This window comes from Epargyreus clarus, unplaced genomic scaffold, assembly GCF_041222505.1.
Source record: "Epargyreus clarus isolate Ecla_fem2 unplaced genomic scaffold, WU_Ecla_fem_2.2 ptg000023l, whole genome shotgun sequence".
NCBI lineage: Eukaryota > Metazoa > Arthropoda > Insecta > Lepidoptera > Hesperiidae > Epargyreus > Epargyreus clarus.
In genome coordinates, this window is record NW_027332230.1 from 7,319,064 (window position 1) to 7,391,152 (window position 72,089).

General features: G+C 32.9%; 3 protein-coding genes across 3 annotated transcripts; 1 reads left to right on the forward strand and 2 right to left on the reverse strand.

Annotated features, from left to right (window-relative positions):
• Positions 1 to 17,626: 17,626 nt before the first annotated feature.
• LOC140751754 (uncharacterized) lies at positions 17,627 to 35,401 on the forward strand. Its single transcript, XM_073085794.1, has 13 exons — positions 17,627 to 17,860; positions 18,444 to 18,719; positions 20,168 to 20,269; positions 23,382 to 23,534; positions 24,324 to 24,535; positions 24,884 to 25,075; positions 26,905 to 26,972; positions 27,489 to 27,666; positions 28,084 to 28,261; positions 29,607 to 29,802; positions 32,846 to 32,975; positions 34,738 to 34,918; positions 35,275 to 35,401. The coding sequence occupies exons 4-13, from the start codon at positions 23,398 to 23,400 to the stop codon at positions 35,399 to 35,401; spliced, it is 1,599 nt and encodes a 532-aa protein (XP_072941895.1). The 5' UTR covers positions 17,627 to 17,860; positions 18,444 to 18,719; positions 20,168 to 20,269; positions 23,382 to 23,397.
• A 50-nt stretch (positions 35,402 to 35,451) lies between these two features.
• Positions 35,452 to 46,549, reverse strand: Cyp4g15 (Cytochrome P450 4g15). The gene is made up of 9 exons (XM_073085539.1): positions 46,392 to 46,549; positions 43,854 to 44,083; positions 42,307 to 42,510; positions 41,665 to 41,844; positions 37,513 to 37,709; positions 37,151 to 37,426; positions 36,812 to 37,049; positions 36,355 to 36,540; positions 35,452 to 35,939 (listed from the first exon to the last, which is right to left on the reverse strand). The coding sequence occupies exons 2-9, from the start codon at positions 44,065 to 44,067 to the stop codon at positions 35,761 to 35,763; spliced, it is 1,674 nt and encodes a 557-aa protein (XP_072941640.1). The 5' UTR covers positions 44,068 to 44,083; positions 46,392 to 46,549; the 3' UTR covers positions 35,452 to 35,760.
• Positions 46,550 to 59,425: 12,876 nt separating this feature from the next.
• Positions 59,426 to 60,589, reverse strand: LOC140751570 (uncharacterized). The gene is made up of 2 exons (XM_073085498.1): positions 59,646 to 60,589; positions 59,426 to 59,548 (listed from the first exon to the last, which is right to left on the reverse strand). Exons 1-2 carry the CDS (start codon positions 60,390 to 60,392, stop codon positions 59,537 to 59,539), a joined length of 759 nt encoding a protein of 252 aa, XP_072941599.1. The 5' UTR covers positions 60,393 to 60,589; the 3' UTR covers positions 59,426 to 59,536.
• Positions 60,590 to 72,089: the final 11,500 nt, after the last annotated feature.

Consider the following 72,089-nt stretch of genomic DNA (forward strand, 5'->3'; position numbering starts at 1 on the left):
TTAATCTATGCAATTTTTACCTACCAGCAAGTCCAAAGACCTTAATTTCATAATTTCGGCCTCCTACTTAGTATCGTTTAATTTTGACATTTGGTGGGCGAAATATTGGATAGGTACATTGATCTCATAGATTAGTAAAGATTACTCACTCCTAACAAGAAAATGTACCCAGTTTTGAGAATTGAAACAGTTGCGTAAAAAAATTTTTCCACGTCTCCGTGCTAAAATGTCCCTAAAATATTTGAAATTATTATTATAAATTATTTAATTATCATGAAAATTACGCAGTATTAGTTATTTATTCGTAAATTTTCTCTAAAAATGTTTTTATTTGTCAAGAATTCAAAAAAAGGACTTACTATAATAAGCCATTTGCGGTTTCATTCAATTTCAAGGCGGCGAAGTATCTTTACTAATCTATGATTGAGCTATTAAATCCGGGTGTTAAGAGTTCTTAATTCATAACATCAAGATGCGAAGATAAACGTACATCTACACAAACAAATGTCAAAATTGTTGTTAGTATTCATTTCGCTTTCAATTAGGTTAATGACTTTCCGTTTCACGTGATGTTTTAGAGAAAATCTTTGCTAATGTTTACAATTTTTAATAGGTTTCAGTTTGGACTAACGAGCATGTAACGAATATATAGCTGTAATTTATTTTCACTTTCCGATGTATTTATGTGGCTGTCCAATTATATTTATTACGAACGTAAACTTGAGGTAGTCTTATTTACCTATAGCAGAATGTAGGATAAACAGATGGATTCATTGTGGTAAACATTTATATAGAGCTTTCGCAAAGTAGAATAGGGCGTCAAATTATGATCCTCGTCAACCTATTACGTCCTATTGATGGGCACGAGTTTCCTCTTAGGTAGAGAAGAGCTTAAGCCATAGTCCACAGCGCTAGCCAGTTGCGAATTGAGGGACTACACACATCTTTAATAACATTTTTTCGAAAGTCTCAGATGTGTAATTTTTTTGACGTTTTTCCACAGATTAAGCAAAGGACATAGATAAGTATAGATATCAAACCGCCTTGTAATTGAAGGATGCCTAAAAAGGTTTAAACGGCTGACAAATGTGTCTGCCATTTAATGGCTGTCATGGTGCAGTTAAGTGGTGCAAAAATACGAAATCGAAGAAAAAGTGCGGAGAAATATCGTTTCATAAATGATCTAAAAACTACATTTTTTTAATTATTTTTCAAACAAGAAAATAGATGACAGTGACAATTTCAATTGTCAAAACTAGTTACATTTTCTTGTTAGGAGTGAGTAATCTTTACTAATCTATGGCAAATGATATTTTTTTTCTAATACGCAGATAACTTCTGAAAAACATGAGGAAACTGAGACTGAAAAAACTGAGATTCAAACCTCGGACCATGATTGAGAGGCCGAGTTTATAACCATTAAGATATCACCTGCTATCAGGCTATGGTCAACAAGTGAAAGCCAAATCAATCTGAACATTGGTCCGCTAATAGTGAAGGGCGTGTCACTTGTAATTAAGTAGGGTGCGCCTAAATTGCCGTAATTGAACCGTGTGTGTACGTGATTCGTATTAAGGACCTGATACACGTTATATTAAGTATATCTAATTTTTGAGAACATACGCGCATGAGAAATCCTTACTAATATTATAAATCCTGTAACTCTGTCTGTCTGTCTGTCTGTCTGGTAGTCTCATCTTCACGTCTAAACAACTCAACCGATTTCAATGAAATTTTGTACAAAGACAGTCTGAGACCCGAGAAAGGACATAGGATAGTTTTTATCCCAAAAATCCCACGGGAACTAGGGATGGCGATCTAAGATCGATTAATAGGAGAATCGATATTTTGGACCCAAAACACCGATTATTTTTTTGATCAAGTGATGATCTTTAGCAAAGTTGAACAGTTTTATGTATGTTAGTATGTTATATTATTTTCTTTTAAAGGCGGGCGAAGCCGCGGGCAAAAGCTAGTTAATTATAAGTTTAGGTAAATAAAACGTGCATGCCTGAAAGATTTCAGTGTTCTAAATGAAGCATGAAGCCTACCGACCCGTATTTGGCTAACATATTGGATTGAATCCCATTAAACCCGTGTCCTTTAGTGCCATAATAATAGTTTGATGATGATATATTACCCTGCCGTGGCCAACGTTGTTAAGGTGTGAACTGTGAAGTCTATAATTTCGCAACAACTATTAATTATTCATTCTCAAGCTTTTATTCTTAAACTTATACGCTTACTTCATTTTAATGTCAATTGTTATACACGTTAATTTGAAATGGTTGAAATGATTTTGACTGTATTTTGTTACCCAAGTTACCAGATAGTAATCAGGCCCTTAAATAATTTTGCAGGATTTAACTAAAAAAAATAATTAATATAATGCCGATGCACATTGACACCGAAGCTTGAAATATTAACTTAAAAGCATTTTAGAGAACTCTTTCATTAATCTTTTGTAACTTGATAGAGCATGAGATTGATATTGCACAATCTATCTTAGTCCTATTGTCAAGGGTCCATTAGAAGTTCAAACAAAATAATGTTAAATTTAATTAAAAAGTTCGTACTTAGCACAAAAAGAGTAAATTTCTTTTGTCCTTATTACTTTTTTATTGAGTTTATTTTTGTCATACCTCTGATACCCAATATTTCCTACTGTCGTACATTCTACTATAAATATCATCAAGAAAAAAAGAGAATATACTATAAGCAAGTACCTACTAAATCGAAATTGTAACATAAAAAGAAAAACGATTCGACAGCAGTTTAAAATGTATTTTCATAAAGCTTATTGAATATATTAATATAATCTATCGTAGTTTGGAATCGGATGTTCGTATGCCTGGCGTCAGCACTAGTCGGCAATACGGCCGAGTTTAGTTCGCATATGAAAAAAGTTTCATTTCAGGCAGAGGTCACATTTATATATCTGTTAGAATGTTTGATCCAAAGGATCATTTTGCAACTTTTATATCTTTAGTTCTAGACATACATAAGCTCTAGTTATAAGCAAGGGTGAAATATATTCTTACGAGACCGCAGTTTTAGTCTTTAGTAATTATTCTATTGTTATTATTAGAATTTAGAATTACTAAAAAATCTAAGCTTCTGGAGTAAAGTAGTTGAACTAACGCTATTATAATCACCAGGAAGCGGAGATTCTTACATTGGAAATCAGTGTGCCCAATCCCAGGCACGCATCGTGTTCGCAAGTTCTGAAGGAAAACATAATGAAGAAACTTACATACCTGAGAGATTTTCATAATACTCGTTCACTTAAGAGTGTGGGAACACGAACTTAACTAACGTGATGGATTTTGGCCTAATCCTTGTGGGGATTGAATACAATAGAGGATTAATTTTGTAATCATTGTGCAGTCTAATCAGGAACCTTAAATATTGCGACGTAAGTATAATTTTTGTATCCCGATCTTTGGCATGCGTGACAGTAACATTTTACACATATAATAACATACATACAAATAGGTTTGTGACATATAACTCTGCCATATATCCGACGCCAAGCATCAAAAACACCCGGTCCAAACTGGAGCTTAAATTGGAAATTTAAGCCAAGTTTCTCATATAGGTTACTTGTTTATGTCTACAATATTATAAATTCTTTGCTTTATTTATTACTACGATCTTATTAACCGGCTTCTTTTCGTAGAAAATTGAAGAGATTACTAATCTTAACATTTTAGGTACGGTAAAAAAAGTTATGATTGATCATCTGTACCCACTACAGTTGTATGGCGATTACCGTGCAATTGAAGTCACGGGCATACGCTACTTATACATGAATAATAGTCGGAAGAAATTAAATGTTATTAACTTATTAACAATCAGTTCTATACATGCTACCTACGCCTCTTAAGTCATATAAAATGATTGTGCAATTTCAACAATATTTGGAAAACAAGAAAATCTTAAGTATATAGAGAACTCTCACCACCACAACGAAAACGACACCGCACTGTGAAAATTCAAGGTTGTTTGGAAGGTTGATAGGGAAAGGGTCATACAATGAAAGAATGTTACCCTCCGCAGTCGGGTAATAAAAAATATATCAATCACAGGATTGTGATACCGAGAAAACATTTTGTATGTATAAAGCCTAAGTAGTCATTATTCAGTAGAGTTCTAAATGGAGAGAGTTTTCACCTTTAAAATATCTTCCTTTTCCACAACTTCCAATCAATGGAATAATAAAAGCGTTCAATCATTCATTTTCAAACAAAATTTACTGAACTGTATAATATTGGCGTTTATCTACCTAATCTGATTTGCTGGGTGCTGAAATTGACAATTATTATAGTCAGAATTAAAGATTCTTGCCATTTTTTGCGTACTCTGTATATAGGAACTAATTGTTCGTTCTCCTAATGTTCATAGGTTATTGTTTATTTAATTATGTGATATACATATACTTTACTACAATGAACATAATATCACATTAGACCAAAAATTATCTTTCAACAAACTTATGCAATGCAACATTAGCGATGAGTATAAAATCCGTACTTTGCTTGACCTTTCTATTTATAAGAGTAGATTATGCAACTGAAATAATCTGGTTTTAAATATGAAACCAATTGAATCTGCTAAACATCAAACCATTGAACAAACGAAGCTGTCTTCAGAGTATAACGAAGATGATAAACATGCTTGTAATATGCCAATTGACTCAAATCTCGTTCACATTTAAGTACATATCGGTTTATTTAAATAACCCAAAAGAAAAGTATTGTGAAGCAGTCTTAAGAAGTCAGTTGATTGTTATTTTTAAGATACACCTATTTTTGAATTAACAAAAATTTTACCCATAAATCTGTATCAGGTACAAGGACAATAGTTATGTGGTTTTCCCTTAAAAGTTTAACGACAATAGTTTGACATGATGAGTTTTGTTAGAAATAGAGCGTAGCTCCATTGCATTCAAAATAACATAGGAATTCTTTGTTTGTTCATATTTATTAATGCACAAAGTGCTAGAATTCAAAATTAGTTGTCTGAAAACACGATTTGCAAATGATGTTCTGCTTGAAGTTTTTTAAATTAGTACAATTAATTTTACAGTCCAAATTTTCAATTTCTTACTCGATTGGAATGGAAATACAATTAACTGGTCTAACAGATATCCTAATTAATTGCGCAGGTAGGGTTCGGTTCGACGGCGGAATTAAATTTGGGTTCAGGCAATTAATTTGTCGAGACAACGGAACGTTGACCAATGAATAAATTTCATTAGTAAACTTACGGTTGGGCTTAAGTTCTAAAAGACGTACATACGACACGACGCCGCATCGTGACTTGTTGCGATGTCGTGTCACGTGATGATGACATTTGTGGAACTCTACGACGTGCACTGTGAAAAGAATAATTATTTTTGTTAACTGATCCTTAATATCAATTTGTAGGAATTAACGTTTCCAAAATTTTCAACGTAGGTACCTACTTTGTGAAAAAATAGGCAGGATTAGCATAATACATTCGGAGTACACGTCGTGTCGTGGCTTTTGCGGTACACATAATATGTCCTGACGTCGCAACGTACCACGATTCGACGTCGTATAGTATGCATGTGTTTAAGTTAGTGAAGATTCTCGAAGTCGACGGCCTAACAAAAGGAGCCAATATATTCCAGATCACGTCTGATCCCGCCTTACAATACAAACAAATAGCCTGTAGCAATTTTAGTTAGGGATAGTTCTAAGTTATGCAACCACCTAACTAGAATTTGAACTAGTTAAAGTAGTAAGCCTGTATAAAATATAAGTGTTTTTGTTTTAAAAAGGTATATCATTATATAACTTATTTTTATTACACGATTGGATATAAAGATAACCCATTTTATTTTGACACAAGAACTTTATTTTAAACTGTGAGGTACCGTCTAATTTACGATCCATTGTAAAATACTTTATTATAAAACGTTTTTAAGTTTCAAACCGAAAATAATTTTGGTTTCGTAGATGTTCTACATAAAGTGACTTAAAAGGACGGAAGAAACATAAAATAGTGTGCAAGGGGTTAGTACACCAAAATACCATTGTAAGGAAAATCATGTGATACAGTATCCGCAATACGTCATACGAATAAAAGTCGCGCAGTTTGTTAGTGTAATGGGGGATTTACATGTGTCTTACTGCACGGTAAAAATTGACTTGTAAATATCGATTCCATTTATCCAAAATAATAAAGTCTCTACATTGGTGTGATAGACTTGAAATCACAGATTGGGTACAATACAGATTCTGGGGGTTACTACCATCTCTTAAAACAATATTATTTTAATCTTACATTGAAATCTCCTCCTTAAAACAGGTCGTGGTACGAAACAAATCAATGTTGATGCAATATTGAAATAAAACTTTCCTGAACTATGATGGTTTTTAACACGCTTTTATTAGCTTGGGTTGTATGTATGTATGTACGTAACAGTAACGGAATCTTTGAACCCGATTTCTATCCACTTTGAACGTTCAGTTTAATTCAAAATTTTGAAGAAGTATCAAAAAATTTGCTCAAAACTTACGAAGAATGACCTAGCCGCTTGCGATTTTAATCAACTGTGTAACAAGTATATGCGGAACCGGGACCAGGAATAGCCGTACGACGAAAATCGGCTCTATGTAAATCCCCCATGAGAAGCATAAAACGGTAACAGTTTACGTTGCAATTTTTATGATCATGCCTAATAAACGATGTTATCATCTGTTGTTATTGGCCGATACTTTTAGGCGGCTACAAACAAGAGGAAGGAAATGTTTTACAAATCCTGTCGCAACATGCTATTCTTATTGATGTGAAACATCTATAGCCGCACGTAAAACCGATTTCTGGAGTGGCGACGCGTCGCCACGCTATACGATGGTATATATATACAGTCTATATGCAGTAGTGTGTACGGTGTGCTGACGCGTCGCCATGCGCAATCGACTTGAAATAAATTCGTAAATTTTTGTATTTAATGAAAATAAATGTTTATTCAATAAATAGTCATTGTTATCTGGAAAAAAATCGTAATATTTTATTTTATCATTATGACATATTTAGTTCCTATCACAATATGTTCTTTTCTGCATATTACTTTTACAAAATAATGTCGATGTTTCACATCTGCCAGACGTCCCGTGACGGCTCACATTTTTTTTTAACTACCATTAAAGCTCGGAACTTTAATTGCTACGATAGTTTGTTTATACTTCTAACGAGTTAAGAGTTGTAGGTTTAAAATGTCAACGCTTAACCTACTTTCAATGAGATTTAAGGTTCCCTATCAAGACACGACATGTTTTCTGTTCTGATGTAATTAAAAAACCTACTTTTACAGTTGTTGATAGTTAAATGAAAAGTGGTGAAGGTTAAATATTTATACGAAAAACGAGGGGTTCGTTTAATCACGTTCGCGTGTTATTATTTTTCACAGTTAAATACGTAATATTTAATCTCACGGCATAATCTCGGTTCTAAGCAACTTACGATGTCGAACGTTAACCTATTTATCGTTGAACATTCCATATATATTACTAGTTTTTACCCGCGGCTTCGCCCGCGTTTAAAAGAAAGTAATATGACATACTAACATACATAAAACTGAAACTCCCAAAACCTTCGTGGGCTTATGGACAACAACTTTGCTAAAGATCATCACTTGATCAAATGCATTGTTTACGATTCAATTCTTACTAATATTGATTAAAATAATCGATTTTTTGGCCCAAAAGATCGATTTTCCGATTAATCGATCTTAGATAGCCATCCCTACTTCCCGTGGGATTTCCGGAATAAAAACTATCCTATGTCCTTTCACGGGTCTCAGACTATTTTTGTACAAAATTTCATTAAAATTGGTTCAGTGGTTTAGGCGTGAAGAAAAGACAACCAGACAGACAGATGGACAGACAGACCGAGTTACTTTCGGATTTATAATATTAGAAAGGATTACGATGCAAATCTGTGTTCATGAGTTGTGGGAAACAATCGTTAACACTATGCCCCACCCTAAGGTTTGTAAGTGATGTGATAAAGCTTGATGACATAATAATATGTCGCCATACAACCACACGCTATCAATATGTCATATAAATGGCATTAGTCTTGATGTAACATAATTTCGGTTTATGTCAGTAACATCGGGTCTATGGATGGACATTATGTAACATAAATCTAGTTCATGCTAATGAAATGCATACCATTATACATACGTACATAATAATATTTTGTGAGATACGAAACGAACTCTCATACAACAAAAATAAAACCAGACTTCTTTCTTTCTCAAAGCCCTCGAAAGTCTTCTTTCTCGAACTTCTCGAAACTGAACGATCTCATTTGAATAGTATGATAAGGGTTAACATGGACAATTTTAAAGTCTTAGCGTATCAATAAATCAATGAACGACCTCAGGTAGGACTCCTGTCCTACTTAGGGTTGGATCCAGATGTAAATAGGCGCCAATGACCATTTAATATTAGATTTACCGTATGTTCATTTTCTGCATACGCAAAAAAATGAATATATTTTATGATACTTTCAGTGGTTAACAAAAAGTACTAAATTCGTAATAAAACTGTGGTATTTTATAGCAACGCAACATTTATATAACAAAGCCAATGGAATGTGATTTGGCAGCAGATGACTTTTATATGCAGTGTCGTAAATCACGTTGTCGCTTTATTTCGCGTGAACGTGCCGCGATATAAGCCTTCCGTTTAAATTCGTAAATAAACAAGTTTTATTTTGATCTAATAATATCGACGATTATTTTGTCCGATTATTTTTACACGCTTTTTATTAGCTTCACCTGTATGTTTGTATGTTTGTTTGTATGTTTGTAACCGACTTCTTTGGGCGCGATATTGAACCACTTTAAACGGCCAGATTTCGTTCAAACTTTGTAGATTTATTTCACAATTATACTATTTACTGTTCCTTAATTGATTCCTAGATTCATTTAGATTTTCTACTTTTTAGTTAATTTTATCATAAAAGCGTGTTTTTTAGTTTTTTGAACTATATTTATTCTTATACGACAAATATTTTGACTACTTTAATACAATTTAACCTAAGTTATGTAAGCTACAATTTACTTTAATTTGTTATTTAAATATGAATAAATAGGAATTTAAGCATCTTCCTACTTAGTCTACTTATATATGACATGCCTTATCGACTGAAAGTAGAAAAATACCTACTGAAACAACGAAACAATGAAATTAAATCTGAAATGACTGACTCCACTTACTTCAATAAATTCACAATCGTAGATACCTAATCACCCGTAATGTAAAAATGTAATAAATAAAATAGCTTAGTACGAATCTTTTTGGGACACCTATCCGTTATCCTTATCCCTAGGACCACAAATAATCCATTGATAAAGCAAAAACTAATGGCTTCGAACAACGAAAAGCTTTCCTCCTATTACGTAGTTAACCGATAAATCTGTCTCTGAAAGAAAACTTACGATTAAACCTACGAAGATCTCGAAACTGGACTTTGGTATTGTAAGTTAAGTTGTTTAAATAAGTAGGTATATATTTTTCATAGTTTTCATATGAATAATTAGTTAATATGTAGACTCACTCGTTGTTCAGTTAATGTTTTGAACCTCAAATAAACAGCTCAGTTTAACAGTGCAGTAATATGTAATAGGATGGACCGTGTGTTCAAATCCTGCTTACGTAAAAAATATGTATGAATATATTTTATGATATTTTCAGACTCGAACCCCTAGATGGAGGAGAATGAGAGGATTTCAAACTACACCTACACACAATATTGAGACAAGGTGGGGATAAAAGTAAAACCAAGTTATTTATTGATACAAATAAATAAATACAGTGTCTAAAGTTATCAAATTACTAACTCAAAATAGCGGAAAAGGACTAAAAATACTAAAAAGGACGAGAAGAACCTATGCATAACATATTATTAAATTTAATTTTAATTTTCTAGAGTCCTTTGGATAATGTGTCTAATATATTGCTAACATGAAACACGCAATGAAAATTGCTAATAAACCTTTTTCCCTCGTAAACAACTACTTAGTATAGGACTCGGGTTAATTGGGAAAACTTTACGAGTAAGTAACGTTTAATGGTAGATACTAAATAAGCAAGTAAGTACATACATAATCTGATTCCATGTCTACCATATTACTTTTATGTATATTAATAATATATAAGAAATTCAAATTTGACAAAAAATAGATATTTGCAATATTAGATTTTTACGAGTACTATGACAATGAAAAAATCTAGGAATTCGATTTAAATTAACATAGTATTTCTTATGTATGGTTGACGCCGAAACGCCTGATAAAATAATTTATTTTAGTCACACCAAAGATTCGATGAAAAACTTTGCTCTTTGAAAATAAAAATAACACAATCATGATCACTTTTTACTACTAAAAGTCTTAGTGTACTAAGAAATAGTACATTATATTTCTCGTTATAAAAAGTATAAAGGAAGTGAAACTTTTTTCACGTTTATTAAGGAATTACGTATTTGTATAAACCTAACTTGAAAGAGCACTTTGCTTAGGGAGCCACGCATTTTTTTTAAAGCCTATTTGTAAAAAATACCTTTACTTAACTGTAACTGTATTGCTCGCCTAGGTACCATAATAAACATTTTGTTAAAATAATAATGATAGGTCGCGTTTTTAGGTACAAAAGTATCAAAACGGACGGTTCCTGTGCTCTCCATTAAATCAGTTTAAGTCACAGGTTAGTAGTGTCTGGGTGGAGCCTCGAACCCCTAGATTGAGAAGAATGAGGGGATTTCGAACTACTTAGCTTAAATAACAATTCAGAGTCACGAAATCTTATTAGTACCAAAAGCGTATACTCACTATATCTTTATTACGTTTCTTCTCGTAAAAAGTCTAAAGTACGAGAAAGTTTTCACATTTATTTAGGAACCCGCATTTGTATAAACCTAACACCTCGGAACTTGAGGACACTTTCCTTTTCTTAAGGGACCTTCAACAGCTAAGTGGCTCATTCCCAATTTGTTTCGTTTACTGCAAGAAATAATAAACGTTTACTTAAATAATGATTGGTCTCGATTTTTATCTACAATTTTGTCTAAAGATGTCTGTAATTTTATCGCCTGCTAAAAAGTCTAAAATTAGCTTTTTGAAGGTGGTAGAACCCTTTGTGGTTTGACTCCGGCAGCACCACCGCCACACCTATTTCTACCTAATAACAGCAGTATTAGGCGCTGCTGTGTTCCGTTTTGAAGGGTGTGGTAAGGGAGACAGACTTTTCCAAGGCGTTCCAGCTTAGTCCTCAGGGGTAGCGGCGCATCTGTGGCCGACCTCAGGTAGGAATATCTAATCCTATCTGGGCTTGATTACAGATGTCCATGGGCGGCAGCAGCCACTTACCATCAGGTGGATTGCATGCTCATCTGCTACTATATTATAAAGAAAAAATGCTCACTTTTTTATATTGTAACTATAATACTATGACATGACACTATTTTTCATGTATGTAAGTGTATTTATCTAATTTCGTTTCCGAACATATAACGTAAAAACGGAACCATAATACTGGGCCTCCGCTGCCTATCCGTCTGTCCGTCTGCCACAGGGCTTTATTTCTGGAACAAGAATGAAACAAATTATATGGCTGCTATGATAGCAAATACTAAAAAAAAGAAAGAATAGAATTTTGGTGGAACGGAAGCCTCCATTTGCGTGTTCGACTTGCACTTGGCCAATTATTCCTTAAGAGTCGATTTCTACTTCCCATCATTCAACCCCTATACAAACCGCAACAACATCACGTATGTTTATGTCCATCAACCCCCGAAGCTAGTGACGTGACATCGCACAATCAATCTTCGTTCGCCACGTTCCGGGGGTAACAGATAAGTGGTCTAACGCAAATAACACCATAAAACCTAATTTTATTGGAAGATGACCTGCGATATTATAATATAAAGTTATGAGGTCCGTTCCAAGGGGTTGGGCAATATTGCATAACGAAGGGACGAATGATACAGTGACCCCGTTTTCTTTTTTTACGGCGAGGAATGAAATGAGCTGTGACGAAAAATAAATGAAATATGTTTTCTTCTTTTATGAAATTACTTTCTTCGAGTATTATTGGAATTTAAAGCATCTGTAAAAGAGGCAATGAAAGCCTAGTGGTTGAAACTTGGCCTCTCAATTGGGAGGTTCGAATATCAGACACCCATCGCAATTTTTTCAAATTTGTCAAATGAACAAGTGCCTATATTAATATTTTTTTATTATTTACTATAACGGTGTACAAAAACATCGTGAGGAAACCGACATACTCGAATCACTCGGCTTACTCGTGTCGCCTGACAGTTCTTTGAAAAAATCTCTCACTCTGAAATAGACCATTTTTGTCTTATAAAATATTTGTACCTTGTTACATGTTGGAAGGAAAAATAAGGCAGATTATATAACTAATATAAGGAGGTCTAACTTAGTTTTAAGAGATAGCAACCCATTCGTAAGTGAATTTAGTATCAGTAGCACTACCATGAGTTTACAAAAGTATTACTCGCTATCGACTGCGTGAAATAAATGTATGAAAAATTGTACAGCGCCTCTGGTGGTTACTCGTAGAACTAAATTCCGTAGTGTGAGCCACTACGTAACTCGATACGTAAAAAACCTATCGAAATCAAATCGCTAGCGAATGTCATTATGATCTATTGCCATACAAATTCGGTCCCATGCATAGATATATTCAGTAGGATAATATATCTATGGTCCCATGAGTTATTAATTTGACAAACGTTGTCAAGAAATACCGTAACGATAGTAGTTATGTTACTCACTAGCAAAATGACAATAGTTTTCTATTTACAATTTCTATAGTGGCGTTTCTATGCCAACTCATGGTAGTGCTACAGAATAACAACATAAACAAAAATACACGACGTTCTGTTTTTGTCAAACTAGAGCTAAAATACTGAAATTATTTAATTAGTTAATAGATAATATAATAAAACGTTAAGGCCTTGGTTCATCCGAATTTTTTATCTCTGCTAATACATAAGATCGTCTAGACAGCCTTGATATTGAATACCAAAGTCAAAGAGTAAGAGAAGTAACTAAATAATATCACTTTTCATTTAATATTACTTACTAGAAAATTTTAATACACTACTAAATACGTTAGAAAAGTTTAATATCCTTATTTTTTATAACAGTTTTCAACAATAACGTCATAAATTCCATAACTTTATCAAATAAAGCCACCTTTTTACCCGACTGCCAAGGAAGGGTTATGTTTTTCGCGCGTATCTTGTATGTTTGTCTTTCTTTATTTGATCCGATCTAACAAACGGCTGGATGAATTTCAACAGTTAAAGTGTCATTATATTTATCTCAATGACCCGAGTGTCCTTAGATAGGTGTTAGTAAAAAGAAATCAAAATGGCGGATTTTTGGCGCGAAATAGTAACACATTTAAAAAAAAAAGTTAACCGAACCTATCGAGTAGGGTATCAAATGAAAGGAAATTAAACGGAGATTATAAAAACATATTTGTATGTATATAAAACAGTAAGGTGACTGACTGACTGACTAAATAAATGACTTTTTCATTTTTCAGAAATCAACGTACAGCCTAAACCAAGGACCTTACACTTCTGAAATTTTGCACACAGGTTCCCTATATAGCTTGAATAAGTATTAAGAAAGGTTTTTTGGAAATTCTACCCTTAAGAGGGTAAAATAGGGGAAAACAGATTTTTTGAAATCCTTTAATTTTGAAGCAACTACTATAAAATTTTGTATTTGGCTTTCTGGATAGGAACAAGGACGCACTTATTTATCCCCCTCTGAAAAATCAACCCCGTATAGGGTAAAATAAGGGTTAAAAGTTCATTTGAACAATCGTCAATTTTGAAGCAAACACTATGACATTTTGTATCAGGCTTGTTGGATAAAAATAATGAAATGCTACCTCTAACGAGGTAAAATAATGACCGAAACTTTGATTTACTGAAGCTATATATTTTATAGACCGTAAATGGTGAATTTTTTCGCGAAATAGTAACACATTTTAAAAAAGTTAACCAAACCTATCGAGTAAGGTGTCAAAATAAAGGAAATTAAGAGGAGATTACACATACATTATATAATATATCTTATATATAGAATTCTCGTGTTAGTTACCGTACTCCTCCGAAACGGCTAAACCGATTTTCACCAAATTTTATATACATATTCAGTAGGTCTGAGAATCGGCCACTATCTATTTTTTTACACTTAAGTGATAAGGGTTGTTCATCCTTAACATTTTTTTTATTTATATGGCAACACAACGTTTGCCGGGTTAGCTAGTACATATATACTCGTATATACACATCGAGATGACTGTCTGACTAAATGAGAGAGTTGCTGTGCCAGAGATCAACGCAAAGGGAAACCGCTGAACTTAAGCGTGCTGGAATTTTACACATAGGTTCTTTATATAGCGTAAATGAACACTACGGATAAAATAGGATAATATTGTTTAAACATCTTCTGTTTTTGAAGCAGACACCTACTATGTAACTTTGTATTTGGCTTTCTGGATAAAGATAATGAAATGCCTATTTCACTTTTGTAAATTCTACTGCAGCCTTTTTGGTGCAGTCGGGTTTTTGATTTTTTAAATTAATTACTTGTTATGTACAGAAATCATAATTTCGTCTGTTTCGAGAAAGATATTCATACAAATTAGTCGTGGCGGCTATTTCGTTCGCTCGGTCTATGACTCTAGCTGAAAGTTTGAAATTTAATTTACGATTTTACGGGGATAATGGACTTACCGATTGTCGGCCCTGTCCCTTAAAATTTCTACCCTGACCCTTTCCGCTAATTTCATCTGCGAAAATCTGCTGAGCTATTTTCAATAAACTTTGCGTTTTTAAAGCACTTAAAAATTAATATTCTCGCATAGGCATGGTAACCTTCACCTGATAATATGTGATCTGTGCATATTCACAACACCAGAGAGATTTCCATTGTATTGCCAGCTTTTAATTACTTACTTTTACTAATTAATTAAACCCTAGATTTCGCCCGAAATTTTGTTTGCGTGCTTTTTACCCGACTGCCAAGGAAGGGTTATGTTTTTCGCGCGTATCTTGTATGTTTGTCTTTCTTTATTTGATCCGATCTAACAAACGGCTGGATGAATTTCAACAGTTAAAGTGTCATTATATTTGTCTCAACGACCCGAGTGTCCTTAGATAGGTGTTAGTAAAAAAAAATCAAAATGGCGGATTTTTGGCGCGAAATAGTAACACATTTAAAAAAAAAAAGTTAACCGAACCTATCGAGTAGGGTATCAAATGAAAGGAAATTAAACGGAGATTATAAAAACATATTTGTATATATATAAAACAGTAAGGTGACTGACTGACTGACTAACTAAATGACCTTTTCATTTTTCAGAAATCAACGTACAGCCTAAACCAAGGACCTTACACTTCTGAAATTTTGCACACAGGTTCTCTATATAGCTTGAATAAGTACTAAGAAAGGCCTTTTGGAAATTCTACCCTTAAGAGGGTAAAATAGGGGAAAACAGTTTTTTTGAAATCCTTTAATTTTGAAGCAACTACTATAAAATTTTATATTTGGCTTTCTGGATAGGAACAAGGACGCACTTATTTATCCCCTTCCGAAAAATCAACCCCGTAGAGGGTAAAATAAGGGTTAAAAGTTCATTTGAACAATCGTCAATTTTGAAGCAAACACTATGACATGTTGTATCAGGCTTGTTGGATAAAAATAATGAAATGCTACCTCTAACGAGGTAAAATAATGACCGAAACTTTGATTTACTGAAGTTATATATTTTATAGACGGTAAATGGTGAATTTTTTCGCAAAATAGTAACACGTTTTAAAAAAGTTAACCAAACCAAACCAAACCAAACCAAACCAAACCCATCGAGTAGGGTGTCAAAATAAAGGAAATTAAGAGGAGATTACACATACATTATATAATATATCTTATATATAAAATTCTCGTGTTAGTTACTGTACTCCTCCGAAACGGCTTCACCGATTTTCGCCAAATTTTATATAGAATCGGCCACTATCTTTTTTTTACACCTAAGTGATAAGGGTTGTTCATCGTTAACATTTTTTTTATTTATATGGCAACACAACGTTTGCCGGGTCAGCTAGTACATATATACTCGTATATACACATCGAGATGACTGTCTGACTAAATGAGAGAGTTGCTGTGCCAGAGATCAACGCAAAGGGAAACCGCTGTACTTAAGCGTGCTGGAATTTTACACATGGTTCTTTATATAGCGTAAATGAACACTACGAGGATAAAATAGGATAATATTGTTTGAACATCTTTTGTTTTTGAAGCAGACACCTACTATGAAACTTTGTATTTGGCTTTCTGGATAAAAATAATGAATAGCCCATTTCACTGCTTTTGGAAATTCTACTTCAGCCTTTTTGGTGCAGTCGGGTTTTTGATTTTTTTAATTAATTACTTGTTATAAATCTTAACTTCCTACATTCCCGCGGGTCCTTTCTACTTTCTCGGATAAAAAGTATTCTAAATGTTAATCTCCAAGATGAGTTACCACAACGCCAATTCTCTTCAATTTCGGTCCAATAATTCTCGCGGGATATGTTCTGATACGCGGCTCCACTACGATTTACTTTATTAGAAATAGATATAAGAAGACATATTATTAGAACGTACGTTTTAGCGACTTGAAAGTGCTGCATTGTAGTTTTTGGGTTCAGTTGTTGTGTTGAGAGATGAGGTACGACCGGCGTTTCAATGTGTGCGTTTAATAATCGCTGCTTTCGAGCCTCCAAAAAGCTGCTCAATCATTGATAGCTGATGCTAAAAGTATCATTTTTGCAGGGGCCCTATACGATGAATATAGACTTCTGTTCTGGGTATCTGCGTAGAGTATGGCTCTTAGTGTAGAAAGCCTCTTTTTAATGTCCCATCATACCATTATACAATCGTGACAGTCTCTACAAACAGTGTGAGCTCATAATTATGATAGATGAGTTGAGATGGGAGATGTTTATACACCAGGAAGGGGAACTTTATTATGCGTAATGCGTGGAGGATTAGCCAACGCTTTTAAAGCTTCCGTAACCATTAAAATGATTACATTATTTACGTCTTTATTAGTAGTATATCGATGATTATTTATATAAAGAACACATTGAGCAACTGTAAGTTTTTCCTTTAGTGTGAACAAATGCTGATTATTGATAATTAAAAGTTTTGTCGCCAATAATCTAACATTACAAAATAAACTTAATTAAAAAAACATATTAATTCTGTTATTTATTTTTATAGCGTTTCTTCGTATTTTATACATGCTAAATTCAATTGTAATTTAAATTTTCGTTCACTTCGTGTTAATACAATTAGAATATTAACGTTTAATTAATTGTGTTAATACAATTAGAATATTAACGAACAATTGATTACATGAAGGCGAAAATAGAAAAAGTTTCATAAGGCTGGATAAACTGTTATAATAAATCTATGGTGACATCAAGAGACAACAGTGTCAATCGAGGTGACAAGCAATCATTTATTGATTTCTCAGAATAACAATATTGATTATACACACAGAGTATATTTTATTGCTAATAAAACTAGCTTTTTAATTTATAGGTATAAATAGCATCGCAAAGAAGTGTCTGAATATGCTCTATGTAGAAATGTCTATTGACAATCCATCTTTTGACAACGCTAAAATTTTCCGGAAATTCATTATTTTCCTTTGAAGAATGATCCATCAATGGATATGATAAATTAGCCGGCAAAGAAAATGCCACTTTCGGCGAACTTCCGACGAGGTTAGCTTCTTCTTTTTATACAGCCGAAAATTATAATTCGTGTTAAACATAGATTAGTAAAGATTACTCACTCCTAACAAGAAAATGTACCCAGTTTTGAGAATTGAAATAGTTGCGTAAAAATGTTTTGCCACGTCTCTGTGCTAAAATGTCCTTAAAATATTTGAAATAATTATTTATTTATTACGTAAATTACTTAATTATTACGTAAATTAGTTATTTATTCGTAAATTTTCTCTAAAGATGTTTTTATTTGTCAAGGATTCAAAAAAAGAACTTACTAAAATAAGCCGTTTGTGGCTTCATTCAATTTCAAGGCGGCGAAGTATCTTTACTAATCTATGGTGTTAAAGTCTGGTGTTAAATTCAATAAGTCAAAACCAATTTAGGGCAAAATCTTGAAATATACTAACTAAGAGCATATATTATCTCTGATGCATAATTATGATTATTTTAACACTATATAACATGGGGCACCAAGTCTACTAATTAATTAAAACCTACCTATCATTTTAAATACATACATACTTATTCATACATACATATTTCAAACATTTAAATCGTCTTCTTCAAATTGATATAGAAATGTTGATGGCCTTGAAGAATGCAAAAAAGAATAAAGAAAATAATGAAGACAATGAAAGTGTCCCAGATAATACTGAAACTACTACCGAAAACCCGTCAGTCAGATTGGAACCTGTGAGCTCTAATAAACAATTGAACATAGAAAAGCACGATGTAAATATTACGGAGAGAAAATCCAATGTTATTGGACAACCAAGGCAATAGCTTCAAAGTAACAAAAACTTAAATAACATTAATTGCCTTCTACGTTTGATATTATAATTATACAAAAAAGGTAATAAAATATAATTCGGATCGTTCCGTCAATAGTGTAAGTACATTTTAATATGTCGGCTTGTAAAATTTACAGGTCATAAAACTTTTAATTACAACGCTGAATGTCTTATTAGGATCCCACATAACATTTTATGTTCATAGCATACTAAGGTTTTGGATTTTATTATATTGTCGTACAGTCTCAAGGATTCCCAGTTAAGAATATGTTACATAACTAATTACGAACACATTTGCTTTGTTGAAACTTAGCGCCAGATTGTGAAGCAATAAAATCTTGTTTTTTTCTGTTCCATGAATAAAACTATTTATTTCTTTACATTATTGTGATTTAAGTATATGTTCATCTTATTTCTTTTAACTCCATGTTGCCTACGCGTACATTACTCTGTCATCAGCATGCCACAAAAACATTAATTTGGTAAAGATTTTAAACGTTTTTATAATCAGTAGCAATTTATCAATTCGATGAATATATTATAACACATACCTATAGGTTTATAAAAAGTAATAAATGAGCCAATCTATATACAGTAAAGTTATTATATTTTATAAAACACACGAGAATGTACGAGAAGAATGTTAAAAAGGAAGAAGAAGAATATTACGTAAATACTTATTTGGTAACTATTATCGCAATATATTATATAACTAGCTGACCCGGCAAACGTTGTGGTGCCATATAAATAATAAAATGTTAAGGGTGAACAACCCTTATCACTTAGGGGTATGAAAAATAGGTAGTAGCAGATTCTCAGACCAAATTTTATACGCATAATCAGTAGAATATGCATACAAAATTTGGTGAAAATCGGTAAAACCGTTTCGGAGGAGCACGGTAACTAACATTGTGACACGAGAATTGTATATATAAGATTATACTCAAATTGCGTTTTGTTATTAACGGGTTTTGTATTCGTATTTGCGAAATTTCTATAAGAGTCATAAATATGTCACGAATAAAGAAACCCCGAACAACGAAATCAATATATTAAGGATTGAAGGTGGTAGAAGTCAACATGGTGTAACTCTGGAGAAACGTCCGTCGAACTTATTTTTAGTCGACTGTGCAAGAAGTTATGTTTTTGGAGGTAATCTATCCATGTATCTATCTATCCATTACGTATTTACCTTTAATCGCCGTATGAAATCTTTGGATCTTGGTGGTAAATAAAAAAAATAGAAATGGCTCTTTAATTTGTCATCATAGTTATGGGCATGTCTTTGCGGCAATGGCCAGTTATCATCAGGGTAAAGGGAAAATAGGTTGAAAAACAAAAGAGAACGATAATAACCGTTCCTTCTTTGCCTATTTATAGATACGGATATGATATGTTCACCACATACCTGTACCATACACATGTAAGGGAACACATTCCCGTCGAATATACATAGAACCCTCTCTAATCCTCCTTTTTTCAATTCGTTTAAAAACGACCCCTGTTTCAGGTTTGATTTAAAGGGGCGGTGATTGAACTCGCGACAGTCGGGGTTGAATTGATAGAAGGACGCGGCGGGTTGGCGCCGAGCCACGTCGATTTTCCTATAAAAGTAAGGATGCTACTATACTGGGAATTTAACAGCAAAAAAATCGGGTTGCACTCCGGGAGCGCGGCAAAAGTAATAACTTAAATATTAATGTTGTGTATTTTTGCTCTCCTACGGCACTCTACCCTCTCTCCGTCTTACGAATTTACGATCTGGTCAAGTGTCCTGACGCGAGTTTAACATTTTTTAGCCATCACAAAAGTGCGCATCGCAACGCAAGTGCGCGTTTTCGGTGTGCGGTACTGCAACGCTTTTATATTACAAATAAAGAGTTATTTTTACAAACGTGTCGCCACACCTGTATAACGCATAGATATAGGATGAAAAAAATTCTAAGTCCATGGTATAAGGTGAAATAGAAGGTTGGGAATTTCTTATTGTATATACGAGTACGTTTATCTGTGCCCTTATAAATATACACTATATACATTTTAAAGTATGTAGTTTATTGTTTATACGCAGTAATTTTAGGAATGACCAAACTGATTTTACCGAGAAAGTCGAGAAATTGTACCTATTGCCTAAAAACTGAAAACATTGAACAGTGTGTGCATAGGCAAACTTACAAGAGGAAACTCTTTTTGGTACTACCAAACTATGGACTAGTAGTTCCGGGTAGATCTTAACAATAGCGCCACCTATCGGTTCGGGGAGACCCTTTCAAGGTGGAATCAATTAACACACAAAGTTATGAAGATTAGCGTGTACCTATGCACAAAACACATGACTTATATACTAAGATTTTCACGAATAACGATTTTAACGTGATCTTAACGTAAACCAATAATGAGTGAACAACAACTTTAAGACATTTGTTTGTTTGTGCTATGTGTATTTCAACCCTAATTGCTTTACCGCGCCAAAACCAGAGCCATAATTTGTTTCCTTTTAGGTCACCCGGCCTTTGTTCTGTAGAAATTCAAGTTCAACCATATATTATAATGAGTATCGTAACTAATAATATACCTACTTATACTTATCTTTCTTGAAGTAGAAGTGAGCGCATAGTTCATCTGGCAAGTAGCCGCTGCCACCCATCTGCCTCTAATAGGATTGTATTTCTACGGTAGACCACGGAAGCATTGATAAGATTTAGGATTAATTTTGAACTCTTGTTATAAATGCCTTGTCATATACCCTTAAAACTAAAATACGTGGGTATTCTGGTTTGAGCGCTTGAGATAAAAGTGGCAATGTTTTCAATCGCAATTGACCCACAAATTATTCTACCACTTATTAATTATTTTATTCATCTGATGATAATCTTATTTATATTTGATTTAAATATATTAATTAAAGATATGCTGACAATCATTGAAGACATACGATATGAAATGAAAATCTGCATAAAATCCACAAGTGGGCAGTTAATAATTTGTACTGTACATATAACCCACTGAATTCTCAGGTGATTTGAAGCTAGTTGTTTATTAAATATATCAAAAAAAACATAAGAGGTGGTTTCATAACATATTTTAATAAAGTACGTATTGGGGATAGCTTGGACGATAAACAGACATCAATATAACTCGCAACCTTGACACGTCGCAATTGCTTACATGTTGAGATTGTTAGCGATATATTGCCAAGTAAAATGAAGTAGGCAGTTTTTCATTTTTTTTAGATAAACGAGTATATAGCGGTTCTAAATCATTGTTATAATTTTCGCTTCTGAAAAATCTTGCTTTTGAATAAAATTTCATTTATTACGTTTTATTTTCACCATGTTTTGGATTATTTATGCGTTTGGCTCGCTGACGCACCAACACGCCCCTCCTCACAGACGGTCTAACATGACTGCCCCCACGCAGTCCGCTCTCATTTCGTGTCGTATGCGCTCGAAAACTCCCCACAAGGTGATACACTACACTACCTTAAAAATTATGCAAAACAACTCTTTTTCAAAGCTTGCAATACATTGGCTACTACCCTGGTGTTACAAATGTACAATGGGCGACAGTTACATTTTTATAATATAGAAGTAGCAGACGAGTATGCAATCCATCTGATGGTAAGTGGCTACTGCACGCCTAGAGACATCTATAATCAACCCCAGATAAGATAAGATTCCTATTAGAGGTCGGCCACAGATGCGGCCCTGATGACTGATGACTAAGCTATAATGTCTCAGCAAAGTATGTCTCCCTTACCGCACCGTTCGAATCACAGCAGGGCTTAACACCGCTGTTACTAGGCAGAAATGTGGCGGTGGTGCAGCCGATGTCAAATAGAGGGTTCTTTAGAGACTACTTTAGTTCTCTTAGTGAGGTCGAATTAGCAATAGCATTGCTATCACAACACGGTTTTATAAAGCCTTTCTTGTGTACTTATTTGGTTTAATAAAGCGACAAGACTGGCATAGTAGTCCCAGTAGATGTGAGACAAAATAGTGAACATAAGATTTTAAGAAAATGGAGTTGAGGGATAAAATTGGATATCTTGACCTGATATTTGTCTTAGAAGGCTTTCGTTCATAGCCGTGATACATGGAGCCATTGTGCCATATATCGTCGACATGGCTATTCAATTGTGAAAGGAGCAATCACGTACGATACTACGAATATGATATTAGATATTGCGGTGGTTGGTCTTGTTATGTGAAATCTGCTAAATGATTCCGCGTAATCGTGAATTACGTTAAGGAGTAAATGTGTATGCAAGCCATCTATATTACGATAAGTGACACTTTCGCTCGGTTAGAGTAACTATCAACCATAGATATATTTGCGTCAGTAGGATAATATATCTATGCTATCAACCAACCAATCAACCATCTAGATTTAAAACAAATACATAATTATACTCAAAATATACTTTTAACAGCATAATGCATACCGAAATTTCATGACTTTCTTACGTTATGGTATGTAGTATTTCAGACCTACCTATGTAGTAACATATTTTCAATAGGTATACCTCCTTAATTATACCTACTACTTTTTCAGTCTTACATCGTTACGTCAAATTACTGTAATCTATAGACAATGTCGCTATATAAAATGCCATTGTTGCTTTGACAACAAAAATAATGAATTTGAAAACATAATATTATCACAGAGTATCTTTTATAGTGGTGAATATTGTATAATTTTTTATTTGCCAAGTTTTATTGTAGATAAAAGCTTTTAATCATGGAATCAGAAATGGGTGTACCAAAAAAGCGACGACTTCCAAAGCTTATGGCCTGTATGACAAAGAATAGCTTAGAAAATCTTCGGAACAAAGCTCTGTTTGGCTTAGATGCTCTTGACGCGAAGGGAATTCGAAGGTAACTAAAATACATGAAGAAATATAATAAAATCACATTTTCTATTTCTGTACATTTAATGATTTATAGTTATTACAAACGAAGTCAATTGATATTGTCTCTAAAAAGGCTCTAAATGCTTTTAACCTGAAAGATTTATAAAAAATATATAAAGGTATTGACCGAGGTTCACAAGGTTACAAGAAGAAGTTGGTTAAAAAATGTAATTGATCATGATTATATACTTATATTTATATATATACTTATATTATATATATATATACTTATATATACTTATGATTATATTTCGAAACTTGGGTCAAAAAAACGATTACAAAAGCGATTGTGCCCACCTAGTAACTGTTAGGTATACAAGTAGGAAAACAAATATAAAGCTCTCCTCCTCATGTTAAGTTTTAGCACCCACTATAACTAAATCCAAAAATCATAATTTCACTCCCAAAAGGAGTTGATCATGGACAAGTTGTTATCACTAAGGACGAAATAGGAACAGCTCATACTTAACCAGATAAATTAAGATTACTTTAGCACATCATCATCATCTGCTGAATGTATGATATGTACGAGTATGGAAAGTACGGTGGCGCTATCGTAGTTTATAGAAAAAGTTCTATTAAACTACTAATACTACTAAAATATTTTAGTGATATATCTATCTTATGCAGCATAATTTTGTGTCAAATGGTAGAGATCAATGAAAGGCGACATGATTTTACATAATTAAGTGCTCTGTTTCATAGTTTTAAACCTGCATTTGAGTGCTCCTTTTTATTAAGAAGTTTTTTAAAGGCGAAAATTTCCGCTGCATGAATGTCTCATTCTTGAATTAAGAGAAGCTGGATACAATGAATCGTCAGATTATTTACAAGATCTTATTTACGATAACTTGCAACTATTAGCTGAAGATGACATTGGGATTGTGGTGGATCTAAGGAAAAAAGAAGATTACTTAGAACATATTGCTGCTGGTCTCATCAGAGCTGAAAGGGAGCGTGATAAAGGTACAGATTCTGGCAAGACAAGCCAAATAAAGAATTCGTATTTCTTTAACGTACGTAATTACTTCTATCGATATCGGCGAAGTCGTTAAAGTAAGCCATCTGTTTGTTCACGTTTTTACGCTATGTAAAAACCTAGACAGACAAATTGTTAAAACTACAAGAAATATAAGAAGACTTATAAGATGAATGATAAATACTTCTATTTTATAATTGTGCATTATGAATATGTTTTTGCACAGTAATATTTTTTGTTACTTCTACAATATTTCCACTTGATGTTCCAGAACATTGCAATTCTTTTTGCCACGAATAAATTTAGCCTGAATATAGTATATTTTAATATTTCAGAAAATACGAAGAAGGAATGCTTAGAGCTACTTGAACTGGCGTTATATTATGCTGAACGTGGGAAAGGTATTATCTGGCTGGCTGAGAAATTCTTCTTGGCATGCATAGCCGTGTCCAGCCAATACTTGATCGACGGCGGACGGCAGAAGGGATGCTGCAAATACCATTACGCCAAATTTTTACTGGATAAATGTATGTAATTCGTACTAAGTCATTGGCAACATTTTTATTATATAGACATAGCCGAATACGCAAACCACTTGACGCTACCACCGCTGTTCATAGATTAGTAAAGATTACTCACTCTTAAAAAAAAAAGGTACCCAGTTTTGAGAATTGAAATACTTGCGTAAAAAAGTTTTGCCACGTCTCCGTGCTAAAATATCCCTAAAATATTTTAAATAATTATTTATTTATTATGTAAATTCATGTAAATTACGCAGTATTAGTTATTTATTCGTAAATTTTCTCTAAAAATGTTTTTATTTGTCAAGAATTCAAAAAAAGAACTTACGATAATAAGCCATTTGTGGCTTCATTCAATTTCAAGGCGGCAAAGTATCTTTACTAATCTATGCCGCTGTTGTACATCTGTAATTAAACCTAAGTTAACAGCAGTGTCAGGCGCTGCTGTGTTCCGGTTTGAAGGGTGTGGTAAGGGAGACAGAATTTTCCGAGGCGTTCCAGCTTAGTCCTCAGGGGTAGCGGCGCATCTGTGGCCGACCTCAGGTAGGAATATCTAATCCTATCTGGGATTGATTACAGATGTCCATGGGCGGCAGTAGCCACTTACCATCAGGTGGACTGCATGCTCGCCTGCTACTCTTATATTATAAAAAAAGAGGTACATTCAGTTGGAATTCCTCCTCAAGTGTTTCGCTTACCACACCATCACTTAACACTAGCGCTAACGGGGAAAAAGTAAAAATAGCGTGATGACAGTGCCTTCAGATTCGAACCATGAGTTCTACAACCTTTAAGACACCACAAGTTATGTTCATGTATTCGATAAACATATTTGAAATTTGAATTAATATAAAAAAACGCTCTTAATGTCACTATCGCAATTAATTGCTATTATCGACTCTCTTAAATTTTAGAATGAAAAGTTTTCTTTTTGTGCACCAGTTGTGTGGGCAGATATTTATAATAAAAATATCAGAAGACTATCACGGTATACGGTATAATGGTTGACAGAGTACTGTGCAAAATGGTACAAAACAATAACAATAAAATCAATCATATAATAATATGCGAAAAATGCTTATTATTCATGCACAGTTAAAGTCGAAATACCTAATGTCAATATTCTTATTTAACAAGTACAAAAATATATCACTGTATATTTAATTTTATTATTTGTTTACAAATCAGTAAAATGACCTATTGTTTAATGTGTGAAATGTTCGTAATGTAAATTCGTGCACGATTTCTTTTGTTCAAACAAATAATAAAATATATGCGTATGAATTGGTACAATATATTGACGATGAATATTTACATGAAATTATTATTTTTTTATTTACTTACTCAACGATGCGATTAACAAAATAAAGGCGTATGTTTGGTAGGCTCCGAATCTTTAATTAATTTAATACGAGTACCTGCGATTATTGTTTTAATTGCAGCGGCGAAAACCTGTCATAATGTTTAAATACAATCCTTATTTACTAAGGATTTACTCGTGACAAATTAGAATTTGTTTCTACATTTCAGTATTGTATTCATGGTGTGCAGATAGCCTAGTTTGGATCTCGCCCTCTCATTAGGAGGTTTTAAGGTTCGCATGCCATACCTCCAATTATTCGAATGTATATATGTACCTATTAAAAACATATTGTATTATCACTTGCTTAAAAGGTGAAGAAAAATATCTTCTTTAAGGTTCTTTAATAAAGGCTTGTGTGTGAAATGTACCAAACCACACTTCGTCGGTCTATGGCCTAAGCACCTCTCATTCTGAGAAGAGACAGTCCAGCAGTGGGGAAGGAATGTGTTGACGAATAATTTTGCAAATTTAGTTCCAGATGGAGATACTGAAGAACCTTTCGTCATACTGACTGAGGTCCGAGATAGTGCTATTGGAAAAGTAAGTACTTAAAATTATGTACATTAAGTTTTCTGCTACAAGTAAATTTGTCAATTTCAAGCTAATATTAACGTGTAGGTAACGTTTGTTAACGTTCACGTGTGTGTTAAGTTTTATTTTATTAAATAAGCATCGTATGGTCATTTACGTTTTATGACTATCATGTATTAGTTAGTTAATACATGATAGTCACGGCATTAAAAATAAATTTGTATAATGTATGTAATAAAAAACATTCTCATTAGTGTTGGGACCTACTTTTAGGATAATATTATCGAAGTAAGCCAAGGCTGATTTAAGGATTTTATGTGGTAAGGGACACATACTTCTTCGAGGCGTTCAAGCTCAGTCCTTAGGGGTAGGGGTGCATCTGTGGCCTACCTCAGATGGAATGTCTAATCTTATCTGGGGTTGATAGCAGATGTCCATGTGCGGCACTAGCCACTTACCATCAGGTGGACTGCATGCTCGCATGCTACTCCTTTATTATAAGAAAGCCAATATCTTCTACCGCAGGATTGGCCGCTTTATGAAGCTGAGAATGAAAAAGAAGAAGTACCATCAGATACCGTATTTGCAGTTAGCGCAATACAATTGCACAGAGTTCTACTAAGCAAAGCCAGGAATGCACGCAAAGAAGATCCAGCCAAGTCGGAAAGACTTTCTCGGCTGGCCGAAAGGAGGGCCAGAGATGGTTAGGAATGTCCAAAATTCTTGTTTTAGATTTGGTAGAACTATAATGTCGGCTGTAAAATAACTCCACACATTACAGGTGTTTTCAATTTGTCGGACTGCTACCGAACGATATCCGGGCGGTTGTCTTACGACACCCAGACGGTTTTGTTTTTACACACAAATTTTTCCAGATCGCTATCGATTGGTAGATCCCGACTTAAGTCGTTTAATTTAAAGCGTAGGACGCTTAAAATAAATCGTCAAAAAAAATAAATGATCTTTTCCGTCATCAAGAGTTTGATTCATGATCTTATCGCACATAACATTTGTTTTTATTTTAATACATATTTTAATTTGATGCTCATATTAATTATATATGTAATAATTGTATGTAGTTTTCTGTATTGAGGATTACATAAAATGGTTAACATTTCAGCTAATGATATACCAAAAACAGCAGAGGCTATTCTGGAAATTGGAATTAGTCAACTGATCATGAATAATCTCAACAACGCTCAAAAAACTTTTGAAAAAGCACTCAAAATATACACTGAAAGTAACAATATTGAAGGCTTATGCGATACTAAAATGCATATGGCTGCTGTAATGCAGAGGTAGGTACCCATATTTCATACTAGTTATTGTTCATATTTCATATAGTTATTGATTCTCCGATTAATCGATCTTAGATCGCTATCCCTAGTACCCGTGATATTTCCGGGATAAAACCTATCCTATGTACTTTCTCGGGTCTCGGACTATCTTTGTACAAAATTTCATTAAAATCAATTCAGTGGTTTAGGCGTGAAGAAGAGACAAACAGACAGACAGACAGAGTTACTTTCGGATTTATAATATTACTAAGGATTTTAGATATTATTAACCATTATACATAATTATGTAAATGAATATGGTGGGTGGAAGGTGGCCTTCCTTGAGATTTACGGTGGAATGATTTAATAAAAATCGGTGTCTGTGGAACTTTTTTATAGCATCGATTTGAAGATTTTTTTTAATCTTATTTGAATAGAAGAAAAATAACTCAACGAGGCTCTAGTACCAAAATCATTTACTTAACTGAAAAGTTAATAATAAGTCAACGTATATTTGACACATTTTATTATAATATTACCTTTTTTCGCTGAATTTGTTATTAATCAAATAGATCGACCGATAAAAATGACCGATAAACTGTAGATTAAACGACTTTAATTAAACTATTTATTACACATTATCATTAATTGCATCATTAGATATCTACCAAGAAAAAGGCAGGATGGAATTTAAACTAGCAAGTTAAAACATAAAAAATATTGTCTAAATATTATGGAATATTTTATTCGGAATTTAATAACATAATTTGACCTTATATGTTATGTATTTTACCTTGATATGGGAATCGACATATTAATCTTATTAAACTATATGCCAAGTACAAACATATTTCATATAAACGATGATGTGTCGGATAGGATACTAATATAGATTTTTTATAAATGGTATCAATTATGTTGTTTTTTTATATTTATGGGATTTAAATAAGATTGGCATTGCATTTTTATATTATAATTGGCACAGATAGAAGTGTGGCTTAGGCGTCCAATTGGTTTAGTTCAAACTCTAGACAAGCATCTATACAGCCATTTCTTATGTTCGAAATCGCTTATTTTAATGGCCAGGGAAAGTATTAGGAGGAAAGTAACAATTATGATGTTTTCTTTCGTGTTCTTAAGGGTGTATAAAATCAACCAATATATGCTTAGTTAGCTGAATAAACTTAATATGACTTAAAACTTCCGTTCTAAAAGAACTGATGGGTAGAATTTTCTGTGATTCGTCCCTAAAAACTTAGAGGCAACAACGCATCAGTGAATTTCCTCAGATAGAAGTTCACTCTTATTTGGATTCAGTAACAGATATAAGCAACATAAGGTTGATAATGATACATACGTATTCCAGATTAGGAGATTATGAGACGGCATCGAAGCTGCTGACAGAAATGGGAGCGCTAGCAATGGAGCACGGGCTGAGGAGACACTTGGGAAGGGCGCTGCATCTGTTAGGCGAGCTGCATCTTAGGAGAGAGCGGCCGGAGCTGGGCACACACCATCTTTGCGAGGCTTTCCATTGCTTCATGGGCTTCAATTGGCAAAATGTACCTATGAGTTACACATCAATTAGATTAGCAAGAGTGTAATTTGAAAATTACTCTCACGATCATTTTTAGGGTTCCATACCCAAAGGGTATAAACGGACCCCTATTACTAAGACTTCGCTGTCTGTCCGTCTGTCCGTCTGCCACAGAGCTATATCTCCGGAACCGTAATAGATAGATACATGATTTTTTTACAGAGGATGCATAACGGTGGCAGCTATAATAACAAATACTAAAAATAAAATAAAGTTGAATATTAAAGGGGGTCTCCATACAACAGACCGGATTTTTTCGGCATTTTTCGATGTAACTGTTAAACCGTACTAGGAAGACCGTTGAAATTATTACAACCCGTTTACTACTATAACTGGTATTATAATAAATACAAATAAGAACCATAAAACATATTTTAATATACTTATTTTAATTTTATTATACGTTGTTTACGTATCATTCATCATCACCCCAACGCCATCTATTTTTTTGAACCATAATTAGTTATATCACACAAAAATAGATGGCGTTGAGGCAAATAATACTTAAGTATTATTGAAAATTTACGTATCATTCATCATCACCACAACGCCATCTATTGTTGTTTCATATAACTAAGTATTGTTGAAAATATTAAAATGAATAAAAATAACTAAAAAATAACGAACGGTGGTACGGAAGCCTCCATGTACGAGTTCGACTAGTACTTGGCGAATTATTTATAACAAACTTATCACAAAAAAATATTTGTCGCGATATTACTATTAGTTACGCGAATAAGTTGTAATATTTATTTATTTATATACCAACTAGCTGACCCGGCAAACGTTGTGTTGCCATATAAAAAAAAAATCTAACATCGAGCGGTATGAAAAATGTGTAAATTTGATACGAAAATTTATAAGAAATATATCTCACTACGATTCCCACTCAATTCGGAAAATATATAGTTTTTTATGCACACTTTAAAACTCTTAACACTCAAAACCTCTTGATTTAATATTTGATTCAGTACGTGTTCGAAAATAACTCAATGATAACAAAATATTTTTTTCAATTCGATCGCAGCGCCAACTGTTGGGAAAAACTATCATTAAAATAGATTATTATTTAATATTTGAAACTGCGATGGTAGCGAAATCTGTCAAATCCAATGTGAAACATTCCAAAATCAACAACTACTTAAAAATTAATTTAAAAAAAATCCCACGGACTAAATTGTGAATCTAAACCATTCTCAAGTCTCCTTGAACACATAACAAATTTCATCAAAATCAGTCCAATCGTTTAGGAGGAGTTCAGTGACATACACGCGCACATAAGAAATATATATAAAGATATCTATAGGTTTTCGTATATTTTGACATAATCTTTGTATTTTATTATGTCATGAAAGTTTAATGCGCTATTAATTTGGTAGAAAGATAAATTTATACCTTTAAGACTAAAGGATTAGCTGGAATTAAGCGTCGTCTTAGGCGACACAAACGGTATGAAGCCAAGGCCGCCTCGTGCTTTAATTAAGATGATATGTTGGAAGTTTGACCTGCGACTTATCATATAATACTTTTATTGCATGAAATGATACACTAAGGCTAACTATCTATTAAATAATATTGCACGACCAACTGGGTAGTTGTACTCTAGTGATTAAGTAGTGGTTAACATGACTCTCAAAATAATAATTTTAATGAAGGTTTATTCACATCTTATTAAAAGCCACAATGTTAACTTATGCAACTAATCTATTCACATGTAGGTACTTGAGTGATTTTCTCCGCACTCCATTATTTATACTTTAAAGATCGTAAGTAATGATTTAAAGAGTTTAGATATCAGTATTGTTATTATCACATACCATATGTTATTAGCAGTGATAGCCCAGTGGTTAATAAACGCGGCCTCTCGATCGAGGGGTCTGAGGTTAAAATCCCAGGCACGCACCTCTGATTTTCAAATTTATGTGCGTATTACTAATTAATGATCACTTGCTTAAACGGTGAAGGAAAACATCGTGAGGAAACCTGCATACCTGAGAGATAAAAATCTTAAAGGTATGTGAAGTCTACCAATACGCACTTGGCCAGCGCGGTGGACTATGACCTAATCCTTCTCATTCTGAGAGGAGACCCGTGCCCAGCAGTGGGACAGTAATGGGTTGATGATGATGATATGTTATTAGTTACCATGTGCCCCGCGACGAGCGCCCGCTACTTAACAAAAGTAGCGGGCGCTCGTCAAATATTGATCTTGCAAATATGTATCTTCACTTACACGAGGCGCTAGTAATTAGTAATCTTAACTAATTTTTGTCTACTAAAGATTAAAATTTTCAATATTTTTCAATCTAAACTTACAAATTTCGAATTATGGTAAGCAAATATTGGTTAAAATTGATTTTTACTAATGGGCGTTGATTTTTGGTGATACCAACCAACAAATCTATGGCCGTCCTCAGATAGAACTCTATAAATTAATTAGTACATTTTTTTCCGCCAGTTCTTACCTTGAAGTAATACATGACTATGATTTTAAGGTCAGAATAGATTAACAAATTCTAATTTCCGAGGTCAGTATCCTTAAAACACCGGAGGATTGACGAGGTGATCGTCATAACACAATTTCGGACATATTTGAGTGACATGTTATCGCATAATAATTTATTTATTTGCATACATAACAATTATCGATATTGAAAGTAAAGTACTTAATTATGTTCGCCTTTAAGTAGAGGTTTTCGCAATGCTGTTTCTATCCTATTACTTATCATTAAAATAAAAAGTTATTGAGAATACCAATTCCAGGTCCCGTCGAGCTTATTTATTTTCTATTTGTGGGTCGTTCTTAACACAATAGTAATGATTAGAAATTAACTGGTTTATTTTTAGACAATGCATCAGAAATATCTACTAACTTTTAGATTTTTAAAGTGGTTCGTAATACCCTATATGTTCAAAACAAAAGAGTTCAAAAAAGCGTTATGTATTTGATGGTTATTTTGTTATAGAACATTTTGGAGTTCCGTATTTATTTTTTAATAAACTTCCAGCCTAGTGAATCTAAGCTGATGATGGATAAAGAGAAGGACTCTGATCTGGATGTTATATACAAGCCAAGAAACACAGAAATATTCGAAGAGGAAGCAGAACAATCGAGACTTATGATGGCAATATCTGCTGGTATGTACGAAACTTATTCGAACTAATGTGCAAGTCACATTTAAAAAACTAGAATCCTGACAGCTTAATACTTCACATATAATACTTACTAAAAAATAAGAGGACACTTAATTTTTTTTAATTTTAATGTACCCAATGATACTGGCTCATGGTACCGAGATGATTCTAACACCCTCACTATTAATATAAGAATTTGAAGGTGGTAGAACCCTTTGTAGTTCGACTCCGGCGGCACCACCGCCACACCTATTTCTACCTAATAACAGCAGTGTTAGGCGCTGCTGTGTTCCGGTTTGAAGGGTGTGGTAAGGGAGATAGACTTTTCCGAGGCGTTCCAGCTTAGTCCTCAGGGGTAGCGGCGCATCTGTGGCCGACCTCAGGTAGGAATATCTAATCCTATCTGGGGTTGATTACAGATGTCCATGGGCGGCAGTAGCCACTTACCATCAGGTGGACTGCATGCTCGTCTGCTAGTCTCATATATTAAAATATATATATATATATATATATCACCATATTATGTTCAAATCTATTAAGCCATGTAAACTATACATTATAAAATACACAATATTTAGTCTGTCGATGTTAATTAAGAATGATAAAAATGTTTCAATTTGATAAAGTAAGTATATCTTAATTATAATAAACTTAATATTATTTATAATTTGGTATGTATCTAATCTTCGATCTATTGGCGTATCTACTGCAATAATAGTAGTTACAATAAGATATAAAACGCTTTATTTACGAACGTTAATTGGATATGTACAAATGTACATTGTACATGCATAAATAATGCAATCTTGAGAAAACTAGCCGAAGTATGTCACGTTTTTGGAAACCTGACTCTATGTAATGCGTTCCTTTTGAAAGGAAACAAAGAGAATTTATTAAATATTTTATCGAAAGGCGACTGCGTGACTCTTGCCAGTTTAAAATAAAACAAAATAAATACATATTTATTTTGGTGGTGGTCCGCGGCACCAAAAGTGGTCTGCGAAATTTTAATTAATTTACTACTGTACCCAACAGTAAATACTTATACTGGATGGTCCGTGAAAGACAAAAACTTATTGATGACAAGAACCCCTCGTCTAGAGAGTAGTCCATAACATATAGGAGGACTATATACCCTTCGGGAAGTCCCTTAACTCTACGTAAAACAGTATATGTATGTTCTGTTCTTTCTAAGGTACCTATATGCGCATAAACAAACATACAGGTATATAGGTAAGATAAAATTTCACACCATGCAAAAATAATTTATGGGCATAGAAATTACCATTTTTCTTGTAATTACATACAGACATGCGTTGTCTTTATTCCTATAGGCATAATGCAAAAAAATAAATCACAATATACTTAATATTACATAATAAAAGCGTGTTATAAAACGCATACTGTCGTCTTATCTTTATGAACTTAAACACATTTTATTCTCCGAAACTAACCTCTAAACAAAACCATATAAAGCATAATAATGTATAGGCTTCCTAGTGTATGTAAATTAGTTTTTTTTATCGCATAACCTCTAGAAAAGGAAAAATACTTGAGTACATCACTATTCCGAGTAACAATCTTGTTTGTTCGGCCTTTATTAGGGATATTTGTTGAGTAATACTATGATGGCAATTAAAATAAAACCTGTTCTTCTGTTTTATTGTACGTGGATAATAAATAAATAATTTATTGCTACTATATGAAATCATAAATCATAACATGCGATGGAATTATTTAATTTATTCCATTTTTTGTCTCGTAGGTCAAGAGCTTATGGTGTCTTACTTCAACTTAATCAGAGAAGCAGCGAGTTGTTCTATCGCTCAAGTAAGAACAATCGAATGGAAGTTATCCCATGCTGGATGGTGGGTGAAGCGACAACACCATCAATTTCTACCCTGTCTATGTCCTATTCATAATAGGACACCACTCGACATTTTACGGTATGTCATTTTATCTTGTCATTAGTCTCTCACTCAGTAGTTAGTCTCTCAACAGTACTCTACTTTTTTACTTTATAAATAACTACCATCGCGTAAAAGTCCTATAATAAGTTTAGTTCTTTCTAATCAGGTTAATCCTGTACAGGTAGCTGTAGCTGGACAAAGAAAAATAAAACCTGAGTATTTGAAGCTTTCTATTCTACAAATAAACATAATAAATTATTTTTGAGAAATTTGTTTGATATTTCATCAATTTTATTTCTAGGTGCACTTGCTATGTGATGGTACATATGAATTATATGTTGACGATTAAATAGTGTAATATTTTTGCTAAGCATTGGTTTGTAAACTTATAGAATTAAGTTGGAGCTCAAAACTACGTCAATGACAGCAGAAACGTCTGAGGGCAACACACTGTTCGGTCGAACTGATAGAGTCGAAGACATTAGACAACTTCGAAGCAGCTTCAGACGCGAGGTCTGAAACCCATTAGGTAAGAGAGGTGAAAAGGTTTATCATTTTCATATAACACATATTTAAATGTTTATTTATTGAATCATTTTACTTTGTTTTAACAAAGAATACAAACGAGTTATTATTTACATGAAAACACTTCAACACCTAAAGTTAACACTTTGAGCAATATTGCGATTCTTGCACCATTTCTTCATTTGTCCCATGTTATTGATATCTACCACCGCATAAATCTTCGTTCTTAACAGTTAAATTATAATAATTTAGTCAGTACTGGTATCACAACAGCTAATAACACTATAAAACTGTAAAAATGTGCACATTTGTTACAGAAGGAGTTTCTAAGAAAAGTAGTTTTGACGTGTTTTTTACATCGCCTTCGCCATCCGTTTGCGGGCTTCAAGACGGACTTTGAATCCTTCGGCGCGCTTCAGAATAATGTCGGCCTGCAGATTGAAATCGGACTCTTTAAGGTCGGAGTGGACACGGAAATTCCTTAGGATCGTAGACAGGATAATCTTGAGCTTCAACATGGCGTACTTACGACCTGTAACAATGGACGCATTATTTATTTACGGTTCGATGATCTAATCAATTTATAGCTTCGTTTCTTTATAAATAAATTGTTAATACATATTAAAAGATACTGATAGTAAAATGCTTTCCTATTTTTATTGGACCTGTTAAATGATGTTCAGCCTATACTTAAGAAATGAAAACAATTAACTTAGTATTTGATAATATGACAGAATTAGAAATATGCGGCTATATGAGAAATCAGATCCGAAAACATTTATTTTTTTAAAATTTATATTGTATTTACTATATAATATTCATTATAATTGGTCACGTGCTATTGTAGCTTTAATAGTTATACAGATCGATGCTATTACCTTCCTTCGGTGAAAATAACTAAGTTAACATGGACAAAATCTACATTATACATAAATACGTAAACTTACCAACGCAACTTCTGGGGCCAGCAGAGAAAGGTACGAAAGCGTAATAGTGACGATTAGCGGAGCGTTCAGGGAGGAAGTTGTCAGGGTCGAACTTCTCGGGGTTGGGGTACACGTCCCCACGACGGTGGAGTTTGTATGTGGCGACCACCACTGTTGCGCCACTGGGCACTTTAACGCCACTTGATGCTGTAACCAAATAACGTGTTAAAATCTTCAAAACATTACTTACATAACTGTAAAAAAACCCTTCTTTGACTAAAAGTTACTATATCTCGATAAAAAAAATGGAAGACCTACATATGAACAAAGATATATAAAAACTAGCATTGCATATGAGGCGATCATTGATTTGGAATTGGTTACAGATTTCCACGAGCGGTAGTGACCGGATAATCTAACATTTTATCATGAATTAGCAGTCAAATTAACAGTTCAGTCGTATTAAAAAATAACTTACGTAAGGTAATGTCTTGTTTGATGTGACGGGCAATGATAGGTACAGGTGGGAACATTCTCAAAGTTTCCATCAGACATCTCTCAAGATACTTCATTTCCAGAGTATCTTGGAAAGTGGCAGGTCGGTCGGAATCTCCAAATATTTGATCAAGCTCCTCCACTACTTTGTCTTGGATATCTTGGTGAATTCCCATCATTGAGAGGAAGAAACTGCTTCCAGCGGCGGTCGTGTCGTGACCCTAAGGTGTAAATAAGCGTTAAAAATACGTGTTAGATACAATAATAGAGTAAAACATTATATAGACACGTTTTCCTTTTATTTATTACATTTTGACCTCACCTCAAACATAATTGTGTCGACTTGTTCCTTAATTTCCTCATCGGAGATGACTACGCCGCTTTGTGAGCTCTCTAGAAGTAGGTCAAGGAATGCAAGACGCTTCTTTTGGCCAACATCGTCATCTACATCCAAATCGTCCTTAAGTCCAGCTGACTGGCCAAAAGAAAGACCTTCCACTGACGTGGTTTTGACTGATGCAGGGATAGTTTCAGTGGTATCACTAACGATCGTAGGCTTCTTGCCAGATACAAATTCTTGCTTCTTCCGTTTGATAACCTGCAAAATAATTCCAAATAAGACTATCTAGAAAACTGAGTAATATTACTTAAAGTTAACTTTCGAAATTATTTCAGAAAACTTACCTTTGTGGTCAAACCGTGGATGACGTCGAGAAGTTTGTTTTGTACTTTAGCGTACTGGGTGAAGTTGAAAAGCAAGTCTGGTCTCAGCCAAATTTTGGTGTGTCTCAAATGCAGAATATCGCACATCTTCATCACAGCCATAGCGTATTCGAATCCACTTTGGTCCTGGGTGCTCTTGCTCACACCCATGGCGGTCTCTGTAAATAAGTTTTATTTTATAAAGATCTAAATTTAGCAAATTCATATGATAAGAATTGTGAAATTACAATATTTTGGTAAGCAATATATTGAATAGATTGGATTTAACATGACATATATACAGATATAACGGGCGTAATTTAATCGCCAGATCGGAAATCAGCCGATTTTATTAGGTCACATTCTCTCGAAAAACTACACCATATCTTATAAATAAGTCATGAAGCCGATTGAGTATCCTACGTACACGTTTTGTCTTCTTGCCGAAAAGAAATAGAGCTATTGACCTCAATCAGATTGAATTTGTTTGCGCAATGTTATTCGTAATCGGGTCTTGTGAGTGACAACAGCTCGTTGATGGTGAATATCGGCCATTAGCATTACGTGTAAATGTGGGGGGTCGCCAAACTTGACACCAGTGGCGCGTTGTATGGTCTACACATTTCCTTGTACTACCATGAATCACATTAAATAATGGCATCATAGAGCGCCGTTCCAATAACAGGTTGAATGCTAAGGTTACCAGAGGCTGGACAGCATAAACAACATAATTACGGCCATAAACATTACGGATGTTACGCGCCTTGCAATTTAGAGCTCCATTTATTTTAACTTCCTTCACATAGCTCAAATTGCTGCCTGTTTACACAGTTTTCCTTTTCTAGTATTTCAAAGGAATTATATTAAATGTGTAAAGAAGTGTTTGTTTGGTCCATTTAGTTTGATACATAATTCACGACCATTTCGCATAAGGTCACCATATTGTGACTAAGCAATTTAGCTATAGCATTGTAAAATGTACAAGGTTAATGAATTATTGCATAGTAAGTAGGTGCATACCTAAGTTCAAGTTTAATTAATTATTGACTACTTTATTTGCATCTAATTAGAATAATTTAAATGATGCGCGTAATTTCATACATAATGTATTTTGAAAATACCCACCTGTTAATTTAAATATATTTTCTTTTAGCAATTAATTCCATTGTTTTTACTACTAGGTACCTACCTGCATTAAATTCACGTTTTATTAATCCATCATTTTTAAGTTATCATCGCCCGTTACTAATAAATCAATCAATCTACCCAGCGTTTTTCCTGCGAAAGAGAGACAATTTCTACCTACTAGAAATTGACAAAAATCGATTCGATTTCTTGCGAAGGAAAAAATTTTGATAGATTGAATTTGACAATTTCTGCCTATTATTGTCTCATTTCGATTTGAGTGAAATTGTCCTTATAATTTTCCAAGACTAAGAGCTGTTACATAGATCGAAATATAATAACGTTAGAACTTATCGATGTGTTTCGCAAACTGGTTGCCGTGTTCTCAGCGGGCTCAAGAACACTGTTCCGGCGAGGGCCGGCGGCCGGCGTGTTGTCATCACCGTGGCTACGTGACAGGACGCTCTAATCGCTTTTTGTTCTAATTATTTTCACGCTGAGGTCCCTTGGGGTAATCTTTCATTCTAAGTTAATCCTCTTAAATGAATCTAAGCATAGTTTGCTTACCAAATATCGAAAATTGACAATTCGGCTTACTAGAAATTGTCATTTTTTATCTTTTACAGACAAACCATGGGCGAGGTTGATTATTTAATAATAAAGGACGTAAGTTGATAAATAAGTAGAGCAACAGTATTTATGATTAATTTAAAAACGTAATCACGATAATTTTGCAATAAACTAAACGCGAATAATACTTGTAATACAAGTGACATAATAAACGTAGGTATAATATACAATATTCACAAGTGGTATTACTAAAATAGTTAAATAAATCAAATTAAACAAGCAAAAGAAATCGGTAATTAAATTCTCTATGTATTTACGATATATATGTACGAAGCGCGTTGTAGTTCTTTTGTGCATGTAATCTTTTATATAAGGAAGTCTTCGAAAGGAAGTACGTTTAATCACTTGTTTATATTTCTGCATGATTACTTATATCAAAATATTTTTCTACCTAAACACACTTTATAATAAAACGGAACCAATCGTATTTATAGGCAAACATTATGAATGGACGCTAATCAATTTCATTCTAAGGTTACTAGGCTACAAAGCCTAACCACATGGTTCCTCTTTAGCATTCAAGACGTTATTGCTGACTTCGTTAAGAACGAGAGTAGAATACTATTGTAAAAGATGTATTATTAGTAACACCATCGCAGCCTTGTTGTACAAGGTTTATAGTTCAAAGATTGATTTAAAATAGATATTTGTTTATATAAGCCTACGTGACCATTTTTGGCACTTTTTGTATTTGTTATATAAAGTGTCCTTATAAACTGGAAAATAAGAAATTGTAGTTATTTTTATTTATAGGTGTTCAATTTAAAAACGAGCGAAATTTTGTATATTATGTGGTTAAGCTGTCCTTGCAATTAAGGAACCCGTATACATATAAATAAACTATGAAAATTTCAACAAACAAACAAAATAAGTAAAAAAACTATGTAAATTTCTGACCGTTACAGCTAAAGTTCTAAAAGCATTGACCATCAAATTACATAGAGTTATACCATCTACTCGAAGAAAAAAAAATATTACCATCTCGGCATATTATAAGCATTTAAGTATTCGATAAGGTTCTGGTACCTACTAGCTAACTGCCGTTATTTAAAAAATAAATTTATGCAATTTTTGCCTACCCTTGGTAGGTACACTTGGTGGTATTTGATTATTTGTATTAGATACTCAAAAATGGTTAAATTTCGGCATAGGACATAACATTGGATAGATTATTCATTAATTACCTACAAGTTTTGTTTCTAAGTGCAAGAAGTTTATTTATATTGAATAATACATAAAATATTACTTACTTTAAGTGCATTTGATCAGGTAATACTTAAGTCAAATATTGTGACAAGTATGATACTTTACAATACCTATTGTTAAAGAAATATACATTCGTAATTACATTTAGCATTCCTATAAGATGTTACTTTACTAATGTATCTTTTTTGTTTTTCAAACTTCAAGACAAATTATTTCTAACTATAAAAAGTTAAAGAGTAGAATTACTTGCAACTTATGTAAGCATGCAAGTTGAACGTTGAATTATTTATCTTTTTATGTTATTTCAAAACAAAATAGAAGTTATATTGATAGTAATCAATTGGTCACATTTTACATTAAATGTAAATTTTACCACGCGTTTATTAGCTTGGGTTGTATGTATGTATGTATCTATGAATGTAACGGAATCTTTGAACCCGATTTTTACCCACTTTGAACGGTCCGATTGATTTAAAATTTTGAACAATTATCAAGAACTGATGACAATTTTAATAATTTTATCTCATTCTCCTCATCACGATCGTCGTCAGCTTTAACGATTTTCCTTGTGCGATTTTAGCGTGGTTTTTAGTTTTTAAACTATAATTATATTATTATTGTTCAGAAATTAATAAACATTAGCGCACTTAAAGCTGATCATTATCTATTTAGTTCTACTAACCGTTTTCAATATTTCCTTGACACTACCGTCATGTCAAGCTAAGTGTAATATCTAAAATATTTTGCGAATAAGTAAGATTTTTATTGCGTTAAGCCTGCTCCACATTCTCGCGAGAATCTTCAGAGAATCTCGCGAGAACGCGAGAAAAACCCGTTTCATATAGGCTCCACTTTCTCGTTTCTCGTGCTTTTCTCACGTTCTCGCGAGTATGTGGAGCGGGCTTTACAAATACGAAATTCGTACAATATTTTTATTCCTTTTCACAATTAGATATTAGTTAAGTATGTAATTAAGTACCTACCCAAAATTTTACAGATTTATATTACCTTACAATAATTACGACGTCATATGCCATTAATTACAATTATCTCTCTTTACTACTCAAGAGGTCGCTACCTATACTTTGAGAAACACTGATCTACATCAATTGGTATTACGAAGTACACCGATATCAGTATTATTTTATGTACATATATAATATTTATACATACCAAGAAGGATTTCCACCGTACACTCGCTCATGTAGTCGTGGCAGTCGAATACACCGCTTTCCTTCTTAAGCTTGTTGACAACATCCCTTGAATTAGCGTTGAATAAATCGATGAAGCTCTTGAGAACGTTCAAGTGGAAGGTAGGAGCGATCAATTTGCGGTGTGATCGCCATTTTTGTCCTGGATAACAAAATAATACGTTGCAAGAAGAGTGTAATAATAACATTACGCCTTTAATTAATCTTTATCCGACATGTAACATTACAACAACATAGCATAACATTACATAAATTTACCTTTTTATATAATCTGTGTCATGAGATATTTGAAAACGGATCTTATCATTAGATTAATTTATTACAGATCCATTTATATTCTCGTAGGTTTTGTTCATATCTGAACATGTGCCCTATCATATCCTACAAACCAGCAGCAAGTCCATACTGACGGTATTCGGTAAACATAAGTGCAATCTGGTGTTACCCTAAGCCCATGTACTATTGACATTACCCTGAGCTTTATTGCGCAGCAATAATATTTATAGTTTAACATAGGCAATGAATTAACATTTTATAACAACTATATTATTATGATCCTATTAAAATGTTTATTAAGACTAGATTTTATTGACGTAGCCTGTACCTGTACTGATCAGAAGACCGTCTCCAAGCCAAGGCTTAAAGAACCTGTAGTCGTCAGCCTTGTCGATGTGGACGTGGCTGCTGAGGATCAGCTCCACATCGCGAGGGTCGTACAAGAAGACAATGAGCCTGGGTCCAATCCATAGCTTCACAACACTCTCGTTGTCAAACTCTTTACTCTTGCTTACCACGTTCTTGAAGATTTCTATCGGGAAAAATAACGTACAAAATATTTATTAACATATATATATATATATGTATATATATATATATATATATATATATATATATATATATATATATATATATATATATATATATATATACAAAGATATGAATAAAGGAACACTGTAATAAAGTTATATTTAAAAAGTTTATAAAACATTTTTACGTAGTCTCGCTTTCATCATATTTAACCCTTTCTTACGCATATTATTGGAGTGCATACAAAATAATTGGTCCACAAACTTGGGCCATTGTTAATATTGGATTTAGAATGTCACTAAACTTATCATACATCGTCATTCAAATCAAACGTGTATGCAAAATATACTACTGGGGTTAACTGGTTTAAAATTTATTTGCAAGGTTTGACCCTCATACTAACAAATACGTACTAACATACTAACGAGGCAAATAGAAAAATATTGGAATAAACGCAACAGGAGAAAGCATTGTGTATGTATTGTGAGAAGGCAGCATTCAGAGTAGATAAGAATAAATACGATACCAAAATTATCCAATTCGTTTTAAAAATCATATTACTATCGTACATTTAACACACGTGACATATGTACAATTTATATTTACCATAAATTACCAACATGTCATTAACGCAAAATAACATTCTATTCTATTAATCTTAACATGTAATATAACTTGTACATGTAAATATGACATACATATATCATAATATAGGTAAGGTTAGGGTCACTCATAAACATCCGTAATAAGCCACAACTAATAAGTCCTACGGGAGGTCAGTCACAGAGGACCGAGCCGTCCCTGAGGACTAAGAACGTCTCGGACAAATTACAACACCTTCCAGACCATGACACAGGAGCGACTAACATTTCTGATATTAGGTAAAAATTGATGTGACGGTGGTGCCTCCGCAGTCGAACATTCTACCATCTTCGTTTTTATAATTAACTGATTGATCATTTTCTATTATAAGCTTAAACGTAGATTCTCGATTCGTCGTATAAATAAACAGACACAATATGTCATTAATAGTAAAAATAATATATTTTACTTCCTTAAGTAATAAACGCTATTAAGTTATTGTTTTATGACTTAAGTATATTTATATTAAAATCATTAGGAATAGTATGTATTTGCACCTTGCATACAACACGTAGCTAGGCTACATTATTTTCGTGAAAAAAATCTGACATTTTCCTAAACATTTTTATGGTTTCATCATTATTTCTATAAAAAATAGGAGTTTAGAAACTTTTTAAATTATCAACATACATAATAAACTCAGAAGAACGGAAAATAGTGTGTAGATAGTATGGAAAATCAATATTTTTTACGAATACTTACGAGCTGAACCTCCTGTGAATTCTAGAGCGTTTCCGAATAAGGGTAATCCTTTTGGTCCGGGAATCTTGTCAGCTAATTCATACAAATGTCTTCTGGACATTCTCCAGTACGTATACCAGAGAAGGATGGCAGGTACTAGGAGCACATAGAAGAGGCTCGTAGCCGCCCATGTGCTGGACTGGGCGACTACACTCTCAGTACTGGCGTAACTCATTTTGATAACTTTTCACCTGCAAAATAAAGTGAATAAACGTACTGAATTGATTATCTCTTGTGATTTATTTGTTTCATAATAAGAAAACATCGAGCGTAAATACTGAATGAGGACAATTTTTGTTATATACTCCCTATATAATTTTCTCAATTCATATTTTTCATTTGTTTAATAGGTAAATAACGGTTCAAGGATTTTAAACACAATTTGTGATTGTTCCCATGTTTCAATTATTGTATTCGTATTTGAATATTTGCGAGAAAATATAGTAAATTCGATCTCTTATTCAGGTTTATTCTCTATAAAACTAAGAAAAGCCTTCAGATCATAAGTTGTGTATAATCTTAAAATTATTTTGGTTTATTTTATATATTTACGTGAGATATGTAGAAAAACAATAACAAGTAATCATTTAAATTTAAATAGATCTACTACATTTGATTAATTTATTTAATATAATCCATTATAAACATTATGTATACAAAACGTATCAATTTATCGAGCTGTATAAATTTACGCTGCAGTAATTATAAGGAATAGAATTATGTTCTAATCTGTGATTACCATTACATGTGTAGAGCATTATTTTAATTAAACTCATTTTAAATAAAATATATTTGAAATTTATATTCGATTCGATTTCTACTGTTATTTTTCGCTGCCATTTTATTCCTAAAAAATCTATGATTTCTATCAAGGCCCAAAATTCGATTACAAAGAATGCATAAAAACTTTATAAATTTAAAATAAGTATGTATCAATTCTTATATTCTTCGTCTGAATACTGTCGGAAAATATAATTGTAGACGAAATTATTTATAATTTAGAATTAACATTTTATTTGGTAATAAATAATAAATAACTTTTTTGACACTGGCATACAATTTAATAGGCATAAAATAATTCTTAAAAAAGAAATATTGTAAATAGAACGCAAAAAACAAATGCGTAATTAGTTGAAGATTTATTTTATCACAAAACATAGATACTAGTAATAATAGATACTAGATAGAGATTAGTAAAGAGACTTCGCTGCCTTGAAATTGAATGAAGCCACAAACGGCTTATTTAAGTAAGTTCTTCTTTTGAATTCTTGACAAATAAAAACATTTTTAGAGAAAATTTACGAATATACTGCGTAATTTACGTAATAAATAATTATTATTTCAAATATTTTAGTGTCCCTAAAGCACGGAGCACGGAGCACGGAGACGTGGCAAAACTTTTTTAGGCAACTATTTCAGTTTTCAAAACTGGGTACATTTTCTTGTTAGGAGTGAGTAATCTTTACTAATCTATGTCACAAAAATGCAAATCGGTGAGTGTTTTTTTACAAATATTATTCTTACTTTTATGTCATGTCTGACATTAGTTATCTTAATATTATTATGTTAATGTTTTTTATGTACTTAATCATTAATAGTAATATGGTGATTTAAATATTTTGGGGACCTTTTGAAATTATGTAGCTGACAGGGAGTTGTGCATGTGTGCCCTGCTCTACTATTTCGCAATTAGAAAAACATTTAGGTTTCAAAATGTATTTTTATATCGAAAGAAATAGTTGGTTATGTATGCGCTTTTAAAGACATATACTCGTACCTACGTAGTGTCCCAACATCTCCCTAAAGTTTCAGTCACGGATTCAAATCCTCGAAAAGTATATATGTAGGAAAACTTACTTAAGTCACTTTTATAGAAAATTGGTAGATATGAGATTATGTTGTGTATTTCTTCAAATTTGGTAATGTTTTCCGTTTTATATCGAGTCTGCAGAAATAAGTTGTTTTTCATAGTTGTTGTTTCTTACTTACTATGAAAAGCAAATTTATTATGTCTGGCTATATTTGTAAAATATGGATATCATCACTATGGAACTAATCCCTGTGGTCAAGCAATTGGGCGCATTATTTAACTAGGAAGGCAATGATTAACAAAACATGCTGTTTTTATTATGGATGTTATTTTCTATAAGTGATTTAGCATTTTGTATTTTAAGGATATAACTATGGATGTATTTAAGACTATAAATATCATTAGCTTTGTGTTTTACAAAAGAAAGAAATAGAATTGCGGTCGGTTTACGAATTATTATTTAATAAAAATAATTTTGAATTCTTATAAAAAACAATATTACTTATTACCTAATGTTAAAATGTAAAAAATATTTTTTATCTTTTTCAATAATAGGTTATTTAACAGTACTTCGTTTTTTTTTTGAAAATTTAAAATAAAATAAATCCAATAAATTAAAAAAAAAACACTAAACTATATAGATATTACAAAAAAATAACCACTTCACTAGAATAAATAATAAATCCTACCTTTTTCGGGACCGGAACGGTTCCTCTTGGTCCTAACACAAAGCACGACCACTAGTAATGTAATGTTATGTTCTGATTCTAAGGGATGCCGACCGCGCCTCAATGCCGACTCTTTACTAATCTCCCGCGCACCTATCTATATACACGCTCTTGACGTCACGACGCCACTCTACGTCATCCGCTAACTTATGCGATGCCTAAAAGTTTTTGTTTACTTTGATTAATATACTGAAAAATCTACATATTTTTTTTAAATCATCCTGTATACAATAAACGCGTATGTTTCAATGAAATACAGCATACAACTCCTGTATGTGAGTATGTACAGAGATAGAGCCTTATATCTATTTTGCGTCATAAGATCGCCGTTTATGTTCACGTGTATTCTTGTAGGTAAGTTATGCATTAAAGTTTATTAGAAATTTAATTTGTTCAATTGAATTATTTTGTTCAATTGAAAGTAGTCATGACTAGTGTCTTTTGCGTTGTTTCATACATAATTATAATGACGAAATGTTTTGTTTATTGGCAATTAAATCTTATGAAATAATGTTGAACTTTGATACGTTCAATTTTATTTTCAAATGAAATACAAAACTTTTATCATTTTCATCAGGATTCCTCATATTGTGAGTACTTTACTTGACGTGATACAAATGCTTACCTATTTGAGGATCTAAAGAAGGGACTGCACGTCTAGCCGGCAGTGTGGTCATTGCGGAATTCGAGACCGCACATTCATCTTTTAAACAAAAAGACAAGATACGCTTCCGCCTGAAACGAAATCCAGGTTTGATATGACTTATCTCTTTTATAGCTTGCGATGACTATTGTATAAGATTGAATACTAATGGCTATCTGGTGATAAGTGTCGCTAAAGGGCATCTGCACCATATCCGTATAGAACAAGCGTTCTACATGGACTAAGATAGTCGCCTCATATTTAAGTCAGTCGGCATCCACATCAACATGGTTCTACCAGCTTTCAAAAAATTATGTATTTTTACGTAAATGTGTACCTAAATTGCAATTGCATTGAAGATTAAATTGACATATCGTCATAAAATCTCTTAAAGGTCACAAAGTAATCTTAACCCACGCTATATTATATTAGTGAAGGTGAGGTAGGTAATATTAGGCTAGAAAGAAAAAACTAAACGGCTTTATGAGCAAGGCCAAATCAATCTGATAAATATGTAGGCAAATTAGACAATATTATGTAGAGCCTATATTATTTTAAGGCATAGCCGTCAAGTTATTATTGAAAATTTTAAAGCTAAGGGTTGTATAACAGTTTGTGGTTCCACTCAGAGGCACCACTACGTGCTACTAAAAATATGTGTATAAAGACATATTTTTTTTTGGTATCGTGTTCTGCTTTGAAGATATGACAAGGAAAACATAGATCCGACCCTTGCCCACTTAGTCCTCAGGGTTAGCATCTGCGGCCAACCTCAGGTTGGCACCTAACTTTATCTGGGATTGATTACAGTCTATGGGCGGCAGTAGTCATCTAAGATAAGGTAGATTGCATGCTTGTTTGCTACTTTAATATTATAATAAAAAATGTATTGAAAAAAATTAAGTTCGTATTTCGCAAAATATACAAGATACTAGTTATAGATACCTTTATTCTTAATAAATAGCGAACAATACAATTATTATGTTACCAAAATATCTTCAAATTTAAAAAAATATATCTTATGTTCATAATCAAAGGAGCGCAGCGGATTCAAGTTATTAATCTATGACAAACGTAATAATTATTATTTATGTATTCAGGGCCGGCTCGATAGACAGGACAGACAGAGTGGCCTCTCTAGCCACCAAATTAAGGAAGGTGCTTCCGAGGCTATAACACGAAAAAATTAGGTTATTTCTTTAACTTTCAATAACTATTTTTAAGATAATATTGCTTAAACAAACATACGCAAGGCTAGTTTCACAAAATTTATAAAGGATAACTAAGGAGCGCTATCACCGTACATTATTCCATCCTAAAATTACCTTTCTAGGCGCACTGTATGTATTGAAATGTTTTTTAATGATAAAGGAGATAATTATCCAAAGTCCAGTAATCATCGTTTATAGAAATTGAATGTTAACAAAAAAGGCTTTGGTAATCTAGCAGCGAATCTAAGGCGTAGCGAAAGCTAACCAAGGTATTTATACATATATATGTAAAAGTACCTAATAATTTTCATAGCATATTTCGACACGAAAACGACTTGATAGACGTCAGTATATTTGCACCGTACATAAAAAAGCTCGGTTTTTAATCACTAGGTCAACCAGTATAATTATGGAAAAATTCTAAGTCACCGTCACAAATCATTTACCTTGTGACAGTGTTTGCGTTGAAAAAAAAACTAGAAATAAAAGATTTATTGAACATTTAGAAAACATATTTAGACCTAATTCTTCGTTTTTGTATGTTGCTTTTATATTTTTATTTAATTTTTATAGTATCATATTTTTTTGCTTTTCTAATTCACATACATACGAGTAGGTACTATAAAATGACATTATTATAAACAATGTAATAATCCGTGTACCTATGTCAAAGTATGAACCCGAATATCACTGTAGGAACTAATATATCACTGTAAGAACCAGATGAATGTATTTAACTAAAACTCGTTATTGTAACGAATTAATTTATGTATGATAACATAGTCGTTTGTTATCTAAAATCCTTATCTTGTATCTTCATGCTTAAGATGTAATAAGATAAAATAATCAGAAATTCACGGTGGTCGTGATCACTAGTAAAACATTTTACTTAAACCTCCATTACGTTTGATTATCTACAAAATTATCAATAAACTACTCCAAATTAGAATAAAAAATCACGTGTCTTTATGACTGTCTCTTGTTGCGAAATAATTAAAATATACCTTTTAAAAAAGTTACAAAATATATTATTATTGTAGTTACATACTTATATCACCCATTTATCTACGCAAAAAAAAAATGTTCCATATAAAGCAAACTTTTGTTAGCAACTCAAATCACCTATGTACCCCTTAAGGATTAATGTTCTAAAAACAGTGAAAAAGGTATTTCAATATTTCTAGATTTATTAGATAATCTAAAATGCGATGCGATGCGGATATTAAGTTTCACAGAGCTTGCTTGAAAATCAGGAGTTAAATATCAAAAATTCTTTCTTTAGTGGGTGCCTACGTTATTACCAGAATGAAATGAAATGAATGTTAGAAACCTGATGTCTAGATTTCATTCAGTAGTTTAGGCCTTTTTCTAGCCCCCCCCCCCCCGTGGCCGTCCTCAGCGCTTGTTGGAGAACTCCGGTATCTCCGACGGAACACAACCGGAGTCCTCCAAGCGGGATGCCCAGATCGGGCTCTGCCCTGGGGGAGCGTTCGCTCCTCGGTATGCGATCACGACCACGGTCGACCACGACCACGGTATGCGACCACACATACCGCCGTCCTTCCGGGGGTAGCGTACTGGACGGTTTGAGCTCCCACTCTTGCCGCCCGCAACCCTGGAAGCCCCCTTTTAGTCGCCTCTTACGACAGGCAGGGGATACCGTAGCTCTATTCTAGTCCCGGAACTACAGGGACTCAGTATTTTACGCCTAGCGGTGATGAGGACAAGTATTTTTATAAGTACTTATAGATTATCTTATTCTAATGTACCTCTTTAACTTTTGTCTTCAGTTATACCTTTGTTAGAAAAATAGGTTCTTAAAATCCATAAAATAGCAGGTGACAGCAGGAAAGTTGTCAATTTAACGGTTACATTCGCAAATATAATGTTCATCATAATTCATATAAAATTTAACTTAACTACCATAACAATGGTATGCACGTGAAGAGGGTCTCAAAGTAAGTATGCGGATTCGAAAATTGCAACGGATTATCTTAATCGAAAAAATTCCATGCACTTTATTGATTCATAAGCGGTTTTATCAATTTTCCACTCGTATGTGAGAGACTGGGTCCTTAAATTATTTTTATTAGTAAGTATTTAAATTAATTATAGTATTATTGGGTAGGTAATTAAAGTATTTATTCAAGAAAATAATAAACAAAAAATATACCTACATGAGGATAAACAAAGGCAAATTATTAACGTAATCCTGTAAGTTGTAATCCTTTTCCCCTAAATTCTTGAATTATTAAAGCGATTATAAACTGTCTTGCATTTATTTACTTATTCGTTTACGATTTTTTCCTATTCTTAGTCAAGATTACTTTAGTAAGGCTATTGTATAGTGATCAATGGAATAAAACTGTTATAGATAATATACTAAACCATAATATGAAACTGGTTTTGCCTAAGCTGCGATGCTGCGAATGACCATATAATTGGCATATCTCTCATAGTACGCTACAGAATAGCCTACCTATATGAATAAACAAGGTAGTGAGACGAGACCCGTTGTTTATAAACATTTTCTACAAAGTTAATCGTATCTAATTAGTGACTAAAACATGATAATATCATGGTCAGACCGTTGTCCACCAAAATAGATATTATATCTATTGCTTATCTTTTGATTATCATATAGAATTTAAAACAAAATAAAATTATTTTATTTAAATAGTGATTTAAACGTCTATCCAAAAAGTACCTTCGGTACGAGTTAGGCGCCTGGTCGCCTCAGTCGTACTACCTATAGCCTAAGTCGTACCTAAAGTAATACCACTGGTAATTGCACCCATTTGGTTTTTCCTTTTGGTCTGCGATAACTTTAAAATATTTCAAAACCATTTGTAAACGCTTACATTAGCATTTTGATCGGGATTGATTGAATGGGTGCCGATTTTTGCTGCTGCATGTATTTACTTCTTATTTAATATATCCCAATTTCACATTTCTAAGTTTCAATAAAGCTTTCCTTCATTCCTAACCTCCTGCTTGCAAGTGTAGTATCTTATTTTGAGAAAAGATAATGTTTAGCTCACAAAAACAAAAAAATGTGAATAATTTATAACAATGCCTTAGCCGTATGACTTAAGAATTCCTTATAGGTACGACTTAAGCAACTACACTTCAAAATTTGAAAATAATATTACTGACATAGGTAACCTTTAAAAATTTTACCATTTTATGATGAATAAATCAATAGTAGAATGTGTCAAAAATAGAAAGGAATCACAGAAATCAACTTAACAATCGCACTTTCCCTGAAATTGCTTACTGATGAACTTAAATTTTTAGTGAAAACATTGACAAAACTTGTTTTTTTTAATATTTTTAAATCTATGGTGCCGACAGTATACATTTGAAGTAGTATACATTTGAAGCACCAGAGATCGCTTTTTGTGCATAGGAGACTAGATATTGCAGTGGTACGAATTAAGCGCTGGTACGACTAAAGCAACCTTCCCCTAAATGAATAAATTATTTCAATAGTTTTCATATCAATTAATTGCATTTGAATTAAGACGAAAAAAATTTTTGAAATTTTTGTTTCTTCTTCGAAAAATGTTTCATATATGTCGTGAGTTTTACGTAAGGGTGACATGAAATATACGTATGTAAATAGTTAATCAGGATTAATTATGCAAATATTAACTAGTTTCTTTACAACAAGCAGTTGAATATAAATGGATAGTGAGTTAATTACAATTTTATATTAAGTGTAATAGGTACTATAACATATTCCTCTAAGGAGCCTCCTTTTGTAATTTTCATTGTGACGCAGTATTACAACATAACTCGAAAGTTATAACCTCTATATTTTCATGTATTTATTACCATCAACGCATGAGATATAACATCATAATACTGTTTCACTCCTGGCCCTTTACAAAAGTAAAAATCCCACATACTCATCACATTACTCTGACCAAGCAACACTACACCACGCTATCTATAATCACTATCGCTAATCTAGCACAATATAAGTTTATATATGAATAAGTGTTAGGATTTTTATGAAAAACAAATATCCGGCGAAGACGGGAGTAAAAAATCCTACGCCAGTTCAACTTAATTTCTAAGACGTAACTACTTTTTATACGACTTCGTGTTGCAGTCATCATGCCAAGAACTAATAGGTAATTATAATTGATTTTACCTGAAACAGGTAGTAAACAACCTAACTTAATGTTTTAACTTGAAACATATAGGTTTTTTTTAATATAAATAGGATAGGTAGGTAAATATTTTCACATGTCATACACGCTTCATACATTGAAAAAAAAAAACAAATGAGGCACAACCTTTGTACCTAATAGGAATATTGTTTTAATCGACGTCGAATAAGAAGTGGGATTTTTAAAAATTCAGAATGAAAAAAGGCAATAAATAACAGGCAGTGTAATAGTCTCATCTTGAAGTATTAACTTGTTTGCAATCCTTGTACTGAACCAGTAGGTGATAAATATATTACTTTATATTCTATACATAAATCTATGTATTATCTTTATATATATATATTTCTTATGTGCGTGTGTATGTCACTGAACTCCTCCTAAACGACTGGACTGATTCTGATGAAATTTGTTGTGTGTGTTCAAGGGGACTTGAGAATGGTTTAGATTCACAATTTAGTCCGTGGAAAAAGGTTTTGTGCATGAGCCCACGAAGGTTTCTGAGTTGGTACAACTAATTTTCGACAGAGCCGCAAATTTTCAGTTATACGTATGTCATGTTACTTTTATTAAAACGCGGGCGAAGCCGCGGTCACTACTAGTACTATATATAAATTTAATATGTACGTGGTAGGTATGGATTTTATACCATATTTTTCTTTCTTATTATTCTGTCAACATTCGTTTTGTGCTAGAGCGCGTTGTTAGTCAATAATTTCTCGATAATCGCTTGCCTTATACTTTCATTTCCTTTATTTGTAATAATTATAGGTACGTTACTGTATATTTATTGCGGTAGGAGTTAAATGGCAATCCAATTCCAGTCCTGCGTTCTGCGTTCTGCGCGCTCATCTCATGAACGAGAGGAGCCCCTCCTTCTCGGGACATGGCTGGCGTTAATAACAGCGCTGGTAGATATTGCCAGGCCGCGAATGTAATGCTAGTGCTTTTCGTGAACCAGCGCCGCGGGTCCAGAGGACATCCGTGGAGTTTTAGTCGGTAAGAGTCCGGCGTACCACTCTACGGATCTACGTTTTTAATGTACAAAAATATGTTTATTCATTCAATGCTAATTAAGTAGGTAACACCTTTATTTCGTTGTTTTAATTTATATTGAATAACTTTGTTGATTGCAAAAAGTGTTATGCCGTATTTAGACGAGTCCATTACATCCTGGGCTTTTGTAAATTTAACATTTGTAACTTTCTTTTTAAATTTCACTGTTCGACAGATTTACAGAATTAAATTCTGATCTTCGTGCTCCATCTGCGTGTTGTGTATGAAATTACACGATACAAGTTGAATGTGTGCGGGTCTAGACGTACATACACGCGACAGTATTGTCGTATAAAATACATATTTAAATAATTATAATTGGGCACAGAAAAAAAAATCTTCGATTCCTGAAAGTGTGGAACGCTTTATTGATCGGGGTTATAGTAAACTAGATTCTCATCCTTATATACAAGCAGGCGGAGGCCGATTTGTATGAAGCTGTGTTACTACTCTTTCTTTACTATGGTATTGTTTGATGTTTTTTTCGGACTTGAATAAGCGTCTAAAGCTGTCTTAACACATACAGACGGGTGTTATAAATTAACAATTTTAAATTTTATGATGATCTTGTCTTCATAAGTGACTCCTCGTATTTAATCTGATATGGATAAACCATATATAATAAAATGTTAATGAATGTGTTTTAAACCATGTAATGTCATATAGTGCGTCACCAATGAACTTGGGAGTTTAGATCCATATGTGAACTCATAAGTACATACAACAACAACTACATCCATATATTAAATGAACTGGGACTTTTTGGAACCAAAAACTATGGTTTAAACGAGCAGCTTAAACAGAAGTACGCGAAACGTTACGACGAGGTAATAGAGTTCTGTTTATTTAAACAACTTAACTATTTTTATCCACACTATTGTACGCAAGTAGGCAGGTCGAATAGTTTCTGTCTAAGGATCACTAATCAGAATATAATCTTTAAGCCTGCACAGATATAGGCATATGCAACGTTTTTTATCACCTGTAAATGGTAGCAGCTCCTATGAAATACAAACTATGATGAAGTTCCTTTCACGTTGATTGAACTTGTAGCACTTCTTCACCCATAGCTTGTATTGTGCGTTAATCGTGCTTGTAAAAATTGTAAAAAGCAGTTCCCTCAGAGGTATTCCCGGAGCGCTATTACGTAGTTTTAGTAAAAGATCTAGAGAGCCATCCTCCTTAGAGCTTCGGCCATTGTTACTACATTATTTTTGTGTGTAAGTTCCTACTTTTGATAATAACATACACTTCTTACATTAAATAAATATTAACCTGATAATTAAAATCAAGTATCAATATATAATAAATCAATACGAGATCATAAGTTATTTCAGTGTTCAATGTTACACACATTTTTTTCTCAAACATTAAATATGGTAATTTATACAAATTAATTATATTAGTGTTTGAAAAAATGTATAATATAATAAAGGCATCGTAATTCAAATTGTAAAATCGTTATTTTTATAAAATACGATTTAATAAAGCATTTTTCTATTTTGCCGTAGGGAGCCGATTCAGTCTCAAGTGGCCCCTATCAACCAGCATTGATCAAATGTAAGTACAGCATACTGCAGTAATATAATACATGTATTCGGCAATAATATATTTCGAAGCTCTGCAGTTTTTATTGAAGAGTCAAATGTTATTGTATTACATAATAAGCAACTAATGCAGTGTTACCATAATGTGCTACTTCCGCAGTCGAGCTATATTTCTATATAATAACAATCGTAGCCAAATAATTGTTTTGTTCTGCAATAAAAACATTGCGCTTTTTATAGACCGATTCTCGGTAAAATAAGTAATGAATGTAAATTTCCGCACACCCGACGTCGATTTATATGGAACTAATGGAAGTTTTCGATATATAGATAAACAAATTAAAATTAAGAAAATTGTTGAGTTGGATTACAAATAGAGCTAAGCCGTTTCCGAATGAATAGATGAGATGGTCGAACTTATAACTCGAGATGAATCATGCAAAAAATTTGATATCTACAGGCCATAAAAGGCAGTTTTAATATAATGTCTCTGAAGAAAGTATTTTGCGGAATGGTTAATCCGATTTTGAAAGAAATTTTGATTCGCAGAGATCAAAAAGGTTAAGGCGCGCGAATTATGTTGTCCAATGTAAAAAATATAAAACAGCCAACGCGCCTTGAAATTATAAAACAATGAGGCAAGGAGAATATACCCACTACGTTTTAGACTGCATGAAAGAGGCGTTTAATATTGTCCCTTCTTAATAATTATGTCACAAATTGAATTTATAAAATGCCAGTTTCAATTTATCGCGTTTTCTTTATATCCTTGATTACAATACGTAAACATCCGTTTATTAAAATTCCGTTGCGCGAATAAAATATGAAGCATACATTCCATAAACAAGATAGAGAAGCGAAGGTCTGTGATTTGCGGTTACCTTCCGATTTTTTACAACGACTTCTAGAATAGTATTCCACGCATCAGCCAATACAATCTCTATGCAGATATACGTTTATACGTTTTTATTGTGCCGAAGCGTTCTAATTAGTATTATAAATGGTAATGGGAGTTGGTGTGTGCGATACCCAAGCACGCATCTCTGATTTTTGAATGTTACATGTTGTATTAGTTGAAACACAATGTACTTTATTACTTCTTTTATTTATTAGGCCTCAATTAAACATTATACTTTCTTACAGAACTCCTAATCCTTTTTTACTCCCGCCATCTTATATCCTCTTGTGCGGTTTAAGTGTTACCAGCTCCCTTTCAGTGTTGCCACTCGTAGCTCCCTTCTACCTGTCATGTTCCATTCTTCCAACATCCTCCTCTTTTAATCTTTTAATGAATTGTGTTTTACTATTTGTTACATGTTATGACAATTTTGTTACAATGTCTTGTTATACAAAATTATAATTACAAATTACAAATATTATTATCCTAATGTAAATTTAAACAAATATTTATTTTCTCTTAACATAGTCGTTAAGTTAATCACCATATTTAATCAATAATCATGAACATATTTTGGTATGTAACATACATAATAATCATCCAGATATTTAGGTTTCCTTACAAGCCTTTCAGACCTCCTTTGTGACTGTTCCGGATCATTAGTACTATCCTTTTCTAAATAATCTTCAACAACTGACTGACTATTATTTTCACCGGTTGAAAGACTTGTTGGTATCCCCTCACAAAATTGATCTAAGTAATCACTATTTATAGGCCTGCCTGGTGAAATGTGAGAAAAGGCTTTATTCAAATGCCACCGATTCCGTCTAAAGTTACCCTTGTCAGTACTTACAATATAAGATCTAGGTTCATCACATTTTTTTACAATAGTCCCATAAGATTTTAAATCTGTAATCCAAACTTTATCTTCTATGTCTAAATCTGGCAAATTTGATGCTTTATGCCTCTTATTGTAGTAATATGCAGTCTTATGTTTCCTTTCAATTTGTTTATTCTTCAATATGTCTTCAACTATTACCGGCTTATTTAATTTACTAGGTAGAATAGGTAAATTGTCACGTAATTTACGATTGAACATTAATTCTGCTGGACTATAACCCACTTCCAAAGGAGTATTCCTATACACTAGCAAAGCTAAATAGATATCTTCATTTTTAGACAATAAAGACTTTGCTATTTTAACCCCAGACTCTGCCAGTCCATTACTCTGTGAATAATAAGGACTGCTGGTGATAGATTTAAACCCATACTCATTAGCAAAATTATTAAACTTACTTTTAAATTGCGTGCCACAGTCTGACCTAACTACTTCTGGTATGCCATATCTGGAAAATACTTCTTTACACTGAATTATTACTGAATCTTCGGTTAAGTCTTTTAATTTTGAAATTTCCAGAAATCTAGAATAATAATCTATCATTACAATGTACCAACTATTGTTAAATTTAAACAAATCGATTCCTACTTTCTGCCAAGGACGATCAGGTATGGATTCAATAATCATTTCCTCTTTGTGATTTTGATAAAGTTCAATACATTTACTACAAGTTTTAACCTTACTTTCTATTTGCTTAGACAGTCCTAACCACCAAACTGATTGCTTAGCACGTTCTCTGCATTTTGAGATACCCAAATGACCTTTGTGTATTTTATCTAAAATTTCTTCTTGCATGGAATTTGGAATAACAATTCTGGAATTAAATAAAAGAATGTCAGCTTCGATAGAAAAGTTAACTCTGTACTGATAATAATCTTTGAATGAACCTAGACAATTTTTTCTCGGCCAACCTTGCACAGTAAATTGCTTTAATTTGATACAAATGTTACACTTATTTTGTTCTACTTTTATCCTTTCTAATATTTCACTTGTTAAGGTTTCATTAGTGAGTGAATTAAGATCTATTTCTTCCAAATTTTGAGTAACATTAGTTAACGGCATAGGTTGCCTTGATAATGCATCTGCCACTACCAATTCTTTACCCGGTGTGTATACAACTTTGTAGTCAAATTTTGTAAGTTTAAGCCGTAATCTTAACAATCTTGGACTCAGATCATTTAATTGTTTAGTTTGTAATATTTGAAGGAGTGGTTTATGATCTGTTTCCAAAATAATTTGAATACCTACAATATAGTCTTTAAACTTCTCAGCTGCCCAAGTAAGTGCTAAACATTCTTTTTCTATCTGTGCATAGTGTTTTTCAGCTGCTGTGAGAGTTCTACTGGCATACATAACAATTGATCGTTGACCCTGTCTATCAACTTGCATCAAGGCTGCTCCCAACCCATAACAACTACTATCAGCTGATACTATTATGGTCAGAGATGGATCATAATGTGCTAATGTAGGTGATTCTTTGAGTTTATTTTTTATGTCCTGAAATGCCAGTTTTTGTGCATTTTCCCAAACAAACATGTGATCTTCTTTTAAAAGTGAGTACAAAGGTTCCAGTAAATGAGACTTTTTAGGAATAAATCTGCCTACAAAATTAACCATACCTAGAAACTGTAATAGTTCTTTCTTATTAGAAGGTGCACTGAAAGAGTCTATTGCTTTAATTCTTTCCGGATCTACTTTTATTCCTATTTCATTTATTATGTGACCTAAATAACTAACCTCCTTGACTCTAAAAATACATTTGCTCTTGTTTATGGTTAACCCTTCCGCATGTAATCTTTTTAAAACTTCTTTAAGCATTCTGTCATGGTCTTCCCTACTTTCCTCAAATATTAGAATATCATCCATATGTATTGCCACTTTAAGATCCTTAAACAAATTAGAGAACTTCATACTGAAATATTCAGGAGCACAATTAAGTCCAAACGGTAAACGATTATATATATATCTTCCAAATGGAGTTATAATAGTTGTAAGCTTTTTTGATTCCTCGTCTAACTTTATTTGATGGAACCCTGAAGTAGCGTCAATCTTAGAAAAATATTTAGCCCCTTTTAGCTTTGTCAATGTATTTTCCACCTTTGGAATAGGATAAACCGGTCTTAGAATATTCTTATTTACCTCGGTGTAATCCCCACAGATTCTTACTTTATTATTTTTATATATAACAACAATAGGTGAAACAAAATCAGTCGCCTCTTCAATTGGACTAATTATTCCTAATCTCTCTAATTTATTAAGCTCTTCCTTAACTTTTGGCCATAAGGGAATTGATATATTCCTAGGTGAGGAATGGACATAATGTTTTGGATTCTCTATTAATTTAATATGAAACTCATCCTTAAAAACACCCAACTCATTAAATATGTTTGGAAATTCTTTCTCAATAGCATTTTCAATATTACTAGTCCAATTATCATACATACTAACTGCACATATTTCAATGACCTTCATAGCCTCAATAGCAGGTCTTCCTAAAATAGCTGATTTTAACCCTCTAATAACATAAACCTTACCTTCAAACTTATTATTTTTATATTCTAATTTTAGTCTTACAGTTCCAATAACTTGCAATCTTGTGCCGTCTGGCCACTTCACTTTATCATCACAGTTCACTATAAAAAACTGGCATTCCAAAGCTAAGTCCTCTGATATGGCACTTATATCTGCTCCTGTATCAATTAAAAAGTTCACTTTATCTTTGGATTTGCTCCCTTGTGTCATACAAACATCAATTAAATATTTATGTTTAGTCTCACAGAAACTCACCTCATATTCAGTTTTATCACACTTCTCCACATTTCTTACTGATTTTCCTCGACAAAAGCGGGCAAAGTGTCCCACTCTTTGACACTTATGACATGTCACTTTATATGCTGGACACTTATCCCTGGGGTGTCTCTGTAACCCACAGAACCAACATTTCTGTGTTTTCTTTCTATAAGTATCTTCTTTAATTACATTTATGACTTCTTCTTTTTCTCGCATAACCTTGCACTCTTCTTTTTGAATTTCTGTTTGCTTTCCCATTAAAGTTGCTTCTTCTAAGGTTAAATCATTCTTTAACAGCATTCTGTCGCTGACATTTTTGTCGTATATTCCTGTAACGATCCTGTCCCTGATTAACTCTTCTTTGAGTGTTCCATACTTACAATTCTCAGCTATTTTATGTAAGTCCGTTATAAATTCGTCAAATTTTTCCCCTTCTTTTTGAACTCTTGCATTAAATTTGTACCGTTCATAGATGACGTTCTTCTTTGGAGAAAAGAACGTGTCAAATTTTTCGATAAGTTTGTCATACGAAAGTTTATTTTCAAATTGAATAATTATATCTTCGGCTTTCTCCCCCATGCAGTACAGCAAACAGTCAATTTTGTTCTGATCCGTATATTCTGCATGGCCAGACAACGCTATATATCGGAGAAATCTTCTTTTGTATTTTGGCCATTCTTCCGGCACAAAACTGAATTGTCCCGGAGGAGGGACTTTCATCAACTTTTCCTGTTCTGCCACCATGTTGTATTAGTTGAAACACAATGTACTTTATTACTTCTTTTATTTATTAGGCCTCAATTAAACATTATACTTTCTTACAGAACTCCTAATCCTTTTTTACTCCCGCCATCTTATATCCTCTTGTGCGGTTTAAGTGTTACCAGCTCCCTTTCAGTGTTGCCACTCGTAGCTCCCTTCTACCTGTCATGTTCCATTCTTCCAACATTACATATGTGCGTTTTAGATATTGATTGTCATTTGCAGTAACGATGAAGGAAAACATAGTGGGGAAACCTACAATCTTACACACCTGAGAGTTCTTTAAAAAATTGCTTTCAAATATGTATGAAGAATTTGACCTCAAATCCTGAACGGAGGGCTGTGCCCAGCGGTGGCATAACGCTTTCTACACTCACAGTGTATAGGAAGCAATTGACATAAAGACTTTATGGTTGATCCATTAATCGAAGATAGAGTCGATGTTTTAAGATACTTTGCATCAGCCTAAAAATTGCGGATTGACTACAACTTGAAAGTATTAAAACAAAACTCAAAAAAAAAATTGAAATATATCATCAATCCTACGATCTAAAAAATATATATCAGCTGTAGCAAGAAAAACATATTCAATTGTAATTAGCCATAAGTGCTATAATCGAAATTATGATGGTAGTAAATAGCTCCGGTTTCATTGGAAAGAATCCACTTTTTTATGAGAATATTAGAGCGTGAGCCGATCGTTTAGGTTCGTCGCTAACATAAAAAAGTCTAAGTCTAAATTATTTTTGAAAGTAAAATATTTTGTAATTAATACCTACATAGGTACTTAATAAGATACTTTTCTTTTTTTTAATCCTCGCTTATTTTCGTAAAATGACTTGTTACATCTACTCTTCTCATTCAGAGAGGAGAGATGATGATGTAAACATATTATTAAAATTGCCTTATCTTTGAACCCGTACCACATCAAACGTTAAGGGTCAGTATATTCTATAGAGATGTGCCAGGAAGACAAGCTTTGGAAGCGTATCCAATTCAAAAATAGAGTCCATTATTAAAAACCTACTTACCCAAATTTTACCATAGATCGAAATTCGATTTTTTTAGTAGAAATGAAGTAATCGTCAAAAATCGGTCTTCGGAGAAAAAAAAAACGTGTAACGATTGTAAGTGGTGGCAACACCACCGCCACTCCTATTTCTGCTTCATAACAACAGCGTTAAGCGCTGCTGTGTTCTGGTTTGAAGGGTGTGGTAAGGGAGACATCCTTTTTCGAGGCGTTCCAGCTTTGTCATCAGGGGTAGCGGCGCATCTGTGGCCGACCTCAGGTAGGAATATCTAATGCGATCTGGGGTTGATTACAGATGTCCATGGGCAGCAGTAGCCACTTACCTCCTATATTATAAAAAAGTGTTATACAAAAAGTCTTGATTTTTTAAAGTAAGTATATTTTACTACTAACCTCTTTCTAATGTATTATGTAACCTTTTTCCATAAATGACAAATGTCTCGATCAATTTGCAGTTCGTGATGGAAGTAATAATTGACTAAAATCTTTGTGTGTTACAACAAAATATATCATAGGCATATATCAAACTACAAAATAAGTATTTGCTTAGAATGAGTTATAAGTCAAAAGATAAAATAAGAAATAGAAGGAATAGACTCAACAAAAAAAATCAGCCCATTCCTGCATTAACCGAACACCTCAAGAATGAACCAGATGACGAAAAAACTATAACCAGTTTTAATTTACAACCAGTTAAAGAAGAAACTAAAGAGGACCTTGTTGATGAAGTTCAAGAGCAGGACGAATCACGACACGCTTTTACATCCGAAGTAAAACGGTTCATTGAGATATCTAAGTACTTTTCCAGCCCTCTTAGAAAAACCGCTTCCTATGTGTGCGAGAATTGTGTTGTATCCTATCCTAATCCGTATAGAATTGAATACAAACGAGGATCCATTACGACGCAATATGTAAAATTCTGCAATTTGACTTTGGAACCAGTTTATGTCAAGCTTTATAAAGTCGTCCCCGACTTGGAGCAAATTAAGTTTATTAACATGTCTCTATCGCGCTGCAAGCGAGTGCCTCCCGGGCTATCCTACAATTTGTGCATTGCCTACGATGATGTTGAAGAAAAACCTCCGTGTAACGCAAGAATGATTTTTGTGGCTTCTAGAAAAACATCAACTCCTTGCTATCAGATATGTGAAATCGATTTGGTTATAGAGGCCCAGAAAATTAGGTTGGTCACAGTTTAGGCAGTTAAGAATGGTCAATAGCAGTTGTGAAAGTGTTTGTAAAACATTTGATCTATTTAATTATGCCTAAATAGATAATTCCGTTTTCTTTTTCTCATTTATTTTATTGTGAAATAAATCTAAAATAAAAGTTTTTACTATACATGTTGTTATACATTTGTGACGTGCTCTACATTATGCTCTTACTATATCTAATATAAATTAATCAATATGATCATGCAACAATTCAATTCATACAAGTCCTTCTTATATGCAAAAGAATATTAACATTTACATAGGTACTATATATTTCTGTATATCGATGCATAAAAGAAATGTGAATTGTAGAGTTAACATAGGTATATATTTATGTTCTTAGGTACAAGTTGTTGCGTTAAAACATCAACAACTGCGCAATTAAGTTTTTAATTTATTTAATTATGGAAATTTCATTCTATTTCATATAGTAAGTTTTTCTGTTTCTGAAATTGCGTGCCTCTTGCGTTGAATTTAGCATTCTCAACATAGATAAGTAAAGATACTTCGCCGCCTTGAAATTGAATGAAGCCACAAATGGCTTATTATCGTAAGTTCTTTTTTTGAATTCTTGACAAACACATTTTTAGAGTAAATTTACGAATAAATAACTAATACTGCGTAATTTACATGAATTTACATAATAAATAAATAATTATTTCAAATATTTTAGGGATATATTAGCACGGAGACGTGGCAAAACTTTTTTACGCAAGTATTTCAATTCTCAAAACTGGGCACATTTTCTAGTTAGGAGTGAGTAATCTTTACTAATCTATGTTCTCAACATAGTCTTGAACTTTGTCTTTGTCCTCCACTTTCGTCTGCTATATACCTACTAATATTATGTCATTCTCTATTTCTATACACTTCATATCGTAGGTGTAGGTAAATCCTTGCAGCATGCCAGGCATGGATTACGCTTTGTGCGGATAGCAGTCATGCGATCTTGTATATGTCCAGCTCGTGTAACGTAGCGAGGGCAAAGAGTTCAAGTTTGCAAGGAAAACTAGTTTGCATGCATTTAATTTAAAACCAATACATACCAAGAAGGCTTAGTTGCTGGAAAATTACAAAGTTTGCCCGCTTAAACCACGTATCCGTACGCAATTATTGTGCTGCCTGATTATGGCAAAGTTAATCAGTATTATTTCCCGAACCTCAAATATAGCATTAAAGTAGAAACAAATTAGTACAGTAAAATTTGGTGTTATTGGCTTGGCCAATGGCGCAATGTTTTATACGAATATGATACGAACGAATTTATTCCTTTGTGCCAATATTATTTTTACATTACATATTAACCAACAAGTTATATTTCAAGACGTTTAGTTCATAGGCGGTATATGTATGCATACAGACCAATATCTTTTCTCATACAAGTATGGATAGCATTCGTGTCTTTTATGTTAACGGTCTGGGTTCCTACCGAACTGAGCTAAAGCCCCAAATGACCATAAATCCAGCTTTGTGATAACGATTACAGAGTGGACGTTTAATCTCCATATATTTCAACGCATGAGTACGTTTCATACTGGTCTGCTATCTAGAAATAAATGTGTCATGTGGTAATAAATATTTATTCACTGCTGGACAGGGGTCTACTCTCAATGAAAAAGGAGGTCCACCCGTCACAATAGTCAATTATGGAATGGTAGACACTTCACACATCTTTAAGAATATTGAGATTATAGAAAACTCGGATAGTTTTCTGTAATCCCAGATGAATTTTATGATGCCGGAACTTGAGCTAGCTTTTCTTTTCGTACCTAATTTTGTGAGATTATTAATTAAAGAAGCGCTAAAAATAAGTGATGTTCGTATTATATAAATCCATTTGTACTTTGCTACCAATTACAAAATTATAATAATGTAATACATTAGATTCAATCCATACCTAATAACAATTTAACTAATTGGAAATTTGCTATTGTCTTTCTATTGATTGGTTCCACGATAATGATCTCATTAACCTATGATTGACCTGTCGCGTTGCTATAATAATGAACCTGACGTGAACGACTTCGTACGTACGACGACGTACGACGTAGGTAGGTGCTTATTGTAGTTAACTATATTAGCTTATCAATACAATGACTGGCGAATGTATCTACCTAATAAATTGTTATTGTCCTAATGTAAGTAAGGCTGTTCGCTATTTTTTATATATTATGCAAACTGTAGGTAATTACAGTGTTTTTTTATGAAGACTTTAATTTTAGTAGCGAGCTAAAAATTTTACAATCATATAAATTGTGAACTAGGTTTCATATTATAATATATAGATATTTTGCTTTATTTTAGACTGGTTTATAGAAATATAAGTAAGTAAACAAATGTGTGTATAGCAGGCACTCAATTTATTATAGTATATACATAAAATATATAAGCAGTTACTTAAGTGGAAACATACAGCGTAATGTTATCGGAAACTAAAGGTAAACAATGTTATTAATTTAACTACTTTTATTCTTGGTAATGAATAGTTTCTAGGCTGTACTTGCGTTTGCAATACAAGTAATTGATGAGATAGATAGGTACCTACCTAATTGCACCATTACATATATGTACATTCCTATTAACGTCCTTTTAACTTAATGTAAGCGAAGTACGTAGGTAGGTACTTCAAATTTAGTTCAAATATATGGAAAGGTTAGGTTTCGATTTAAGGTTTCATTAAACATTCGACCGCATTCGACAGTATAATTTATTTACCTACCTAAATGTATGTAGGTATGTAACGAAAAATAAAGGTAGAATTTATTCTGCGTTTATATCGAACAATGTAGGTATATATCGAACATCCGAAATTTTTAACAAATTGTACCTGTATAAAAACAGATTGAATGGTTCATCGCAGTTGAACGACCATGGAAATAAGGTGGTTACAAACTGGATTTTGTTTTTTACATTTCGTATACGTATGCTCTATAGCAATTATATAAAATTTCCATTTGAGCAATTTAGTTGGGTATTTGCAGTTTAATTTTTAGTACCCTACATTTAAAGTATTCTTAACATTTTTATTTATATTATAAGGCAAACAATTTAAGTTTTCGTAATGTTCGTCACAATTTTGTGCTTACGAATTGTGTAAAAAATAAGTTCTGGTTAGTTTCATTATGTCTTTACATATGTTGTAAAGTAGTGGATATGAATTATGGCTTCTATTTCGCATAATCAAATCTCAAACCTTATAACTCGCGTTAACGGTAGTGTTCACCATTATCGGATCGGTCACATCCTGAGGAACTGTAGTAGACATGTTAATAATAGGTATCATAGTCAGGTATATAGGTAAATGCTATTTTGATTCGTACCAGAAAATAAAACTCCTTTTCCATATATTATACGTTTATTGACACAGTATTAGGTATAATGGTGATTTACACAGTTATCTATCAAATCTTTGGTACACATCGCGTAAAATGTTCTAGGAAGACTTCTGGGACGATGGTAAAAAAAATAAAAATCTGTTCTTCACATCCTTAACATAATAGAATATACTTATTTACATGCAGTCAGAAAATTGTAACTTTTTCTGTGGTTACGAGTTCCTACATAAAAGTAGACCTGTAAAGAGGTTGCCATGCTTAACATGGAATATGCTTCAGATGAACTCCTTATATTTTAATTATTTACCGCAAAACGTACCTATATTATAATCCCTAAAATAAAATGCAAGTTTTCTATGGTTACAATTTTTAGGTACTTGCCCACTACACCGTACAATACGAACAAGATGATGGAATGAATATAGTTGGCCTTATAAATAAAACTTTAACCACTGTTAGAAAATAAAAAGTATTTTGTTCATAAGCTTTAACATTTCTTAAATAAATTAAGTAATGTTTTCTGCAAACAAACAAAATATTTATTACTTTCGGTTTTCCTAGTAAAAATTTCCATTAGGTTTTAGCCATTTTGTATTAAAAAAAAATACAATAAATAATGGATACGTTCCCAAACGCCCTATACAAAATCGATATGTAACATATGAGAGAAAAAAAACCGCTTCAACTGAGATTGTATGGCACGATATAGCGGGTTGTTCTTTGAAAATACGCCTACTTTTTGCCGCAAAGCAAAAAGCCACAAGAGAGGAGTACGGTTACAACTTCACTAGCATGCGCGTCAATGACACTGGATGAATGCCTGAATCAAATAATTGCACCAAATTAAATCAGATAATTGCACTCACTTTGTGCTAACGTCATTAACTAATTACCAACATTTCCCCCTTATCTCCTCAAATCCAAAAACCCCTAAAACTTGATGCTCCAAAATCAAAGTTATTGAGCAAATTAATTAATCTCAAATACGTTTGGTGAATCCCAACAAAGAATAACTGAATAGATATTCACACGTACGACAACCACGCCTCAAGGCAATGTGACTACCATTACTGCAGCTGTCAGCAAATATGTCTTTTAACAGTAGCTGAACTTTTATTCATAGTGTCACTTGTAATTGCAACGTAATCAATATCGTTTATGTTGACTATTTGAGCGGTAAAATGTGGACCATGCAAATAAAATTATGCATTTTCATACAAATATGCGCCTGGCTGCGCAGTCACTTTGTGGTCTGGTGTGTTTGTGGTTACGTGTGAATAAGCACTTACAACAAGAAAAACGTTATTCCTAATTAATGTTATATTCATGTTTTATATTTTAGGATTTATATTATGCAAGTAAGTACATTTTTTATTGAAATATCTTAGATACTGCGATTTGTTGTGAAGATTACCATATAGTATGTTCTACTTATATTACTTTTTACCATCGCAAAAAATAGTATTTTAATTAACATTTCGGAAATATACGTACTAATATCAATAGTATCAGCCATTTTCTTGCAGAAATTCATGTTATATAAATATACCTATCCGTATAATTAATTACATTGGGTGTAGTTTAACTCCCCTTATTATGGCAGTGGTCAGTTATTACACAAGAAGTTATAGCTATTAATGCGCACATCTACTCGTATCAAGCCAAAATTTTCCTATGTTGAAATAACATATCATTCTTATTGTTCTACAGAATTTTTGCTTGTATTTTATCACAAAAGTCGTAAATCTATATCTAATCATTGAACGTAGTTATTTTAAAATGCAATTAAATGGCCTACTCTACATTTTTAATTATTTTCGCAAAGTAGCACATAAAGTCACGCTTATAACCTTAAATTTAGATTTCATAAAACTTTTAAGTTCATGACAAGATTCGTGTAATATTATGACAGTCACAAGATATCTTCTAAAATTTTACATCACACGAACGAATGTAATAACTTGGAATTGTTTTATCACCTTTCTATAGTATTTCAATACCTAGTGAGTATTAATTAATATCTTAGAACAAGTTGTGCTGTTTAATTTAATGACGTAACTTTCTACATTTGATAACTTTAAGATTTTGGCACTAATTATAGGTTTAATTGTTTTGGACAACCAAAAGTAACAGACGGATCGTGTGGTATGCTAAGACTGTTAACAATCAACATAGGACGGCGAAATTCAATATAAATTTATCAATTGGCAATCTTACTTAAGTATAATTAACTCAATTGAACTTTAAACGATTGCATATTCAATCAGCATTATAAGTTACAAGGAAATGTATTTAAATCGCCGTTAATTAATTACATACGTCACACATTTAGGGGTAAAGAGCAATCCACAAACTATACACGTTACTAAGATGGGGAGGGGTAAAGTACACTTTCAAAATTGTGTGAATGATTTTTATAGTACACCCCTAAAACGTTATAAGTGACTTTAACTTTAAAATGTCAAAAATCCTATTGAACCTTCTATTTCGGCCCAAATACTCTTTCTTCTTCATTGGTTTGATTCTTGTGTTATGATACACACATGTTACACACAAATACTACTATAAAAATAACACCTAAACATTTAGAGCTTATAGTCAATTTTTTTAAAACTTGGTGGCACGCATAATTAATGACATAAAAATGAAATATTGTGGGCACCAGTCTGTGCCTATATTTATAAGAGGTCTGGAACGTACTCTACAATTGCTCCAAGGTAATGCCAATTTCATGACAATGTTAATTTCATGGAGCGGTATACATTGTAGAATATGGCTGCAAAAAAAAATTCCTATACATCATAAATGATTTGGATTTGCCTTTTATATGAAAGTAATAGATTTTTGTTTAATTTATTCATTATAAAGAAAATATTTATTTCTCTATCGAGGATTTTATTACATCGCATTTTCAAAATTAAACCACTTTTTTCGTCAATTATTGGGTATTACTGGATTGTTATTTATGAGTACTCCGATACCTATATAATATATAACAAACTATATTTATACAATCATACCATTTATAGGTAGTTCACTCTGAGCCTCGCCAGATCACTGCTAGAATAATATCTGTGGATATGGTTAATATATCAGATAGTAAACACGTGTCAGACACGCACCGTGGCAGGCAGGCGTGATCCGTGCCCATCAAAATATTCCACAGAAAACTATGATTTTGTCTGTCACGACCCGTGTCTGGTACATTCTAGATACAAATGGACACAAAATTAGCATATATTCCGATACACGCGTTCGTCTCCTTTTAAATCCACACTACAACGTACAATAGAGGGCAAAATATCTGGATCACAAAATTTGCACATTAGGTATTAATAATAATTGTTTATATTTTAAAAATAATGAGATTCTGGTACATGATCGTATTAAAGACATTAATTTACACACCTTACCACTGATCTATCTGTCTTACATCTATAAAATAGACAGTAACAGCATCTATATATTTTCATTACGAACACCATAATAACTATGTATGAATTTAAAAATGGAAAAGTTAAGCAAACAGCATGAGTAAATAACCAATTTAAGACTACATCAGAATTGCTATTGATATTTAAGTGAGTTTTATATTATTATCAGATCCAACCTCAAACTTACATTCTATAATCCGGTACAACACATCTAGAAGACCCTTATTATCGATACTTGGCGTACACTCTATTCGTAATCAAATTCTAGCTTATAACATTTAGCTCTAACACAACATTACAATATAGAGAAAATATGCATGTAATTTTTTATACGTTGTATCCTTTGTTATTATAACATCGTAACAAAATCATTTTTCAAACAAGCAAATCGATATCTTAATTCGCAAACCAGCCAACTCTACTTTCTTTCAAAATGTTTTTTTTTTGTTTATTTTGATAAAAATTGGCGTTGAACGAAATCAAAATAAATAAAAAAAAACATTTGGAAACAGTGGAGTTAGCTGGTTTGCGAATTTAGGTATGGAAATGCTATAATATCTAATTTTATAACTAGTGTTTAACAATAAAATGTAATTCTGTAGCCCAAAAAAATAACCAATATTTGCATCACATGCATATTCTCCATCATGACAATATAAAACATGATAATATTAAAGATGAGCAACTGACCAGCAGTAGCTCAGATATCCTCTTAAAATATTGCCCAAAAATAAATTTAAAACTATGTTAATATCGATTATACTTTGGTTGCACTAACATAATATTATTAAAGCAAAACATACATAAGCCTCAATATAAATTGCAAAGGAACGTTATCTTAGAAGCTATAAATCAATTTCTAAAGAGTAAGCGCAACTTTTATTACTTTTGTAATGAATGTAAAAATCGAATTAATAATATAAAGTCCACAAAACGGAGGAATTATGACTCGACAAAAAGTTTCGCACCACGTAATTGAGAATTATTTAGCGACATGAAGATGTGAGTATATGATGTATATCTTGTACACATAGGTATGTATGAAATTATTTAAACAAGTGTATCTCGTCTGGGTGTAGCTCCCATACACAAGTTGTCGTATGTATTAATTTCAATGACGTAGTACGTGTTTGTCTTACAAATATACAATACTTTTAATTCGCGTTGTAAAAACAAGTAATTGATGTCTTCGACATTAGTACGTCAAGTCTCCCGCGCCTTGTGGATTTGCGTTTAAGAAATATATTAATAAATGAAGTGTTTATCAACATTTGGTTGTTACGTTTACAACAAACATCTACTTGTGCTAAAGCTAAAAAAATGCTCCATGGAAGTATATTAAAATTTGTGCATATTAAACATTTAGTTGCAAAAATAAATCTTAAAGCGCAAGCTAAACAAATTCGTTATAAGTTTATCTAAATACATACTATCAATATTTTTTATTAACTGATACCTGCGTAGGTTTTTTGTGAGACCATAACTAGTTTAATACGTAACTACATCAATTATTATAGGTATGTTCTCACAAATATCATCTGGAATATTCGAACTAATGACAAGTAAGAATTAAATCACGAAACGACATCATTACATTAATATAAGTATACCCTGGTCTATAACATAAATTACATCACCGGCAAAAGGACCAAAAATAAATCTAAGAAATCCATCAAATCTTAATTGGCATTCATATCTTTGATAGATATCCATGGGCGGTAGTGATTGATTACCATATGTTACTCACTTCATTTCCTACTTAAATTTAAGAAAATTTATCGAATATCATTGATCTAAACTTCAGATTGATCCGAAATGTGGTGCCCTAATTTACTAGAATGTTAGTATATCTGCCCCATCCCTTTACACTGTTATAAAGCAAAAAAGTGGTATCGCTGAAGTCGAACCACGTAAACCTCAGAGTTCCAAAGTATAACCAATCAGAATGCCATGTGCAGAGCGACACTTCAATGACTTCACAAAATAAACACCTATGTGTAGTCTACTTGGCTACTTCTTCGATAATTTGTCTATGATATGTGTTGTAGGTACAAAAAACAAAAACAATCTCACGATATTATTTTTTACATCTTAGTCCTTGATCGGCAGTTTTTAAAACTATGCCGTTGAACACAGAATTAATAAAAAAATCCGATGAGCGATGAACTAAAAAAGCATAATTTTTTGCCGCGGTTATCATCCATCAATCATAGACGTAAAAAAGTTGTAATTAACTTTATAATACAACAAAATTAAACCGTCAATAGAAACCAATTCTAGTGGTCATAGTTACAATACAATATGATTAACCCGACCATACTTATTGCTTTAACTTATTAATCTAAAACTAAAAAAAGATAATAAAAATAATATCAAAATCCTCTTTCGTTTAATCCTTATCATTACCTTAAAATACGAGATAAAGTTCAAAAAACATAATTCTGTTCTACAAAAAATCTTTGGATTAAACTGGCAAGTTAACAAAAATATAACAACCACAAACGAAACTTAATAAATGTAAATATAAGAATTAACCCTGAATATTATAAAGAAGCATAAATAATCTACATGTTAACAATAAACCGTTATTTTAAAAATGAGTATTATATCGACATAGTAAATATCATTAAAACTTTTCCTGTCACGCGTGATACGCCCGCATGCGT

Coding starts and splice junctions, on each gene's coding strand:
- Cyp4g15 (XM_073085539.1), bottom strand. CDS start 44,067: ATGAGTTACGCCAGTACTGAGAGTGTAGTCGCCCAGTCCAGCACATGG. Junction 37,427..37,512: donor TCCACGGTTTGACCACAAAG/GTAAGTTTTCTG, acceptor ATTATTTTGCAG/GTTATCAAACGGAAGAAGCA. Junction 36,541..36,811: donor CAAACAAGACATTACCTTAC/GTAAGTTATTTT, acceptor ATTTGGTTACAG/CATCAAGTGGCGTTAAAGTG.
- LOC140751570 (XM_073085498.1), bottom strand. CDS start 60,392: ATGGTGGCAGAACAGGAAAAGTTGATGAAAGTCCCTCCTCCGGGACAA.
- LOC140751754 (XM_073085794.1), top strand. CDS start 23,398: ATGGAATCAGAAATGGGTGTACCAAAAAAGCGACGACTTCCAAAGCTT. Junction 25,076..26,904: donor CAAATTTTTACTGGATAAAT/GTATGTAATTCG, acceptor TTGCAAATTTAG/TTCCAGATGGAGATACTGAA. Junction 26,973..27,488: donor GAGATAGTGCTATTGGAAAA/GTAAGTACTTAA, acceptor CTTCTACCGCAG/GATTGGCCGCTTTATGAAGC.